The following is a 72,089-nucleotide window of genomic DNA, read 5'->3' as shown; positions in this document are numbered from 1 at the left end:
CTCAGTTTTTATTCTTGTTTATGGTTCTCTAATGAAGTTGTTAAATAAGATTGCAGCAGTAACTTTTTTTTTTTTTTTTTTTGCCTAGTGCTTCAGGCAGTCTTTTGTATTCAGTATCTGAACTAATTTGAATTAATTTGATCATTCAGCTACCCTGAGCTTCGTGATGAGGAGTAGCCCCATCCCTCCATCTCATGAAGTGAGAATGGCTCTAAAGTTTCTAGAAGTGTGATCTAAGTGACTTCACCGCCTATGGAGTGAGTGTAGGTGCCACTGAACTCCCACCAAAATGAGGCAGCTGAGTCAGATTGCTCTGATAAGTTGACTGGTAGGTTTAGTCAAAATTGCTACATGTTTGGCAGTAACTATGGAGCTAGCTAAGAGGTGGTAGGCATTGACCTCTTTGGCTCAGCCTGTGATTTGGTGGAATTCATTTAGAGTCTTCACTACTTATGCTTCTGTCATAGATGTCCACGGATTGAATAGGAACTTTTGAGAGTCACACAATTATGAAGGAACTTATTTCTCAGATTAAAAATAAGGGTAAATCTCTTGTTATGTTAGGGGACAGAGAAGAGGATGATGGGAACACAAAGTTAAGAGACTAATTCTATAAAATGGGCCCACTGTGTTGACTCCCACACGCTTTCTTTGCCAAAAAGCAATTTGCCTGCAGCACTGCCTGGTCTAAGTGGACAGGATGTGTCACATTCCTGAGCAAACTACCTGTTATCTATAAGGAAATGCAGGCAGGAAATAACGTTGATAAGAGGAACACAAGTTACTTTAAAGGGAGAGATTTTTGTGCCTCTTTTCACAGACCAGATTCTGGAAGATAAGGATAGTTTCTCCTAACCATAAAATCTGTAAGACTGTAGGGTTAAGAATCCAATTAGAACTGTCAGCATGGGCCAAGGTGACCTAGAGTTGCTATGATAGTGAAGACTTGAAAGTCTTATGTCACCCTGCTGTCAGTCAGAAGTCAAGAGGTGGACCTGAGCAGGACTCTCTGGAAACTTCTCTGGGATCCTCAATAAAACTGGAGTGCAGGAGAGGTAACTTGTCCCTCTTCACTCTGAGGGGACCAATTCTTTTCCTTTCAAGTGTCTCCTTTCCCTTTTCCTATCCCTTTAATAAACTCATTCATGTTATTCTGAGCAACATATCTGAAATCTTTCTGACTTAGTCACAAGAATCAGTTGTAAGCAGGGGGGGCGGTCTTTCCATTGACTCAGTTTCTCAGAAGCCCTGTAACAGTTATTTATATTTGGTATTTATAAATGTTAATTCTTGATATTGTCTCTCTTTGATCTTCTCATTCAGATGGTGATTGATAGAGATACCTACTCTTTCTTACATTGGTTCTTTTGTCAGGTCACTATTTCTCATCGTCCCATGGACAGTTATAACATCCCTACAATCTTGCTTTTAATCTCACAAATTACTGGTAATTCTCTTTTTTTCTGATTTTTTTTTTCCTATGGGTATAGTTGACATTACTTCCATGGAAAATAATCTGGTAGTCAGGGCATTTTTTTTTTCAAATTTGGAAAAAAATTATGTGACAAGATGGTTGCCCCAGCTTGTCCTTGTTTAGATTTATCTTTATAATTTATTTATAGAATATAATTTTATTGCATATTAGCATGAACTTTTCTTACCCTATTTTTCTCTTTATTGGAAGCAGTAAGAAGCACAGATTGTCTTGTATTCTTTTTCTCACCTCTTTCTTATTGATAAATAGACATTGACTACTAGTATTAATGCTATTGTTTTCCTTAAAACCCGAAAGAAGCAGACTAATGTCATTATTCTTTGGAATCTCTTCCCCATGGACAAGGTTTACAGGTCCCTATGCACTACACTTTTGAGACTTCTTCACTATGGAGTGTGACACCTTGTACCATAGATAACAACTGCTGGCCAGGATGTGGCCGAAAGTGAATATTTTCATGCTCTGAAGGGAATATAAATTAGTACAGTCATTATGGAAAACAGTAGAGAGGTTTCTCAAAAACCTCTTTTTGAGGTTTTCTCAAAAAGTAGAGAGGTTTCTATTTTTAGAACTATCATATTAAAAATGAACTACTCCACTGCTGGCTATATATCTAAAGGAAATGAAATTGGTGAGTTGGAGAGACATCTACACTCCCAATTCATTGCAGAACTATTCACAATAGCCAAGAAATGAAGAAATGGAATGTGTCCATTGACCACCCAGTGAATGGATAAAGAAAACATGGTACATGTACACAATGGAATAATATTTGGTCACACAATAGAATTAAATCCTGTTGTGTGTCAACATGAATGAACTGGAGATCATTAAGTAAAGTAAGCCAGGGACAGATAGACACGCACTATATGACCTCATTCATATGTGGGATATAAAAAATTTAATCTTATGAAAGTTGAGAGTATAATGGTGGTTACCAGGGACTGGAGAGGGGTGGGAAGAGGGTAGGGAGAAGTGGATCAGTGAGTAGTAAGTTATAGTTATGTAGGAGTAAAGGTTTGGTGTGCTATTTGTACAATAGGGTGATGATGGATGATATGAATTTCAAATGCTGGAGGAAAGGATTTTGAAAGTTTTACCATAAGGAAATGATAAATATTTGAAGAGATAGATATGCTTAACCTGATTTAAATGCTATACAATATATCCACAAATTGAAATATCACATGGTACCCCATTGAGATGTATAATTTTTAAGTTTTTATGTACCAGTTAAAATAAATATAATTAATAAACAAAACCTGGAATTAGAGGGGAGAGTTTACTTGTTCTAACTTTCTTGATAGCTGCAGAATAGATAGGATGGATATTGTGTGTCAGGTTGGGAGAAAAGTCACAGTGGACATTTTATTTGGTTTATTGTTTCCTTCATTTCAAGGATTTCCGTTTGTGTTTTTTTTTTTTGAGAATCTCTATCTCTTTGTTGAAATGATCTTTTGCTTCCTGCAGTTGCTCTTTCAGTTTATTGATATTATCATTCATTGCCTGCATTTGCTCTCTTATCTCATCCTTTACTTTGCGAATCATCTTAATCATGTATAATCTTAAGTCCTTTTCTGACATTTCTTCTAACATACTGTCATTGGATTCTATTAATATAGAATCTAGATTTGTTTGGATCATTTTCTTCCCTTGTTTTTTCATGTTGTTCATGTATCTTCCCCTCTAGCAGTGCAGGTCTGGGGTATTGCAGATTTCCCCCTATAGGCTTATAGTGGCCCTGTAGGTTTCTAAAACCCTTTCTTTAAGGGGAGATCAATATTAGCAGTGCCCAATTCAGACACTATGCAATCCTAGACCAAATAGCCCCTATGAGGACAATAACAAAATTGTCATAATAAACAGAATGAATTCAAATATTATCTTCGGTAAAACAAACAAATTTGCAATAAGGTCTGCAGTTTCAAATGGAGGACAAAGAGGATGCAGAGGGATGTAGAATGTGGCTGTTAATGGGATAAGAAAAGAATATACAGAAGTTCTAGATAATAGAAAGGGTGAGAGTGTAATCAAAAGAAATTGGATGTTAGCATGCAAAAAAGGGAGAAAGACACTCTGAGGGAACAGGTAAACAAAAGGAAAAGAGAGCAAGAAAAGTAAAGAAATAAAACTTAAATTTTTTTCAATAAGGAGAAAAAAGAAAATCTACAGTATAACAGTCATATAGTAATGAAACCTCCCAGTGTTCAGTAACCTGATGCATGAGAGGTACCTGAAAATGAGCTTCAAGCCTCCAGCAGACGTCTCAGGATGGGTTTTGCCCCACCTAAAGATCGGAGCTACGGCTTCCAGGATTATCCAAGATGGCAGCTCTGGCTTTGAAATGTGTTGGCAAATGGGGAGCTGCAGCTCAGGGTGTGGCCGTGGTCAGCAGGAGGTCCTGGAGGTCGAGTGTGTTTGGTGTGGTTGTGGGATCCTGGAGGGCGGTTGCAATCAGTCGGTCTGGGGTCCTGGTGATAGGGCGCAGTCAGTTGGTCTGGGAGTCCTGGCAGCAGGGAGCAGTCAGTTGATGTGAGGGCCCCAGAGGCAGGGAGTGATCGGTCGGGCTGAGGGATCCTGGAGATGGGGCTCAGTCAGTCTGGTCAGGGGTCCTACGGGGCCTGGCTGTTGTCTCAAAATGGCGGCAGCCACGTGTAATCAAACCTGCAGGTACTGTAACAGTGAACTTCCAGGCAACAGCAAGCAGCTGGTGCTCCACTGGCGGTCGGTAATCAGTTTGCTGACTGTTGTCGGATGATCGGGAGGTGAACCTTGTGCATTGGGTGATGGATAGGTGTAAGGTAGGTGATGGACAGGCGAGAGGCAGGCAAATGGCGGATGATAGGTGCCTGACAGTGAGCAATCTGCACTAAAAAAATGCGTCGATATGCTGGCAGACTGCAGGTGATCACAGCAGACAAATGGGTTAAACAGCAGTGGATCGATAAGCAGCAAAAACTGCCTTACCAAGAAACAGATATCCTCTGCTTGAAACCGGAGTTACAGAGCAACAAGGAACACAGCCTCCCTCTAGTCCACCATCTTGGATCCCCAGTGGACATTTTAGAAACCACGGATGCAAGTAATTGTCAGCCTTTAACAAGAGTGAATTTCATTACAGGAATATTAAGATGCCACATTTCTATAAGAAGATAAATAACATTGTCACTATTTAGTCACCACTCATAAAATATTTCATTCAGGAACAGATCTTAATAGTATGAATACCAATGTATAGTGAGGAAGTACAGGAGAGATAATTCCTCACTGGACATTTCTAAAGAGATGGTGGTGGTGGAGTGTGTGTGTGCAATTTGAAACTAGGAGAGATCAGAAGATCAGGAAGATACTTTCTCTATGCCAAAGAGCCCAGGACAGCTTCCCTTTGTAGGATATACAACCTAATCTGAAAGACTGAATGCAAGGTAGTCCAAGATATGGGTGAGGAATTTGAGCCAGAGACTACTGGTATCATTTCATGGAGGAAATTGATGTTAATTGAAAATGACAAAGTACAGAAAGACTGAGGGACCAATCTTCTTTACTAGATAGGAAAAGAATAGGGCAATTTGCATTTACCATAAATAACTGCATATCTGCAATCCATCTGAATTAATTTGCATTTAAAAATCTGAGGTGGTCAGAACTGCTTCTGGGAAAATGGAATGTCAGTACTGGAACTTGTAGTGTGTTTTATGCTTTGAGAAGTAGGATATCCTTCAGCATGAAGATCATTGAAGGAAACAGGTCTGGCTACAGTTTACCTCAGAGAAGACTGTGCAGTGAATTTATGGTTCTTTCTACTTATTAGCCTGTCATTTGTAAACAAGGAAGCTTCCAGCTCCTATAATTTTTTCCCAAACTTCATCCCCTGACCCTTACCTTCTAGTCTGCTGTGTAAGGGGAGATGAACAGGCAGTGAGTTGCTGTGATGTGCTGCCCACATTCCCCATCTCTAACTTCTCCACCTCCTTGAAGTTGAACTCTGATGGCCCTAACTTGCGGGTGCATAACAAACCTAGTCTGTGAGTCAAAACTGGTAGGAGGCTTTATCTTAACTGCCTGTGTCTAGAGGAAGGCCTTTTCTCTCTGCTGAAATGTCTGGACAGAATGGAACTCCATCCTAGTAGTTAGAAGCAGGACAACCCATCAGAGTTAATGTTGCTGGAACAACCCAGCCTGTTGCCTGAATATGAATCACATGAAGAAATGGGAACAGGATTGGATGGTGGATATCACAGCTGACTTGGGAACCAAGTATTTTCTATCTGCAGCAGACTTAGAAGATGGGAATAGGGAACCAGCTACTTGGAAGCATAGGGGGCATGCATTTCTTCAGACAGACAGCAGACTTGGCTCCCAAGTAAGCTCTGAGTCAACCATCCTACCGTTTTCCCATTTTCATGTGTGGTTCATGTTCATGATACTGGTCCGCCTGTCCCTGCGACATTAACCCTGATGGGTGATCCTCAGATAGAGCTCTCCTCTTCTTCCCTGACTATTGTCTGGTGCTACAGGATCTTGCCTTGACTTGGCCAGTTATTTCCCATTGATAACTAGCATGTACCACAGAGACTGCTAGAAGATTCCAGTACACATCTGGTCCCTGACCACAGCCATTGCCAGTGTTTTCCTGCTGTACCTCACCTGCTCAACTGATTATCTATGAAACAAATATTTACTTCCAGAATAAGGACTGAGTTTTTTATTTCGTCTTGAGCTGCACTCCTTCTACTCCAACTTCATTGCCAGTGACCAAATGACCTGTTACGTCTGGGGTCTGAATCACAGAAGGTATAATGTTTAGCAAGAAGTCAGACACTCTCAAGATCAACCTGGCTCCTCATTCCAATTCCATCTAATATCTATCAGGCATTACTACCACTCCTACCTGTGACCTCTGGCCTAATCTTGCCACTCCAGCTGTGTTCTCCTAACTTAATGGATACTACCTTATTTTTAAGAGAATTTCACCAATTATTTAGCTTCCTGAAACATCTTCCTCCATTATAACTTCCCTTTGCCAGTCCTTCCTTGCTGCGCTTTCTACCTGCTAACAGAATTTTTCAGTGTTTTTGTGCTTCTTAAACTTCTGTTCTGGGGCCCAACTCTTGCTAACCGGTATTTCTTGGCATAACTCTGTTTCCTTCTTTTAAAAAATTAAAAAAAAAAAAAAAAAACTTTTTAGAGATTGCATTTTGATTCATTGTACATAAATGGGTACAACTTTTCATTTCTATGGTTGTACACCTTGTAAATTCACACCATTCGTGTAATCATACATGTACATAGGGTAATGATGTATGTCTCATTCCACCGTCTTTCATATCCCTGTCCCTCCCCCCTCTCATTTCCCTCTACACAATCCAAAGTTCCTTCACTCTTCTCTTACCTCCCACCCCCCATCCCCATTATATATCATCACATGTTCCCTTCTTTACATACTTGTTTCTTCATATTCATGCTGATTCCTTGAACCCCAGTCTCTGTTTCAATTTTTGAGGTTAAACTGAAAACATTTCTTTCCTTACAGCCAGATTGATCTGGCTGTGACCATATCCAGATTCTTAGAACAGCTTTAGTTATATCCTTGCTACCTAGTCCTATTATTATACTCTATCCCTGGTAAAGATGACAGTCACTTTTCTTATCTGTAAGAGAAGAAATGGAGCAGCAATCAAAAGATCAGAAGAAACTCACAACATATCCATCTACTAAAAGTAGAACCAAGCATCTTGAAATCATGGAAGTGATGGTGTCCTCTTTTTGTTATTGTGATGACAAGGTCTATAAGTTTTACTTCTCTGTGTTTTCACCATTCTTATTCTCTCTTTACTAACTTCCTTAATAAGCCTATTAGTTTTGCCCCTCATAACTGGTCTGCCATAGATGGGTTTGTGGTTTGGTTTTTACAGGTTGAAGTGTCCATTTTTGATCCAAGTATAACCAAAGACAAGGCTCTGTGGCAAAACAGCCACTCAAGTCCACCAGCAGAAGTTGCAAGTAATGACAACATCCAAAGAAAATGTCAGGAATTGAGCATGTTTCTCAAGCATGTCTAATACAATTAACTCCAAGACTCTAACTGAAAATTGATCCATTCAATGACCATGCATGAATATGTCAATAATATTTAAAAAAAGCAAACTAAGTACTGCAAAGTGACAGAGGTAGTGTTAAATATTCAGAGATAAATGATTGAAACTAATCATGTGTGTGAAGTTGGCAAAGAAACGTATGCTAAAAGGAGGTAAGACATTAATGAAATTTAGGATGAGTGGAAAATGCAGATTAACTTTGTATGATGACTCAATTAACACTAAAAATATCCTTCAGGGACATATGAGGGCAAATAAGGCATTTAGAGCTTATTGGGGAAAATATCTCTAACTATTGAGAAGTATGCCCAGGGTTTTTATACTGTTCTGTTAAAATGTCATTAAGAAACTAATTAGAGAATTATAATCACCATTGATTAAGTTTCCTTTATTGAAAGAGCAGAAAACCGTATCAGATATGATTACGTGGAGAAGATTAATTGAAGCAGATGTGAGAAAGTCTTCTGGAAGAGGGCAGCCTGTGCTGAGATACAGACTCTCGAGGCTGCCTGTGTCCTCTCAGGACAGAATTGACCTGCACGAGGAGGACATGAGGGTCCCTCAAACTTCCTGAATGCTCAAATCTGAGAAGCTGGGAGCTTCTCTAGGGTGCCGTTAATGATAGTCTGTGAACAGCTGTGGCATAGGGCAAGGGAGGGAATGCCAAGGATGAAATGGAATTCATCAGAATTAGTGACTTGTTTCCTGAGAACTAGAGCAGCCAGGATGTAGGAGAGTCTAACTAGTCACACGGGAGGCAGTGCGTTCAGTAAGCAGACACAGACTAAGGTTGAATCTAACCCAGCACTTACTAGGGTGCACTTAGCCACACTGCTTCATCTGAACTTCTGTCTCCTCATCTATAAAATGTGGGATAGAAATTCCAACTTCATGGGATAGTTACTGGATTGTTGGTAAGATAGACAGCATATGAGATGCCTAGCACTGTGCTGGACATGGTGGGTTTACAATAACATGGTAATTATTATAATTCAACATGAGTGAAAGAAACAGGGAGAAAATAGGATCTGGGGTGACATATGGCATACTGCTGTGCATCTGAACAGCATCATGATCTTCCTGGTATATGTTCATCAAGTTTGTCAGGTAAACACTTCTTCCTGTAAAATAAATAAAAGAACCACAAGTATTTGGAGCTAGTTTAATGTAACAAAAATGGAACTGGGTCATTTGGGGAGACTACACTTTTCTTCTATTTTCACTTTAGGCCAGCTTTCTTAGTCACTGTGCAGAAGGTCTCAGAGACCCCTTTGAACTCTCTTTTCCTTTGAACATAAATGTAAAAATCACTGAGTTTTGTCTCTTCTTCTTGCCCGATTTTCCTGAGTAATTTAGATACTTCAGAATCAAAGTCCAAAGGTAGATTTTAAGCCTCTCATAAATAGGTTCTATTGAGATTTTCCCAAGACTTCTCTCCCTCCGTCCTGTTCTCTCTACCATCTTTCCAAAATATTAGTGCAAAGGCTTTCCTCTTTAACTATTTAAATACTTCACTCAAATTTATGTGTTGATATTCTGTTGCTCTTGATCAGATTCCAGTTTCTTTTAAAGTATCAAAATGCCTGAGCATTCAGAAATATTTTTATTTCAACAAAAATTACAAACAAAATTGTTTGAATGCAAGTTGCAGACAACATAAAAACTTAATACCCTCTCATAATTAAGCATGTATTACCTATAAATGGTATTATCCTACATTACTAAAATACCATTTTCACACTTATATTTTCTAATTTATAGTTCATATTCAAATTTTCTTAATCATTCCTAAAATATTCTTTATGGTTTTTATTATAATGTCCTGGATGCAATCAAGTATCACTCATTGCATTTGGGTCTCATAGCATGGGCACTTTGAAAATCCCATGGGGGGTGATCCTGATAATCTTTTTCCTTCTCTTACATTTCTGTGAAAACAATTGAGGTAGAAATCTAATCTACATACACGCGAGTGTGGTATTTAGAACTCTACCTTGTAAGTTCTCTAAATACATTATAAGAAATATCATACAGTAAGTTTATTAATATTAGGAATGCTAACTGAACAGGCACTTCACAGAGGAAGAAGTATGATTTGTCAACAAATACATGAAAAATGTTAAGCATCTTTAGCAATTAGAGAAATGCAAATTAAAATGACACAGATTTCATCTCACTTTAGTCAGAATGGTAATTATCAAGAATACAAGCAACAATAAATGTTGGTGAGGATGTGGGAAAAAGGGTTCACTCATACATTGCTGGTGGGAATGCAACCATTCTGGAAAGCAGTATAGAGATTCCTCAGCAAACTTGAAATGGAACCACCATTTGACCCAGTTATCCCACTTCTTGGTTTATACCCAAAGGACTTAACATGAGCATACTACAGTGATGCAGCTACATCAGTGTTTACAGCAGCTCAATCACAATAGCTAAGCTATGGAACCAACCTAGATGCCCTTCAACAGATGAATGGTTAAAGAAAATGTGGTATATATATATATACACATTAGAATATTACTCAGCCTTAAAGAAGAATGAAATTATGGCATTTGCTAGTACCATGAAGACTATCTTGGTAAGTGAAATAAGCCAATCCCCAACACTCAAAGTCCAAATAAGGGGTAGGGGAGTGTAGAACAGAAGTCCTTTGGATTAGACAAGGGGAATGAAGGGAAGGGAGGGTGAATGGGAATAGAAAAGACAGTAGAGTGAATTGAACATAGCTTTCCTATGTTCATATATGAATACATGACCAGTGTTACCTGACATCATGAACAACCACAAGAATGGGAAGTTATATGCCATGTATGTATAATATGTCAAAATATACTCTATCGTCTTGTATATCTAAAATGAATTTTAAAATGCCCTTAAAAAATCAGGAAATCTTCCAAAGGATTTGGGTTATTCTGGGGACTTGAAGGCCCAAAATTCCTTTGGGGAATTTCAAAATTGACAGATCCCAAGAGGCATTCCAACTAGATTAGAGGGAAAAAGGGGAAGAGAATTCTGACCTCAGAAGGGCTGATCTTCTTTGAAAGGTTTCCTTCTCCCCTAAGAGCCAGGATCATTAGGATTTAGCATAGCCAGTGTTATGCAATTGGCAAATAAATCTCTGTGATAAAATAATAAGTGCTAATATTTAAAATAAAATAACATGATTAATAGTGTTCCTGTGTATATCAACATTGTTCTCTTCTTTTTGATCTTAAGAAAATGTTGCCATTACTTTCTATGTTTCATCACTCTAAGTTGTAATGAGGAATTTTTATTTATTTATTTATGTATTTATGTATTTATGTATTTATTTATTTATTTTGCTTCGTTATACACAAATGGGGTATAGCTGTTGTTTCTCTGGTTGTACATGAAGTAGAGTTGCACCATTTGTGTAATCATACATATACATAGGGTTGTAATGAGGAATTTTTTATTCCTGCCTGAAATAAGGGCTACAAAGGAAACTCTGGAAAGTCCAATGTTGCTTTAGGGTTTAATAAATATCCAGAATAATTACAAAAGAGATAAACAGTGGACAGTAGAAAAGTTACTGCCACTATTGTTCAAATGTTTCATCAAATAAGAATTAATTGATTGACAAATTATTTCCAAAGTTGATACAGTTTTAGACCAGCTCCAGGAGTTGTGAATTTCTTCAGCATCCTCCAATATGAAATGTGAAGGTCATATAGAAAGTAGAAGAGTTACTACTTTTGCTTTTCTTTTTATCTTGACATGACCTTCCCTCTAGGATTAGTTTTTTTCTTTTTGCATTATAGGTTTTATCTCAGTTGCTTTTATTTCTAGGCTAGCCTTTCCAGAATGAATAGGAGTGTAAGGCACTGTTGATTGATTTGACTTGATATAAACAGCAAGCTTTGAGATTTTTGATCAGTAAAGTGAATTTTTTTTTCTGAAATTGACAGTATTGGTGGCCTTATTCTCTTTCTTCCACCTATAGCAGACAAAAAATATGAAAGAAACAAAGGTCAAAGATAGAAACACTTTCCCTTGTAATTTGGGCTTGGGTAATTTCAACTTACCTCTGGAATATCTCAGAAAGTGATGGCTATATGGCCCAGTCTTACAATATGAAACTATCATTTCATTGTGTGATATTGTTTCCTATCTTCCTCCCATTTTCTACATTCTCCCTACACTTCCACTTTCAATATTGCCCCAAGTTTCAATTTTTCTGGATAGTACATATGGTGAGAAGGTATGCAAAGGTCACAGGCCAAGTTTTCCTGGGGATGGGGATACTACTCCTTTTACTTGCAAACCTTGGGGAAAAGATATGAAATTGAAATTAGTGATTTTATAACAAATAAACATGTTATACTGCAAAATCTATACAATTTTGAGAGATGAGAATAAGACTTCATAGACTTTTTTTTTCCCCTTCTAATAGAATTGTTCTTTGCTATTTTGAGGTTCTATGATAGCAAAATGTTTTAAGTCAGTCACAAGAGTTTATGGTCCAAGTCTAGATAAAGTGACCTTTTAAATTGTCAAGAAATGGTTTTGATTGACTGTGACTAAGTTGTATGCATTCCTAACAGCCTTTGTCCAACTTTTCATGTCACAGCCTGGGTTCCCCAGTAAGCAGCTTATTTGTTTTGCCTCATCTCACTCCAGCCAGACTTTTGCATTTGAGATCCTTAGAACCAGTAACCCAAGTGAAGCTATACAGCAAATAGGTTTGCACTTCTCCAGGCTATAAATGACAGGTTTTCAGAGAAATGTTTTGAATGGGGTGGAAATTATTGACATCATCAATGCGGTAGCTTTATGAAATTATTACAGAGTGTTCCAAAGTAGCTGCTTTAGAGAAGAAAACATTCATCTAGATATAGGAATTTTAACATGTTTTTAAAAATTCAGTCCTACAACTTATTTCCTTATATTTCTAGAACCACAGTAGGGTTGGAATGATATCTTTGGATGAAAGCAAACACAGTTTTCTTTCTAGTTTGAACTACCAAATAGCTTCATGCTGGCTTAACACTGGTAAGGAAGACCTCAATTATGTTATGATTTTCTTTTTTAGTATATTTAGAAGATATTGAGTTATGCCTCATTTTACTTTGTAGGTTTCAAATGTTCTTTTCCAACATGAAGAGCCAAATAGCATCCAAAGAGACTCATAAGTCAACCTAAAGTATGCAGTCTAATGTTCTAGATTCTAGAATGTGATTACAGAGTCAAGTATTTCCTTCTCATAATTATATAACAACCAAAACAAGTATAAGATGCACCCAATGCACAAATGAGTCATATGTGGTTTAATGTGAGTCTCTGCCCTGGCCTGGCCTGTCTTAGCTGTTTGTGTTGAGCATCGAGCTAACTGTGAGTGATACCATCTATTTTTTGGAATAAGGAACAAGGCACCTTATTCCAAAAAATGTGTACCATGTTTCTTCTGTTCCCAGGCTCTTCTCACAACTCTCTGGGCAACACTTTCATGTTTCCTTGATTAATGCTGGTACACAGTCACATGTTCACGTGGCTGAATGATTTTCAGCTCATCATGTACTCCCTCCAGCAAGATGAAGCCTTTGCCAGCTTCATGACATTTTGTCTCATATCTAAGGAATTGGGCTAGCTCCTCCTCTTACTTTTAGATAGATTCTCTTGGACAGTCTGACCCTCAAATGAAGCTCCCACTGTTCCCATTGCCAAAGAGGGCTCCCATGATCTTCTCTCTCATTTTGGATTGCTTCATCTGATTTTCTGTCTTCCTGGAAAGGAACTTGAATTGCCATAATCTTTTGGTGGATTGTTCCCTATTTGTCAGCCACTATTGAGGTCAGTATTCTATCTACTCCTGTTCCCACTCACGTGTTGAGGCTAGCCTCCCTTTCACTGGTAGGCTGCTAAAAGTATTAACTATGTGACATTACGTGTTTATTTGTAGAACTAACACTGGTCATTAAGTGAAAAGTGAACCTGTTCCTTCTGATATTAGACAGTATCTACAATCTGGAGCATGATCCCTTCATTAACTAAAACTATACTGTGGCTCTTTGTGTTAGGTCTTGGTTTACATTAAAACCCTTAGTGAAAAGACCAAAATAACCTCTCACCATCTCTCACTACCCAGGACATGAAATAACAACCACCAGGAAGAAAGAAGGCAAACAATGGGCTCTGGGCTCTGGACTTTCATCCCAGTAACAATGGATTTCCAGCTTCTACAGCTATTTTCCTGATTTAGACTTTGAACCTGTACAACTAGTTTCCTGACTGAACCAGCATTTAAGTCTCTAATGATTGAGTCACACTAAACAATCTGTTATGATTAACTCTCTTCAAAGCCTATAAAAACAGACCCCTCTTATAACCAGTTGCCATTTTCTCCTTTGAAAATGTGCCATTCCAGCACTGCTTAATAAAAAGCTTGCTGATCCGTTGAGGTCTGTTTTTGTTTTGGTTATTTTTGCTTACACATTCAACCTACATTGGGTATTGAATCTGGCTTGGGAAGCTTTAGTCTTAGATGGTCAAAGTAAGAATCTGGAAACCTAAAGCAACTTAACAAGACAATGATTCTTGAAAATTCCGTAAATATCGGAGCATAGGTATTTTCCTTCCTCTTCACCCTGAGGCAGAGTCAGGGAAAAAAATCAACTGAAAAATATCAGAACAGTCTTTCAATCCATGAAGGGGGTACAATGTTCATTGGAAAAATATAAAAATGACATCCTCATAATAGATATGAAGACAATAATTATCAACATTGGCACATTTATTAATATTCTTGCTATTACCACTGGTACCATATAATGAACCCTTTATATGTTTTTTTTTTAAGTCTTTAACAAATTTTTTTTTTTTTAGTCGTAGATGGACACAATACCTTTATTTTACTTATTTTTATGTGGTGCTGAGGATCGAACCCCCATGCCTCACACTTGCCAGATGAGTGTTTTGTTGCTGAACCACAACTCCAGCCCTCTATATGTTCTTTAAGCTCTTTCCCCTACTTACCTTTTCAAGGAAGTGACAACTATTTTCAATTTACATGAAAAGGAAATTGAGACTAAATAAGTCATCTAAGTGAAACCAGAACTGGGGACAGGCAGTTAGTGTAGAAATAGGGGATTGGGTCAAATTGAGGAGATGGAGGCCACAAGAGCCATCTACCTCTGGAAGTTGGAGACTGCCCCTGGGAGAATGGAATGTCAAGGATCTCTGGAGCCCATTGATTACCAAATTTACCTGCCCTTGTCAGGAACTACAGGCAAGGAGCTGCTAATTAATGCCCCCTGGGCCCTTACCTGCCTGAATCACTTTGGCTCTCCCCCTGTCCATCTCACCTTTTGCATCTCACCTGCAAAACCGGGCCTAGTCAGGCAGGAAGGAGAGATAAGCGGGGAGAGAACTGGAGAACAAAAGAGACCTTAACCATAAAAGATGTAGGGCATGCTCACTTCTTGGGACTTTAGAACATCAGCCATGGCCCCCTTCTTCCTGCTAGGAGAAGTCTGTTATTACCTTTAAATAAAACCTGCTTAATATGCTTGCCTTGGTGTGCTTCTCTAATGTTCAAACTTCAACATTTGAGGAAGCAGAACTCGTCACCGGTAATCAGCAGTATCATAAGATCACATAACTAAGTGGCTGAATAAAAAATTGAAGCTTGGGCTGGAGAGATAGCTCAGTTGGTAGAGTGCTTGCCTCCCAAGCACTAAGGCCCTGGGTTTGATTACCAGCACTGCAAAAAAAAAAAAAAAAAAAAAAAAAAAAAAAAAAAAAAAAAAAAATTGAAGCTAAATTTGTTCAATTTTTAAAAAATAATTTCTCTTTTAGCCACTACACCAGGATGACTCTCTTTGGCCATCAATTTGTTCAGAGGTTGCATATGCTTACATACACAAGTAAAGTGAAATGGAATGATTTTCTGATAAGTTGGACAGCTGATTTCAACCTAGTTTCTGATTGCTTTTGTTGGTTTTATTTTCCTTTTCTACTTGTGCAGGTGTTGCCAGCCGTCTTTGCATTTGCCAGCTAAATTGACCAGCAAATCTCTTCAGTGAATGCATCACTTAGGCCTGCCATGACTGATGGACTAGTTCTCTGTGGCCAAGTAACTCTGAGGACTGTGAACTGCCTTGGCAGACTGGGAGAGCCATTCCAATCTGACTATGTCCACATTTTGGTTTTGCTTTTAGACCTACTCCTTGTCTTAGTTTATCTTTTTAGTTTCAAATTCTAAAGCTAAATTTGACCCTTAGCTTATACATTTCGAACAGTAATGACAATGGTCGACAAATTAATGCCCCCTGGGCCCTTACCTGCCTGAACCACCCTCAATGATGAAGCCAAGGATGAAGCCACAACCCAGGCAGCAGATCTATGTTGCTCTGAGTCTATGCTCTTGGAGAATAGCATTTGCCTATTCCTATCTACAGTTTCTGAATTCTGGGACTTCTTTCCCTTCTTCCTTCCTTAAAAACTGTATTTTTCAGGAAAGGAAAAAAAAAAAAAAAAGTGATCTAACTTTATAGATCTAGCCTTTGGGTCAAAAAGACTCCAGGAGCAGTGACAGTCTCCCTAAGGTCATGCCCAAATCTTACTTCCGCCAGAAGCAGGAGACAGGGAGGAGCTAGCCATGAAATCACAGTTTCTGCAAGCAATGAGGCTGCTGGGAAAACAGCATGAATGGGAAACTCCAGAAGTACTGAATGGCAGGAGGAACAGGAAAATGGCAGGAGCCAGAAAAGTAAATGGGAAGGTCTGAACTTGACAAGGTAAATTTAGGGCTAAAGTTTCTGAGGGACTGAAGGAATAGAACAGAGAATATCCTGAAGACTGGTGTGTGTGCTCACACACAATCATAGCTGGGCACTTCAGCCCACATCCACCCATCTTGAAACTGTATTATTAAGGTCCCTGATGACTTACACTATATCCTCTGCCTGCTCTATGCATATAATGACATACTTTTTCACGATGTCACATCCAATGACCGGACCATATTCTTCAACCTTGTCCTGAAGTTCTTTGTTGGTACAGGTGGGACTGATGTTACCCATTAGCAACTTTGTTGAGGTTTTGTGCTTATGATTGCTTCCACATTGATATTCACTCCAGGAAGCTGGTAGTGAGGCAGGGTGCTTAAAGCGCCCTCAGCTACATTTTTGTCTTCTATGTCCACAAAGTCATAATTCTTAAGTCATGTCACATTCCTACACCTTCCCTACTGCTCAAAGACTGAATGGATCTCTTACTGTGGCCTTCCTAGGCAGGTGTCCAGTGAAGTGTTTCACCAGTTCAACCCAGCCACATGGAAACCAGCAGGGCCTCTTCCTTGTGGTGCAGATGCTGCTTGGGATTTCCTTATAAGAAGTGAATGGACAAGTAGACCAAGTAAGACAGTGTAGATGGTAAAGAAGTTGTTTATTACCTAAAATTAATCTGATCAGCAAAGAAGCAATAGAAGATTTCAATCTCTCTCTCTGAACCTACTGGAACAGACTAACTTGTACCCATTATATTCTTCCCCTTCACTGAATACTTCTTGTTTTATATCGCAACTCCTCCCCCAACTTTTCCCTAGGTCTTCTAGAAATAGTTCATTAGGACTTTCTCTTTGTTTCATTTTCATTTCCTATTTTTAAACTGTTGCCCTAGGTGAAGTTTGAATTTCTGGACAACTATGAGTATACTCATAGTTGTAATAAGTTAATAAGTAATAAGTGTAATAAGTGTAATAAGTGTGGTGCAGTTTAATCCAAGCTCTTAACTCTTTTTTGATCTGATTTCCACTATGTTGTTAGCTCTTTTCACTCTTGTGGTTTAAAGATTGCCAATCATTCCACTGGCTTTTCCTACTCTTGCTACCTGTCTTTCTACTCAAGAACTAATGTGTCTGCACTCTGACAAATTTACAAATTTAATTCCTTCTCTTTAGCTAGCTCACTTTGATTCCTTTCTCTTTGATTCAAGTCAGACAATCTCTTGGATCAATATGTCCTACTTAAGAGGAACTGGTTTCAAAGCTCAGTTTCTTAGTTCATATCTGAAAAGGAGTGGAATTACTATTGAAAAATTCTTCTATGTGATTCCTGCTATGTACCTGGATAAGATTCAGACCATGCATTTAGATTGCTCAAGATATATGAATTCTCTGTGTGATCTCATCTTGTTTTCAGTAATAAAATAAGACCAAAATGTTTCTGGGTAACTTGGTGGCTATAACACCTAAAAGTTCTGCTTAATGATGAGTGAAACTTTCCAGGGAAGTTCGGCTATCTGAATGATCAGAACTAACTTAAATTATAAATAGGTTTTGAGAAAGGACACTACTGGTAAGTTGCATTTCCAAGAAACATAATTAGGAAAAAAAGGATATGTGTGTGAAACAAGATGGATTTCACTAACCTATTTTAGATTCATAGAGCCAAGAGTTTTGCAAGCTCTCAAAAGGTATTTTAACCCCATTTTACTGACTAGAAACTGAAGTTAGAGAGGCAAAATGACTTTTCCAAGACTATCTATTTAGTATCCGAGTATAGATTGTTGTTTTCTTAGGATAATATTCATGGTTTACATAGCTTACCAAGGGCTGTATCATAGATGTGCTTCCATTTGAAGTTATCTGGGGATATTTACTGCAGCTCACTTTAATCAGGTCAATTTAAGTACTATCCTCATGACTTCTGAGGATTTTAGAACTTTCAAAGTGAATCTAAGTCCCTGGGGCTAAATGACTACAAATCTAGACAGTCTAGACTAAGATCCTTCCCGCAGAACTTGATATTCTAGAAGATAAAAAATAACCCTCTTTCATCTTCATTGTGGGACCACAGGTCTTGGGAAAGAGAATATAAATTTTTATGGAGTCATGGAAGTATGTCTTAGGTTTGGTTTCCCTGTAAGCAGATCCTGAGACAGAAGCTTGAATGGAAATAATTCCTTTGAGAGATGATGCCAGGAAGTGCTGGTTGGGAAGGTGACTGTGAGCCAAGGAAGGGTATTTCATCACTACAGGCAAGTAGGGCTCAGTGCCTAGTGAGGAGCTCTGAAAGGTTGTGGAGAATATGCCTCAGTGTTGTTCTGCTCAAGGAAAGCTGGGGTACTTATTTATCAACTCCTCCATGTGATTGGGAGTGGGTACTTTGGGTCTGTTCTGAGCAATGGCTTTACTCTGGTTCCTATGGCATTGGTTCCTCTGGCATGCATTGGTAGGGGGAGTTCTAAGGGTGTATGGATCCTGTCTACTATACAGGGAAATGAATAGTGACGGTGATGGGCGAGGGTAAAGCATGCAAACTCAAGGGGATCAGCCAAAAACATGTTGAATCTCATGACATTTTCCTCAGAACATGAGTCTGAGTTTAATGGGTATCAGCATGTAATTGGCTTGTCTTCAAAATGTAGATTCTGTGGATTTTTTTATGGAATATTTTTTGAATAATATTGAAGCTGACATACATTCCCTGAACATTCTTGCAAGGTATCTCCAAATACTCATGGCAAACTTTTGGTAAGTACCTTATGTAGAGCTTTTTCTTTTAAAAACATATTCTATTTGGAGAGTGAGAGCCAGGAGAGGAGTTGTTAGAGCTGACAGAGGGATACCTAGAGAGAGTGATAGCTGAAGATCACTGGGTTGCACGTACATGAGTTGAAGCTAACAATAAATCGTTAAAAGACTGTAAAATATGATATAGATTAATACTTTGAGGAATGTCCTATCATGGTTAATATCTTAAAATCTTATTTTTTAAAAATCAACTTGGGGATTTGAAGGAATCAAGAATGCAAAGAAACAGCCAATGAATGGCAGCCACCTGAATCTTAGTGTCTCAACACATCCTCTAAAAGGCATGAAAATCAACTAAAATAATGATTCAAGCCATGCAAATCCCATTCTTTTGAATGACTATAAGTTACAGCAAGGTTCTATTTATCATAAATAGAAAAATAAACATTAGGCTTCAGTAGAGTTATTTTTAACTTCCCATCCCAAGAGTTTCAGAGACCATAATGTAAAAAAAATGTAAAAAAGAAAAGAGAGAATTTTAGGGAAACACTTATGGAGAGATAAAAGTAAAAACCACAGAAAATAACCCTTTGAAACTGCATAGTGCGAGCAAAAAGAAGCAAGCAACAAATAAGAAAAAAAAAAAAAGGAAAAAAAAAAAGATGAAAGATGTAAACTTTTCCCATTTGTCCTTGACACTAAAATAAGCATTCTTCTTTGCTTCACTGACAAAAGAGGGTGCTCTAGAACAAGGGGTCCTGTAAACCTTCCAAATTATCATACCTGGCTGCCAAATGCAGAGGGGCAAGTCCATTTCACCTATACTGAGAAGAGAGAATTTTATCAAAACATTTCACCTGATGAAAATTTTCTCTAATAAAATAACCATAAGCCAGAAGAACCCTGTCATATAACTCTATGACATCCTCAAACATTTGAAAATATGAGAAATATGTGCCTTGAATAACTTTTCTAAGAGCAAAACAGATACAAAAAAGGGAAGAAATGAAATGAGCGTTTTTTTATATTTAAATTTTTAATTATTTTTTATTTGTTCTAATTAGTTATACATGACAGCAGAATACATTTTGATTCATTGTACACAAATGGAGCATAACTATTCATTTCTCTGGTTGTACATGATGTAGAATCATACCATTCATGTGATCATACAAATACCTAGGGTAATGATGTCAATCTCATTTCATTATCTTTCCCACTCCCCTGCTTCCTTCCCTCCCCTCACTTCCCTCTGCCCAGTCCAAAATTCCTCCACTCATTCCTCCTCCATTATGGATCAGCATATACATATTAGAGAAATAATTTGAACTTTGGTTTTTTGGAATTGGCTTATTTTGCTTAGCATGATATTCTCCAATTCCATCCATTTACCTGCAAATGCCATAATTTCATTCTTCTTTAAGGCTGAGTAATATTCCATTGTACACATATTCCACAGTTTATTGATCCATTCATCTATTAAAGGGCATCTAGGTTGGTTCCACAGCTTAGCTATTGTGAATTGATCTTCTATAAACATTGATGTGGCTGTATCACTGTAGTGTGCTCATTTTACGTCTTTTAGGTATAGACTGAGGTGTGGGATAGCTGGGTCAAATGGTGGTTCCATTCCAAGTTTTCTAAGGATTCTACATACTTCTTTCCAGAGTGGTGGCACTAATTTGTAGTCCTACCAGTAATGTATGAGTGTACCTTTTCCCCTACATCCTGACCAACACTGATTGTTGCTTTTATTCTTGATTTGCCATTCTGACTGGAGTGAGATGATACCTTAGAGTAGTTTTGATTTGCATTTTTCTAATTACTAGAGATGTTGAACAGTTTTTCATATATTTGTTGATGGATTGTATATCTTCTTTTGTGAAGTGTCTGCTCAGTTCCTTAACCCATTTATTGGCTGGGTTATTTGTTTTTTTGGTGTTTTTATTTATTTATTTATTTATTTTTTGAGTTCTTTAGATGTCCTAGAGATTAGTACTGTATCTGAAGTGCACGTGGTAAAGATTTTCTCCCACTCTGTAGGCTCTCTCTTCATGTTATTGATTATTTCCTTTGCTGAGAAGAAGCTTTTTAGTTGAAATTCATCCCATTTGTTGATTCTTGATTTTATTTCTTGCATTCTAGGAGTCTTATTAAGGAAGTCAGTTTCTAAGCTGACATGATGAGGATTTGGGCCTTCTTTTTCTTCTATTAGGTGCTAATTCCTAGGTCCTTGATCCACTTTGAGTTGAGTTTTGTGCAGGATGAGAGACAGGGATTTAATTTCATTTTGCTGCATATGGATTTCCAGTTTCCCAACACCATTTGTTGAAGAGATTATTTTTTTCTCCAATGTATATTGTTGGCACCTTTGTCTGAGATAACTGTATTTATGTGGGTTTGTCTCTATGTCTTCTATTCTGTACCATTAGTCTACTTGTCTATCTTGATGCTAATACCATGCATTTTTGTTACATAGCTCTGTAGTAGATCTGGTATTGTGATGGCTCCTGCTTCACTCTTCTTGCTAAGGTTTGTGTTGGCTATTCTGGATCTTTTAGTTTTCCAAATGAATTTCATAATTGCTTTCTCTATTTCCATGAGGAAAGACATTGGGATTTTAATCGGAATTGCATTGAACCTGTATAATGCTTTTGGTAGTATGGCTGTTTTGACAATATTAATTCTGCTTATCTAGGAGCATGGGAGGTCTTTCCATCTTCTAAGCTCTTCTACTACTGTCTTTAGTGTTCTGTAGTTTTCATTGTAGAGGTCTCACTAATTTTGTTAGATTGATTCCCAAGTATTTTGTTTTACTTTTTTTAGGCTATTGTGAATGGGGTAGTTTCCTAATTTCTCTTTCAGAGGATTCATCACTGATGTATGGAAATGCATTAGATTTATGGGTATTGATTTTATATCCTGTGACTTTGCTGAATTCATTTATTAGTTCTAGAAGTTTTCTGGTATAATTTTTTGAATCCTCTAATTATAGAATAATGTCATCAGCAAATAATGATAGTTTGAGTTCTTCTTATCATATTTGTATTCTTTAATTTCTTTCTTTGGTCTAATTGGTTAAAATTCTACCAACCAAGAAAAGCCCAGGACCAGACCGATTCTCAGCTGAGTTCTACAAGACCTTCAAAGAAGAACTAATACCAATACTCCTCAAAATATTCCATGAAATAGAAAAGGAGGGAATCCTCCCAAACTCATTCTATGAAGCTAGTATCACCCTGATACCAAAACCAGACAAAGACACATCAATGAAAGAAAACTCCAGACCAATAACCCTAATGAACATTGATTCCAAAATTCTTTATAAAATTCTGGCAAATCACACACAAAAACATATTAAAAGGATAGTGCACCAGGATCTAGTGGGGTTCATCCCAGGGCTGCAAGGTTGGTTCAGCATATGCAAATCAATAAACGTAATGCATCACATCAATAGACTTAAAGATAAGACTCATATGATCCTCTCAATAGATGTAGAAAAGGCATTTGACAAATTAATCATCACCCCTTCATGTTCAAAATACTAGAAAAAGTAGGGATAATAGGAACCTCAACATTGTAAAAGCTATCTATGCTAAACCCAAGAGCATTTGTTTTTTATTTGAAGGTGAAATATTAGAAAAAGAGACATACGTTGTCCAATAAACAAAAATAAAAACTTAATAAAGTAAATGAAGAAGATCAAAACAATCACCAAGAGAATAAAAATTAGAGAAAGAAAAGGTCAGAAGATAGTGCTTGGGATGGAAAAAAGGCAAATATCCAATACATGAATAATTGAAGTCCCCAAAGGGAAAAACAAAGCAATGAAACAGAACATTTAGAATAATAATCTATGATAATTTTACAGAAACAAAAGAAAACTTGCATTTATATGTTGCCTGCTGGGTACTTAAGAGAATTGACATAGAGTGATCAAATCTGAGGCATATCTTTGTAAAACTTTGGATTTCAAAGTTGAAGAACATCCCAGTGTTCTCAAACAAAAGATCTAATCACTTGCAAAAGCTAGAAACTTGAAGAAAAGCAACAATAAGTCAATAGCTTCAAGAAATTCAAGGAAAGAATTTGCAATTTGAGTATTTTATTGTATCTAGCCAAGACACTGTTCAAATATCAAGACTATAAAGAAAAACCATTTGAAATTTGTAAGAACATGAGGAATTCTGAGTAAAAGTTGAGGAAATATAGAGCAAATGCTATAGATTGTATTTATAACAAAAATTGCAGAATTGAGACTCAAAATATTAGTCATATGAATGCATATGAATAAGCTTAGCTAAATTAAAACATAAAATTATTTTCAATTTGGTTCACACAGAAAGTTCCAACTATATATTTTATAAAAGGGATATATCCAAACCAAAGCAATTCAGAAATGCTCAAAGGAATAAATCCAAGCATAACAGGAAAAGGAAATAGTGAGCAGCAAAAGAAACTGATATTCCTGGGAAAGATGCATGATGTCACTGTGATCACAAGGATCATTGTGATCACATCAATTCAAATTGAGAAATGTTTTAGCAAATACTTGACCTGGACCTTCAAATTTTTCAAAAATGTCAAGGTATTAGAAAACAGCAAACTGAGGAAATGTCTAGATTTAAGGAAACAAAAAGAAACTTAACAACTAAATGGAAATATGGGATTTTGGACTGTCCTTCCACTCTTTTATGGAAGACATTGTTATAGTAATAGATCATATTATGAAGACTCAGATCAAATAAGAATAGTATCAGTGCTGATTTCCTAATATTGTCACTGTTCAATTACTATGATTACATAAATGAATGTACTTGTTCTTAGGAAATGTACATTGAAGTATGCAGAGTTAAAGTCTTCATATCTGCAACTTACTGCCCAATAGCTCTGAAAAAATGTAGCAGTGTGCATGTGTATGCATGTGTATGTGTAAAATGTTCAATAGTTCTTTATACAGTTCTTGTGACATACTTTCTATAAATTTTAAAATTTATTTTGAAATAATAAGGCACAAAATTACACTCAAGAGAGATATACAGATTAATTTAGGTATTTGTAGTCATTGGAAGAATTTGAGAATATTTTCTTAAGTTTTATTAGGTCATAAAATTCATCATTTCTGAGGAAATCCTTTTTCGAGGACTTTCTCTGCCCTGGTTATTAGGCTATGACTGGGTGCAAATGCTACCATGTTTAAAATAGTGTTAGTCTTAATGAGAAGATGCAACTTGAGCTTAATCAAAGTGACCTTGACTCCCTCTCTGAGCAAAGACAGAGAGGGAGGTCTCCTTGGACATGGTTGCTTTGACAGGTTTTCTGAGAGGCTGATGTTTTCATGCTTATATGCTAAACATGAGCTTTTAAAAATAAAGATCTTCTGGAATTTCTAAAATTTACAAGCACATTTCTGCTGAATTATAGAACTCAATTTTAATGGTGAATTCAACAAATGTAGAGCTAAGGGCTCTTAGAAAAAATAGTTTGTGAAGCGATGCTTCTGAGTGTGTTCAAGTTGCTAGCCATAGATACTTTCTTTTTTATTGACTTGGAAAAAAGGCATTATATGATAGATAAAAATATGTTTCCAAACTTCCAGATCCATCATGAAATTAAGTTCAAATAACACTGACAGAGTTACTTTACTCATTTAGCTATGGGGAAAGAAAGGATTTTAAAATATGTAGATATTCACTCTATGGTCCCTCATTTTATTTTTCTTTAGCCCCTAATTATTATATTTAAAATACCCAGGAAAAAATATTTAATTTTTCTAAAGCTTTATAGATACAGAAAAAAGTACAGAATCTATATTACTGAATATGTATGATTTTACTATCTATACTAATAAATATTAAACTTTTGTTATTTTTGTTTCAGATATATTCTTAAACAAAGAAACACTATTTAAAGGTTGATTGATTACATTTTTTCCCTTGCAGTCCCATTTCTGCTTCTATTTCCACCAATTACTATCATGAATTTTGTAAATATTCTGGGAGTTCATGCTTTTTACATGTTTACCCATAAATTTTATTTATACATACATACATACATGTGTACATGTGTATAACATGATATATATATATTTTTTATATGGATGTTCAAAATTTGTCATGTGGATATTAAAAATTTCTTAAGTTATATGAGAATCCTATTTTTTACTAAATATTGGTTTGAGAGCAGTTCAAGGTGACTATACTTAAATCTAGTTATTTCACTTTAATCGCTTTATAATTCTGCTATCACTTAGCTATCAGTGTGCTTCTGTGGATGGAGACTAATTACCCCATCTTAATTTTTGTCATTATAATCAATGTCATAATTAGCATTTGGCACATGCCTCTGGGTCTGGATGGTTAAAGTTTTTCTCCATCTAAAAGTAATCAAGTTTAGTAGATAATGTTGTGCTTCAAAACAGTTCAAAGACATAATTGCCCTTCAAAGCAGGTATACAAAAGTATACTCACCACCTATGATTTCTGAGTCCTTGTTTCCCTAGAAACTTGCCAATATTTGGAACTGCCAAACTTTACATTTTTGGCAATTTGATGATTATGACCAGGTGTTTCATTATTGTTTTAATTTTGTATTTCCTTGATCATTAAAGAAGCTGAGAATTTTTCCATATGTTAATTACATTCTTAAACTGTATATTTCCTGATCATACCCTTTGTCTATTTTCCAGGGATTAAAATGATTGTTTTTCTTTCATACATGTTATATAAAATTTCTTTTAGGGTTTAGATGCTAAACTTTTGTCTTATATATGTGGGTATACATATCTATTTATATACGTATATGTGTATAAATATATGGCAAATATTTTCTACTTGTGACTTAGTTTTAACTTCAGTCATGTCTTGTGTTCTACGTGAACCTAAACATCATTTATTTTGTTAACATACTTAAATGGATATTTCATTGAATTTTTAACTTGGATAATATGGACATCTTCCATATTATGACTTTAAATCTAATATCATGTATACTTGATGTTTTCATTTACTTGGATTATATTTCTGTTCTTAAATACACTGAATTTAATTGTACATACCATTTATTAGTTATTCCTAAGTGCATTATGTATTTGATGCTAATATGAATATTTTGCTTTACATTTCTTAATTATTGCTGGTAAATATGAATGCTCTCACTTTTGTTTGTAAGTGTAATTCACAACACTTCTGAATTTTCTTATTAGTCCTAATGGTTTATAGATATTCTTTCACTTTTTCATGAAGATAATATTTCCTGCACATAATGTCACTTTTGCTTTAACTTTTCATTTATTATGTCTCCTAGTTCTTTGTCTTTACTGCTTAATGCCTTTAGTATGATATTGATTTGGGGGAATGTTCCCAGAGTTTCACCAATAGAAGTGGCTTTTGGTTATTGCTGTAAATTTTAGTTATAGTCATGTTATCAGGCAAATGACATGATTTTTATAACCTAAGTCTAAAAAATTTGCTTTATTGTGAATGAGTGTTGGATTTTATTATAAGTTTGTTTGCCTGAATTAATTGAAGAAATCATATGGTTTTTCCTTCCAAAGGAGGGCATATGACTGAGGCTGAGGCTGGCCACCTAACCAAAAGAATGACTTTTAGCCCATATTTGGAGAAGTATTTTGTTGTTGTTGTTGTTGTTGTTGTTCTTCTTCTTCTTCTTCTTCTTCTTCATCGCCTTCTTCTTCTTTTACTTATATGTACATATGTATTTATTTATTTTGCTAATAGATGTGAAAAAGTGTTTTCTCAGTTTCTATAAGAAGTAATTCTGAGGAATAAGGTAGTACAAAGAGAACCCCAAAGTGAACCAAGAATAAAAAACTGGATACTAATCCTCAAAGTCCTGTGTCTGGAGCCCACCCTGTCTCCATCCTTGTTAGGACTGTTAATGTTCTTAACTTTTAATTGAGGTTTAGTTTGAGTGATAGCTTTTGTGCATCCCAAAGCTAAAGGAGGGTTGGTGATAGAGCTCTATACCACTGCTAGTAAAACTAGTGGTTTTCCACTTCAGAAAACAGGTGGAACAAGTTCAGCAGTTGACAAAGAACAAAGATGTTGATGAAATACAAAGATGAAATTCCATAGAGCTAAGATCACATTTTAAAACTCTTTAAAAATGGGGTCCTTCCTTTTTCAGGATAGAGATGGGGGATCTTTTCTCCATCTCACATTCAAGGCATTTTGTAGTAGATTAATGAACAACACAGGTTATGAAAGAAGGAGATTTGTGTGTTAGCTGGAGAGTACGGAAGGCATAGCCTCTGGAATGGCTACCCATTGTGGTGTGAAACAAGGTACCTGGCTTTTCTAAGCCTCAGTTTTCTCATTTCTAAAACAAAATAAGGCAGAAAAGCACTTAGCAGTGTCTGGTATGTAATAAGTATTCAATAAATGTTAGTGATTATTGTTATTATTGAGAGGAAAAGAATCCTTTCTTTTGTTAGTTCTCCAGATACAGAGGTTTGAAATCTAATGTACTCTGTCATAGCTATTGACCAATTTTCTTCTAAAAGGAGTTAAATTCCAGTTAGCTCTGAAACTTTTCTAAATGTTGGAAAAGCTTTAATAACTCTTGAGGCAAAGAGACCAGGGATATAGAGTGGTTATCTTTAAAAGTAAAGTAGCAAATTTGAGAGCAATTTGACACTGTCCCTTGCTGTGACAAGCTAGTAGTTAACCACCAAATGATGGCAAAATGAAATGAAATGATGCCTGATGCCTGGCCACTTTGGTTCAGTTAAAGAACATGACTCAGTGATTACAGTGCATGCAAAACACCAGTGAAATCTGGAAGGTTTCTGCCTTGAAGAAAAGCACAATTGGAGGTTGGTCAAGTACAGACCACCACTGACAGTGGTAAAGTTCCTTAGACCAAGGGGTATTGACTAGGTGAATAGATACAGGGAGATTGCTACATGAACTGCTAAAAGTACAGTTACATCTTGGTTCTTGAAAACAACTTACTCAGTACAATTTCCAGATGGGTGAAACTGTCCTCCTGTGAGAAAGTGTCAAAGGATTTTCAAGCGATTAAGGTTGCAGAGTCTGGAACCAGGCTTCTTAGGTTGCAAATCCTTGATCTACTGCTTTTAACAGGTGTGTGACCTGGCAAGTTACTTCATTTAAAGCCTCAGTTTCCTCCTCTTCAAAAGGGGAATAAAAATATTCTCCACCTCATACAGTTGTTGAAAATAGAAAAAGAACTAATATGTGTAAAACACTTAGAACAATGCTAGATGCATGGAATTTGCTAAATGTTAGTTGTTGATAACCTTATTAGAAGCAAAGGGGACTGTAATTTCTGATTATTTGGGATGTTTGTGTGGAGATGGGGACTAGACCAAATGTTTCAAACCATTCAGTGTCTGACCTCCAGGAAGTCAGCTTACTAGAAACAGCAGAGTAGCAGCAGCTCGTGTGTACCATACTTGTGGAGAGTATCTGAGTGTGAAATTTGGTCTCGTTCTATGTGGGACTGAATGCATCTTGCTGTATTGAACATCAATGCTCTGATAGGAAGTTTGGTCTGAGGCATAGAGCCAAAAGGCAGATATTTGGACAATTGAGATCTTGCTCTTGACTTACAGAATACTTTGGATTTCTAACAGAGAGGGAATGTGTGATGTTATGGTTTAGATATTAGGTGTCTCCCCAGTGCTCATGTGTTAGACAATGTCAGAAAATTTAGAGGTAAAATGAGTGGATTATAAGAGCCTTTCATTCCTTGAACAAATATTTATTAAGTACCTGTTATGGTTTAGATGTGAAGTGTCCTTCAAAAGCTCATGTATCATGAGACAATGCAAGAAAGTTTAGAGGTGATATAATTGGGTTATGAGAGCCTCAACCTAATCAGTGCATGAATACAGTTGAATGAATTAACTGTGTGGTAATCTTAGGCAGGCAGGTGGTGACTGGAAGAGGTAGGTCATTGGGAGCATGCCTTTGGGATATATATTTTGTCTTTGGTGACCTTTGGGATATATATTTTGTCTTTGGTGAGTGTAGCAGTCTCTCTCTGCTTCCTGATTGTCATGTCCTGAGGTGATTTTCTCTACCACACTCTTCCACCATGAGTAGTGGAATAGAATAATGGAACTGTCTGCCTATGGACTGAGACCTCCGAAATCACGAGCCCCAAATAAACTTTCCTCCTCCAAAATTGTTCTTGTCAGATCTTTTGGCCACAATGGCAAAAAAGCTGACTATCCTGTGAATATCAAATAGATATAAATAATATTATTTTAGTCTTCCCTTCCTCTTTTAGCACCTGATTCATCATGAGAAGATCAGAACATCATACAGCACGTAAAAGGGAGCCGAATTTCTGTCCTTACCACAAATAGAAGAAGGTTGAAAGTTTAAGTTTTGTTTGTTTACATGTGTTTTTCTTTTTTGGTAACTAAGAAAAAATGAAATAATTCCTGAAAGCTTTTGAACCTTTCATTTGTATCTCTTAGACCTGAGGGATCAAGGAAAGTCTCCAGGAGGCAGCAACACAAATTTTGAAGCTGAAGGTTGAGTGAACCAGCCAGGAAAGGGGATGAAGGAGAACATGTCGGACAGAGGCAAGAGAAAAGTGTTCTTGACCACAAACATCCTTCTTGAGTCTTGCTTTAGCCCAATACCACCATTTGCTTCATGATGCTTTTCCCCAGAGACACTGCCTTGCAAGACAGCTTCCCCTGCAATGCTATATAGGGACACTCCAGCCTCCTAACTTCTGAAATATGAACATTGCCAATTACACAGGAAATATCCAGGGACGCTGATGGACCAGATGAGGGGACCTTCCCATATGTCCCCTGCATGGAGACCTAAAGTAGCATTGATTGTACAATATTACAAAGGTTTCATCTCTCCTACTACTGGACTCTGAACTAACTGATGACAAGGAACACATCTTATGCTCAGCACATGGTATAGCCCCTGGTACATAATGCATTCTTTGTAATATTTGTTTAATGAACAAATCTCTGGGAATAACCCTTGTGTAATCTTTTCTGAAAGCTTGCTAAGAATGGAAACAACTTCCTGAGTAACTTTCCTGCTTCAGTGGCCCTTTTACTGCCTTCAGGAGAAAAGATGTCTACCTTCATTTCTTCTGCTTCTCTTGCATAAATGCTATGTTCATAAATTTTGCTCCAGCATATACCTTGCTCTTTTAAATGAACACTAGTCCTTTTGTTTTTCTCTTGCTCAAATAGAAGATCTGTCTTCCAGGGACTGGCTTTCATTTATTTGGGTGAAGTTCTCACAACTTTCCTTTCTCCAAATCTCCCTTCCAACTGGTGTTTTCCCCTCCTATTTATGAAGAAAAACAAAACAAAACAAAAACAAAAAACCTCTTCAGATATTATTCTTACAGCAGTTTCATATTGAATGTTACTTTTTTTTTTGCTGTTTTTCTCTCTTACAACCTCATGAAATCTTAGAAGTCTCAAAGAGGTTATGGTTTATTCACTTTCGTAGGTTAGTAGGAGCAAAACAGAACTCCCACTAACATCTTGATCTCCCCTCTGATATTAGCTTCAGTGGGGTCAGATATCTCAATAGGCTTCAGCTCGCTCTAGCCAACAGCCTCTAGCCTCTAGCCTCTCTTTTTGTCCTGGATTCCTCTGAATTTAAGACACAGGCAAGGGAAATGGAGGATGCTTCCTTAGCCTTGAGAGCATGTGGAGCTTAGAAGAATGGAAGAAGTTAAGAATCACAACAGTGATAAACCAGAGTCTCAGATAATTGCTCCTTCCTCCCATCCTTTAGGGAGACAATTCTAGGGAACAGGCTGGTGCATCTCTAAGAGTCCCACCAGGATCGAGTCCACCAGGTGTCCACAGTGATGTCCTTAATAATGCACTCTCCTATTCATTGATTTCACTCCATTCCTTTTCCTTCTTTCTCTGTGCCCTCATTTCTGTTCCTTGGCATCACATCCCAAAGGCATTACTTGTATCCAATTCTTTGCCTTAGATTCTGCTTTGGAGGGAACTGAACTAAAACATATATAGCATATACAAATAATTTTAGAATGAAATAATAAATAATGTAAACAAATGAGGTAATGAATGAAGGGATAAATGGTTATTTATGTTCATATTCAGAGGAATTCTGTTCCTTTTTGCTTACCGTGATGCAGAAAATGGATGCTGGAAATCCATAATCTGTTTGATGGCTTTACTAGAGAAGTCAGGCTGTCAGTTTCTCTCCTGCCTCTGCCTCACAGAGAGGTCAGTGTGTACCTCTACATGAACTTTCTGTAGCTCACATTTCCTAAACTTGAAGCAGTTTGTTTCAGATTAAGGATGTGAGAACTGAAGCCCCAGGGTATGACCAAATTAGCCTCAGGCCAACAATAGCAGACCAAAGTTAGTATTTTTTTCACAGCTTGATTAGAAGAGCTGGCATCTGAGAAGGGGAGGATTATTACATCTGACTTCCAGGAGAGCAGCTGGGGGATTATTTTCCTGCATGCTCACCACAGAGAAGTGCCTGGAGTTGACAGCACAGTTCTTCATTCCAACCCAGATTTGGCGTCCCTGCCTGAGTACCTTTCCACTGCCTGAGCCCTCAGCTCCCCAGCAGTCCCCAGCTGTATTTGCCTGACCCAGTTTCCCCCCTTTGACCTTTTCCTTCGCCTGGCATGACTCTGCTGACATCTTTGAAATTTGCCTCTAAATTTAGGCTTTCCTAATTTCATTTAGTTTCAAAAGTGGCCTCCCAGGTTTGTGTGAGAATCAGGAAGGAAAAGTTATACATTACAGAAAAGGGGCAGCTTTTTGTAAATGCCTGTTTTCACAGGCCTATGGAAAACTGGTATCGGAATCATGCAGGGGGCTGGTTAAAATATATAGATCCTGGGGACCCACACTAGAACTACCCATTGGAACCACTAGCGGTTGTGGCCTGGGAGCCTGCATTTCTAACAAACTCTTTAAATGATTTTGATGTCCACTCAGATTTGAAAGACACTTTAATTTGTTCCTTCTATAATGATTTCTACTCTTTTCTCAACAATATGGCTAACAGGATTCATTCCAATATCTATTTCTGTACAGCTTTTGAAGCAAAACCAGAACCAAAGCAGATTTGCTATGCAGTTTTTCTCATTAAATACAAGGTCAAAGAGGTAATTACTCATTTACTTACCATAGTAGGTGACCACAGAGGCTCTCCCATTCATGAAATATTCTGTTGCAGCTGTTTGGTTATTTTCTTCTTCCTCTCCTAGGAGGGTGAGTCCTCTGACCTGGGTAGCAAAGGCAAAACTTGGCATTCTATTTGGAGCCAATGATAAGGAGGCAGCTCTGACTTATCAGCAATTCTTTACCTTCTTCACTCATTAGAATCACCTGAAGAACTTAAAAAACACCAACACCGAGCCCTAATTCTTCAGAAATTATGATTCCTATTAGAAAGTTCCCTAGGCGAGGTTCTAGCAAGAGAATCATTAGGTAGCACTAAGGGTTTGGGCTCAGGCATGGTGTTGAGGTGGGATTTTCATTGTTGGAAAAGATGGGGATGAATATGTCAGGTTGAAGGAACTGTAAATAGTGCCACTGAGGCATGAACACCTGGTGGGATCTAGAAGGTAAATACATTCAAATTTGGTCAGATTTCACCTCCAAAAAATGTATATGAATATATGAACCAGATATTCAGTTTCTGATGAAAAACCTTCATGAAGATATAATGTTAGCATTTATGAGGTGACATTTGAAAATTACTTCTTTAAACTTTGGCAACATGTCAGGAACATACATAATTTACTACATTACTTGGTAAGGAGTCTTGCAATAAATTTCTCCCATTTTTGGTATCAAGAAAAATCTGTATCACCTACTATTATTTTCATGCTTCCTTTAATGAGACAAAGACAATTTTATTTTAGACTTTGGCTACTAGGAAACTCAGTATTAATTTTTGTGCTTGATTACAGAAACTCAAACTAGGCTCCAGGTAAAATTTTCTCTCTCTGTTCTTAATATTATTTTCTTATTTTGAATTCCTTTCCCTTTCTTACTTTTCTTTTCCTGACACTATTTCGCTCAGCTGACCTCAAACTCCTGGGCTCAAGTGGTCCTCCTGCCTCAGCTTGTAGGCAGTTGGGACTATAGGCGCTTGCCACTATACCCAACTCAGTATTTCTTTTTTAATCTGTATCTTGATAAACTTGTTTAATATGGGTCTTAACATATAAATATATCTAATTTTTTTGTTGGAAGTAGACAAATAAAACTCTAATATCCATCTGCTATTTATGCATGCATGCATCTATTCAGACCTAAGCTGTGAGGGATTATATGACATGACTCCTGCCAACTCTCTGGCCTCATTTTCTTCCACTTCACCTATTATGCACTACATTTTGTTACCTAATAAAACAACCTTGATTTTGTATGCCTTCCTTTTGCTTGAATTTTCTCTTCAACCTGAATAGTGCTTCTTTAATATTTTTTCCTATCATGGATTATGGGGTATATAGGAAATGATAATATTTGTAAAACATACTGGGATGAAGAGAAGAAACTACTAACCACTAGAGGCTACTGGTCACGGAATTGGCTGCCCCTCTTTGCCCTGCTGACCCAAAGGTTGAAATGTTCATTACATTATATCATTGCCTAGAAAAAGTAGTCAGAACTCAATACACAGGGAAGATTGATGGGAAAACTGAGTTGCTGTGTCAGGGCACTTCCCCACCCATAATTAGACTCCCCAAGTCTGGTTAGGGAACATACTTCCAATGAATGAGTTAAGGCAGGAATGCTGTCTTTCTATCTTTATAGTCCTAGTGGATGCTATATTGCCTGGCTATCATAGATGTACAATAAGTGTTTGCTGAATAAAAAAAATAGAAGAGGAAGGAAATAACTGATTATTGGACACAAATGGGCAATTCAGTTTGAAACCTGCATAATAATGTCAGCCGTGTATTGATTCATTAGGCTAAAATGCATCAGGCTAATATGAAACAAAAATTGTGCATTTTGGGGCAAATCGCTATGAGGAGTATTAGTTTTCTTTTCTGCAAATCGAATAAATTTGGATTGAAAATGTTCTGCAGTTCTTACTGTTTTGAAATATCAGCTATAGGATCTGCTTTATAAATAGATGGAAAATTTCTTAGAAAAGGGACATTGAGGAAGTTTTCAAGCAGATAATCCAGGAAATATTCAGAATCCTCCCAAGAGACCAGGGGCCAGTTTTTAATACATGATAATTAGAAATGATCCAGGTACTGCGTGTGGCAGTGCTTGCCTGTACTGTCAGCAACTTCAGAAGTTGAGGTGGGAGAATCATGAGTTTGAGGCCAGCCTTAGCAACTTAACAACACCCTCTCTCAAAAATAAATAAATAAATAAATAAATGGGCCAGAGATGTAGCTTTGTGGTAGAGTACTTCTGGGTTTGATTCCCAGTACTGAAAAAGAGGAAAGGAAAGAAAGAAAGAAAGAGAGGAAGGAAGAAAGAAAGAGAAAAAAAGAAAGAGAGAAAGAGAGATAAAGCATCCGGAAGGAATGATTTCAGGAGTTTGAGATTCCTAGATAGGACACTTACATTGTCTTTCCTCTCTGCTCACTACTGCCCAGCTCCTCCTGCTCATAGTTGGTGATCTTGAATGTATAAGCAATTTCAACTGCTACAATTAGGTAGCTACGTTTAATAAGGAATTTTTCAGGGCTGGAAATTCTATTTTCTCAACATATTAAACCGCTTAAAAAGGACTTCCTTTTATTTACTTAAAAATTGATTAGGTCTAGGCTGTTGTGAAGGTTAAATATCAGTACATGGCAAAGGCTTAGCATAGTGCCAGGTGTATAATAAGCACTCAGTCATGCTGGCTATCATTGTTATTACTTTATAGAAATCTTGAGCCAGAAGCCAAAATACTTAATTCCCAATACTGGCACTTAGTTCCATTTCTTTCTACTGAACATGGAACAGTTGGCTATGAAGTCCAAAGGGTGAGATCCAGAACTGCACACAAAGACCACCATCTTGTTCAGTTGAAATGCTACAGAATATTAACAAGCCCAGCTATAATTCCCAAACAATTAGAAAAAGCTGCAAAATCCAAAATTAATCCAAAACAAAGATATACTCAATCTGGAGTCAAATTTTAATTTTTAGATTTTTCATAGAAAAATTTGATATCATTATTGTTCTTGACACCAAAATGGTATCAACACAGCACTCAGTGACAATCTGATACTCTGCTATACTCACCTCCCCTGCTCTGGGGCAGGATGCACATTTATGCCTTTGGAAAATCATTGTTTTGTTTGTTTTTGTTTTATTTCCCATTAAGGGATGGGGCTGGAATAAAGGACCTATTGTGCACAATAAACATATTGAAAGGTGTTGTTTATTAAATATGCTATTTATTTTTACTTTTTGAGGTGGTATTAGAAATTAAGAATAAAGTATTTTTGGAAAATGGATATCATAGACTTTAAAGGCTGTTGCTGATGAACTCTAACCACTTTTCAAAATGTTATTTCTTGGGTAATTTCAAATAAGATATTGTCTTTGACAATACTTTTTGACTAATTTTATTTAAAGAAGTCCTTTTCTGTAGAACTTTTAATTCATTGATTATAAATGCAAATTATTTATCATAATGTCCTAATACTTATTTTACATTAAATAAGTTAATTTGTGTATAATTGGTTTGTAAAATATAAAACACAATATTCTAATTATTATTTATGCAGATGGACATTTATTTTCTTTGTATAACAAATATATTTCACATAAATGGAAAAGATGAGCAAAGCCCAATATAGAAATTATTTTGGAAAACCAATTAAGGTTTTTCTTTTACTGACGCTTATTGAACACATAATAAACTCAGTGCTAAACTATTCTCCTGCCTTACCTACTTTGTTGCTGGTGCAAATTGTTCAAGCAGCCTTTAAAAAAAATCTTCTGCTTCTGGTTAAGTATTGCAGATTCTGTGTACTAAACTCTTCTCCACTACAAAATACCAAGAATGAGGGATAAATTAAAGGGAAAAGGCTCACACAAATAATAAGGACCAAAACAGACTTGCTGTGGTTATAGGAAAGATCACTGTTTCAAACAACTTAGTAAAAATGATCAAATTTTAAAAGAAACCATAACTTAAAGTAAGTCCTAGAAGAATAATAAAGACTCAATTTGCCATTAAAGACTCAATTTGTCATTAAAGTTCATTAATCAGGAGTTAAACACATATTCATCAAAAATAGAAAAAAAAATCAACAAACAAACAAACAAAAAAGGTTCAAAAATTTTTACTTACAAGAGTTACCAAATAGTCAAAGAACAGATAATTGAAGTCTAATAAAGATTTTTTTTCAAAGAATAATACAATATGGGAATATTCCATAACTAATTTTTATGAGATTGGTATGACTTTGGTACTGGTAGCAGGGTAGGACAGAACCAGACAGGAAACTTATAAATAAATTCCACTCATGATATTAGATAAAAGTACTAAAACAAAATATTAGTAACATAAGTATAGAAATAGAACCAGGAGTAGGGCTTATTTTGACATGATTAAACATACTTTTCAGAAATGTAGTATGTGGTATAGCTTTAGAACTATTCTTTCTAATATGAATGAGAAGAGTATACTCTATAACTGAATCTTGGAAATTTAAACTGTAGTCCTAGCCAGTTCATTAAGAAATAAAAGGTAATTAAAGCAAAAATCTTAGAAAGGAAGAAATGATGTTATAGTATTTGTGGATGATTTGGTTGTCAAAATAAAGAATGAAGAAATTATAATTTATTAAAATTGACAAAGCACACTAAAATAAAAACAATTCAAAATTTAATTGCATCCTTGTAATCCCTGCAGCAGTTGAAAATGTAATTTAAAAAATATAAATCAACTTACTGCAGTGACACAGCCACATCAATATTTATAGCAGTTCAATTTACAATTGCTAAACTATGGAATCAACCTAGATGCCCTTCAACAGATGAGTGGATAAAGAAAATAGGTTCTATATATATGACGGAATATTACTCAGCTTTAAAGAACAATGCAATTCTGGCATTTGCTGATAAATGGATGGAGTTAGAGAATATCATGCTAAGTGAAATAAGCCAAACCCAAAAACCAAAGGGCAAATGTTTTCTCTGATATGCAGATGCTAATTCACAATGAGGTGGGGTATAGGGAAGAATAGAATTACTTTATATTAGGTAGAGGGGAGTGAAGGGAGGGGAGGGGGTATGGGAGAAGGAATGATAGTAGAGTGAGACAGACATTATTACCTCATGTACATGTATGACTGCATGATTGAAGTGATTCTGTAATATGTATAATCAGAAAAATGAGAGATTATACTCCATTTATGTATGATCTATCAAAATGTATAAATGCATTCTACTGTCATGTACAACTAATTAGAACAAATAAAATTTAAAAATTTTTTTAAAAAGTACCATTTACCCAGGGCAGGTGAATGGTGAATTTATATCAAATTTTTAAGAAAAATTTTGCCAATTCTCTATAACCTCCTTCAGGTAATTGATGCAAAAGAAGTACTTCTTCACCATTTTATTTTTTATTTTTTTGTGGTCTCTTTGTAATATTCCATTGTGTTTATATACCACAGTTTCTTTATGCATTCATCTATTGAAGGACATCTAGGTTGGTTCCATAGTTTAGCTATTGTGAGTTGAACTACTATAAACTTTGATGTGGCTGTATCACCGTAGTATGTTGAGTTTAAGTCCTTTGGGTATAAACTGAGGAGGGATAGTGGAGTCAAATGGTGATTCCATTTCAAGTTTTCTGAGGAATCTCCATACAGCTTTCCATAGTGGCTGCAACAATTTGTAGTCCCACCAGCAATGTATGAATGTATCTTTTCCCCCACATCCTCACCAACAATTATTGTTACTTGTATTCTTGATAACTGGGATTTATGGTTAGTATTGCCTTAATATCAAAACCAGACCAAAACATTTATAAGAAAAGGAAACTACAAACAAATTGTTGTGGGAGAATATAAAACACTGATTAAAGAAATCAAAGAACTAAATAAATAGAGGCTCCATGTTCTTAGGAAGACTCAATATTGTTAAGACATCAGTTCTTCTAAAAAATCCATAGAGTTAATGCAATCCCAATGAAAACGCCAGCAAACAAAGGTGTGGGTATTGACAAACTGGTTCTAAAGTTTATATAGAGAGACAAAAATTCCAGAATAGCCAACATGGTTTTAAAGGAGAAGTGTTAGAGAACTGTGACCAATTGACTTTGGGACTTCTATAAGGAAACAGTAATAAAGACTATTATTGGCAGAATAATAGACACATAGATCAATGGAATGAAATAGTGAGAAATAGACTCAGATAAATATAGTCAGTTGATTTTTGACAAGAGGGCAAAGGCAAGACAATGGGGAAGAGATAGCGTTTTCAACAAACAGTACTGGAAAAACTACATACAACATGCAAATCATGAATCTACATACAGACTGTACACCTTCACAAAAATTAATAATGAATCACATATAAAGATAAAATGAAAAACTATAAAATTCCAGAAGAAAACACAGGAGAAAATCTAGATGATCTTGAATTTGATAATGACTTTTAGATACAATACTAAAGATACAATCTATGAAAGAAATAATTGATAAGTTGGAATTCAATAAAAGTAAAAATTTCTTCTTGTCTAAGACAAGAGAATGAAAAGATAAGCCACAGACTGAGAGAAAATGTTTGTAAAAGACATATTTGATAAAGGCCTGCCATCCAAGGTATGCCAAGAACACTTAGAGCTCATCAATAAGAAAAACATTGATTAAAAAATAGGTCAAAGACCTTAACAGATACTTCTCCAAAAGAAGATGTACAATTGGTATGCTCTATAGTTTGGATCTGAAATGTGTCCCAAAGGCCCATGTGTTAAAGTTTTAGTCCCAGTTCATGGTATTATTGGGAAGTGGTGGAACCTTTAAGAGATGGGACTTAATTGGAGTAAATTAGGTCATTGAAGACATTAACTTGGAGAGGATATTGGGACCCCAGTCCTTCCTCTTCTTCCTGCCATGAGGTGAGAAACTTGCTTAAACATGTGCTTCTATCATGATGTATTCTACTACCAAAGACCCAAAGCAATAGGAGTAGTCATTCATGGACTGAGATCTGTAGAAATGTGAGCCAAAATAAACCTTTCTCCTAATGAGTTGATTATCTCTGATACTTGTTACAGTAATGGAAAGCAGTCTAACGGTAAGCAAGCATATGACAAGATGCTCCATATATATTATCAGGGAAATACTAATCAAAATAAAGTTGAGACATCACTATATATCTATTAGAATGACCTAAAATCAGAACACTAGCATCAAATGCTGGCAAGGTTGTAGAATAACAGAAACTCATTCGTTGCTGGTGGGAATACAAAATGGTACATATGATAGCTTTGGAAGACATTTTGGTACTTTCTCACAAAACTATACATATTTTGTCATATGATCTAGGAATTACATTATTCTCTATTACATAAAGGAGCTAAGAATCATTTTATATTTATATTATGTAACATATAATACATACATTTATATATAAACACACATATATAGCTATATTTATATATAAATATATATACATTTATATATAATTTATAATATATACTTTTGAAATATGCTTATGTATTTATATGTTTATATATTTAAATATTAAATATTTATATATTTAAAATAGATATCACTTATATGATAATGACCACAAAAAATAAGCATCTACTAAGCTAGGGGAAAAACATCTACTTAAAGCTGTTCATACCATTAATAAAGAAAATTAAAACTCTTTATTGAAAGCAAGAAAGAACTAAACATTATTATATTCATGAATAAGAATATTCAATAACATAAAATGTCTGTTCTTCCCAAATTATCATTCTAATAATGTTTTATAATAGTTTGACTATGCATATTGGGGGGAGATTGAAATGTTGATTCAAAGGTAAAGCCCAATCTTAAAGGGCTACTATAGCCAAGAGATTTACATGCAAGAATAAAGTAAGAAACTTGATCTATCAGATATCAAACTCATTGTAAAAATTAATTCTCTGTGTTTTTGGAAAAGATGTAGACCAACAGATCAATTAACTAGAACAGAGACTAAAAATTCCACATGTTTATGAAAATGCGATATATGACAGAGGAGACTGCAAATCAACTCAGAAAAGATGGACTATTAAGTAAATGGTGCTGGGTAAATATTTTATTTTTACAGTAAAAATTAATCTGTATCCCTATCTCACACAGTATACTTAAAAGTCAAATTTATGTGAATTAATAGCCTAAATATGAAACTGGAAAGAACCATTGACTGACATCTTAATGACTTCAAGATAGAAAAAGATTTTTTAAACAAGACACAGCATGCACAAACCAAAGTAGGAAATATCCAATTTCACTAAAATGAAAAATATTATTCACCAAAAGATACTCTCAAAAGTTGAAAATTTGAGCCAAAAGATTGGGAAAAAATTTGTGATAATACAAATGAGGAAATCTTAATATCCATAATAGATACTGGATTTCCAAAACCATTATCAACAACAAAATGGGACCCAATTTAACAAGCAAAAGATACGATCAGATACTTCACAGTGAGGAAACAAGGAAAAACATTGAACCTCAATGAAGTAATGGCACATAGATATTTTAAGTGGTTGGATTGGTTTCCTAGGGCTGCCTTACAAAGAACCACAAACTAAGATGCTAAAATCAACATAAATCTGTTGTCTCACAGTTTTGGAGACTGTAAATCTGAGAGAAAGTGTTGGTACAGAACAGACTATTGGCTGTAGGGAACAAATGAGACAGACTTCCATGAGTCTGTCCTAGCTTCTTTGTTTGGCAACAGTCCTCAGTATTCCTTGGTCTGTGGTCTTATAATTCTGCTCTCTGCTTCTTTCTTAATGATTTTCTTCCTTTGTGTTTATGTATTTTGGTATCTTTATGTAGTGTTTCCTCCATGTGTCTGTATCCACATTTTCCTCATTTTATAAGGATACTAAGTCATTGGATTAGGACCCAGTGCTAATCTAGAATGAGAAAGTTGTATAAGAAGCTAGTCTAGTCAGTTTTGTGTGGCTGAGACCACAATACCCAACAAGAACAACTTAGAGGAGAGTAAGTTAACTTTTGTTCAGAATTTCAGAGAGGTCTCAGTCTGTAGATGGCCAACTTCATTACTCTGGGCCCAAGATGAGGTAGCATATCATGAGGGAAGGGACCAGAGGAGGAAAACTGTCCTCTTCATGGCAAGGTCAGGAAGGAGGAGTGGGGAGGGAAGGGCCACAGGGAGGATGCACCCTTCCAGGTCACACTTCAGTGACCCACTTCCTCCTCATCTGTCTGTAGTTACCACACAGTGCATTCAAACTAAGATGAACTGATGAGATTACAGCTCTTGTCATCTGATCATTTCACCTTCAAACATTTCTGTATTAATGTAGGAGCTTTGGGGGGAACCCCTCATAGCCAAATCATAGAAGAATACATATATAATGATACCTTTTCCATATTGCTTGATGATACATACATATGATGTAAAAGTATAAAGTCATTTGTGGGAATGATAAACACCAAATTCAAGAGTAAATGGAGACTATAATGCTAAGTGAAATAAGCAGTCCCCAAAAGCCAAAGTTCGAATGTTTTCTCTGGTGGAAGCTAACCCACAATAAGGTGGAAGAGGGTAAGAATATCTATTCAGTAGATTAGACAAAGGGGAATGAAGGCAAGGGAGGGGGAATAGGAAAAGGAAAAACAGTGGAATGAATTCAAAATAATTTTCCTATGTACATATATAAGTACACCATAGTGAACAACACCATTGGGTACATCCACAAGAATGGGGTCCTAATAATAAGATACATTTCATGCTTGTATAATTATATCAAGATTAATTCTGCTGCCACGTATTACTGAAAATAACCAATAAAAATACTTAAAAAAAGAGTAAATGGGACTTTGCTTCAATGGAATCCATACTATACATTTTCTTTAAACTTTTTCTTAAACACACATTTTTTGTTATATTATTTTTATAATTTTTAGTGAATCTTACATAATGCATACTAAAATGAAAATATTAAGGGAAAAATTCAAGGCTGGAACAATTATGTGAATCCAGAACTCTGGCCTTGAACCATTATTCTCAACTAATACATTAGTGCTTCAGTGAAATAAAAGGCACATTTTTAGACCAATTTTTCATAATCAAAATTGTGTTTAATTAGGCATCATGTTCTAAAAAGTTAAAATAATGCAGTGAGCATTGGTTTCATGTTTTGTAACAAAAAATGTTACTTGCAAAGCAAATAAAATTATAGGCACCTCCCCCCACACACATTGTTAGATGAAATGCAGTAACTGAATTGTTTCAAGTAATTATTTGATTGAATTTGCTTTCAAACTCTCTTTAGATTAAAAGGAAATACTAAACTAACATTTCAAAAATTTGTCTCATCACATCTATGCTCTTACTCTTTGAAAAGTGAATAATTAAAATATTTACAATAAGATAGCATTGTAGAGGAATTGAACTCTAAAAGGTAATTTATTAATACCTGTCACTATAAATCTGATAATTTCTCACAACAAAATACCACTTTTGGTTTTTACTTTCAATCATTTGATTAGACAACATAAATTTCAAGTATTTATTTCATGCTTTTGAACAAATGATTGAGTTCCAGGGAAAGGGCAGACTCCTGTTCAATACCAGTTATTAAACTTTTGTTGGTATGTTCTTTTTTCCCCTCAATAACTTCTGATTTAAGTCAAGATGTTTCAGAATCAAATCTTTTCTCCATTTATTTTTTTACCTAGGATTTCCTAGAGAATTGGAAACTTAATAAATACTTTAAAGAATGAGGAGAATGTAATATCCACATGCAAATTATTTTCATAATAGTTCCTCACCTGAAAGGGCTTTATTTATTTTTTAAAAATATTTTTAGGGGCTGGGGAGATAGCTCAGTTGGTAGAGTGCTTGCTTTGTAAGCACAAGGCCCTGGGTTCGATCCCCAGTACTCCTACAAAGAAATACTTTTAGTTGTAGATGAACACAATACCTTTATTTATTTATTTATTTATTTATTTATTTATTTATTTATTTATTTATTTAATGTTGTGCTGAGGATCCAACCCAGTGCCTTATACATGCAAGGTAAGAGCTCTGTCACTGAGCTACAAACCCAGGCCTCCTTATTTATTTTTTAATTTCAAGCTCTTTCTCTTTCACAAAGGCCATCCAATTCTTTCTCCACACTTCTGAGAAATTATCAGTAGAGAGATCACTAATACTATTACTTTTTATTACTATTATTACTATCATTGTTTAATCTTTATTGAAGATTATTACATGCCAGTGAATTGTATTATGTACTTCAATATTCACAAATTTGTTATCATATCCATTTAACTATTGAGGAAACAAATGGGCTAATTAATTTGACCAAGGTCAACTGAACAGTGAATATATGTTACCTCTCTATTCACTTCCTATATGCTTGTGTACAGCATATATGCTAAATGAATTAAGCTAATTTTCAGTTCTAAGGAGTAGAGACTAAGGTTCCATTGTTTTGTGTCTTGTCACTGAAATCCCAGTGCAATTCTGGGCCTGCAGGAAGTACCTGACAGGGATAAAGAGCAGGGAAGGAATGATATCATCAGAGGAAGGTGGATGGGGATGATTAGATGCTCAGTTTTAAAAAATAATTTATCTGGCATTTTGATTGCATTTCTTGTAAATTTTCAATAATGATCAGAAGATCACATTTACCAAATTAAGCAAAATTAATCTTTTTAAGCCTTTTTTCCCTAGTGATTTGCAATCAAAATCCACAGTTCTGAAAAATTATAATTACCCTACTGCTTTGGTACTTGAGGATAAGGGATAAATAAATTTAGAATAGTGTTTTTAGTTTAAAACAATTCATCTTGGTTTCAATTACTTGGAAAAAATTTAAAAAATTAATTGAAAATTTTAGAAATCAATTTTGTAAACTTCTAAGTAAAATTTCAACTATTTATCATATGGGTTATTTTCTCCTTCATTAAAAAAATCTGCTATGATTTGGGAATGATGGCTAAAAACATCAATTACTGAGATGCTCCAATTATTACTGAGCCTTCAGTAATGACAGGAAGTTCAAGGTTCACAACAAAACTGGCTTAACATCCTTCTATCTTTTATCACTAACTACACTGAAATGCTGGTCTTATTTCAAATTTACTGTGAAAAGTTCAAAAGTATTTATCCTTCATGAAGTGTTTTAGAGAAATTTCACATGATGGATGATGTATTGTACCCCGAATCCATAACCTGACAAGTTCATACTCATATCTAGTAAATTAAAATAAGGAGTAAAAGCAGAATGATTGGAATTTTTGTTTTCAAATGATATCATCAATAGTGTCTGTTATAAAGCTAATTTTTCCTTAGGTTAAATTCAGAAGCCTTAAAGAATAAGAGCTTAACTCTATTGAGGAACTTCGGGTTGCACCATTTGGTCAGACTTATCTTGGATTCTGTATTTTTAACATAATAAAATAATTATTCTTTAATAAAGAAGAGATAGCAAAGTGTGGACATGAAGAAATGCAACATCATTCTGCTTCTATTGTATATCACATTATTATTAGTCTAATAAAAAGTTATATACAACTATTAGTCACCTGTAAGCTATAGAATTATAGCATGGTTATGTCCATACTTTTCTTCCTAGCATTCATCCAAGTACTTAAAAATTTGTTTTAAATTTTATAAAATTAAATATTTGATGTATTATGCACATTATTTATGAGGAAAAATATGAACTACTTGGGATTTCTTTTAATTTGGTTAAAAATGCTATATTGACACATATTTAAGTAGACTAGTAAATGACAGTCCTCATAAATATGAATGCTACTTAAAGTTCTGTAGCTTTCTTGAAAAGGAAAAAAATATAATTCATTATTTATTGAAACATTTAGAATCCAACAGATGAAAGTGCAATTGCTCAGTGACATATATACTAATTTTTTACATTTACATATTGCTAAATCTGACAATTTTTATTCAAGTAGGTTCTTGATAATGTATATATTTAATTTTTAAAACTTAAATTTCTTTTCTACTGTGTTTATGTTCTCAACTATATTTTCAGTTTTATCTTTAGAGAATTCAGATTTTAAATAATTTTTCATTATACTCTTTGGATCTGCAACTGTATTTTACCAAACTATTTAGTTCTATATTTGTGAGGAGATTTCAAAAGGGGGAATGGATGCCTTCACAAATCTTAAAAAGACTTCTTCAGAGTCTGTAGTCAGTATTGCCAAGCACACTTAACGTTTTTCTTTTCAAGGCCATGAATCATCATGAATGACAGTTTCATTGTTGTGGTATGCTGAAATGATTGAATGGGAACTGTGCCCAGCTTAATCTATCTCCAAATACATTGTCCTGTTCTGTATATATTGACCTGACTGGATTTTCTTAGATGCTTTAGTGATTGCTCTTTTTTGTTTTTTGGTCTTGGAAAATCCCAAATTATGAAATTTAAAGCTCAAATTTGAACACTGTATTAAGACTATTGCAATCTGTAGTGAGCCTTTGCAAGTTATCTAGAGTCAACTGCTTTGGGGCCTGCATTCTGCACTTTTCCTTCATTTCAGACATATAATCAGAAACTATATGTGAATCTTGTTGCATTATATGTTTATTCTAGTTCATTAGAAGTACCATTCTTCACCTATGTTTGAATGGGATTAAATTTCATTTTCTTGGTAAAAAGAAAAACAGTTTCTGGAACAAAGGCATGGAAATCTCTTTTTTTTTCAATGTTAAATCATTCCATTTGAAAAATTCAGTATTGTTTCCCATGCAATAAATGGTGAATATTTGTAAATGTGTGAATTCCAAAGTACAGGCTATGTCAGCACAAATCTAACACAGATGAACGTATCACCTAGGGCTATTAAATTTAGAACTTTTGAGTGACAGATGCTGCAGGCTTTCAAAAGGAGTGTGGCTCACAAGGTTAAGAGCAAAAGAAGGCACTAAAAAAATTTTGAAGAGAAATTTAAAAGATATAAGTCAGTGCTATTTTTCTTTTTATAAAATTCTTCCTTTTTCATCAAGCTTGGGATTTCTGAAATACCTCCTTAATTTGGACAAGCAAGGGTTTTCTAGATGGAGCTCTAAAGTGTTTGCCAGAAGGTGGCGGCATAAGCCCTTATTGCTTTAGAGCTGTCCCAGGTGCTGAAACCAGTTACAGAGATTAAGTGAAGCTCGGCGGCTAGCGACCAGGGATTCCACCAAGTTCTCTCCCCAGAGGTTGCAAGGTACTGTAAGAAATGCAAAAGACCACATAAAATGCAGGATCTCACTTACAATACATAGGTAAAATATTCTGAATTTACTCGCCACAAAGCTATGGGAGGTGGCAGGGTTCGGTGCATTGTAATAGGTATCGGTAACTGAAAAGCGTGTGTGTGTGTGTGTGTGTGTGTGTGTGTGTGTGTGTGTGTGTGTGTAATACATACCGAGCTGATTTTTTTCATCACTTTGAGATTCAGCTGCTTACCGGTCCTTATCCTTTGACACATCTTTTATAATTCCTTCTCCCCAAACTCACCATGGTTAAAAGGGGGAAAAAAGTCGGACAACGTCCTCCAGGGATGTCAGGCAGGCAGGACTGTTAGATGATTAATGGGGGCGATTTTTTAAAAAAAATCTAAGATATACTCCATCTTCTTTCATTAATTAAAAACAACTTACAGATTGATCCAAGGCGTCCACCTTCCCATTAAATCTATGTCTCCTTTTTTCATTTTCCTATTGCCACTTTGGGATGTTGGCTCTATTTAAGAATTTGTCAGAAATAAGAGCCAGTGGTAGTTGGAAAGGGATTTTATTTTTCCTCCTCGAGTTTGGCTGGGAGGTGGAGTTTATTTGTTACAACATCGGTCTGACCAGCAGATCAGTCGTCTGTAAGTGAATTTTGAGTCTGTCCGCAGAAAGGGACTTGAATGTAAAGACGCTGAGCTAGAAGGAGACGAGGGCGGGGACCCAGAGGAAAGAGACACTCAGGGTTGGGGAAGTATTAGGAGGGGAGGGTTAGCGTGGGAGGGAGGGAGACTGACTGAGCCACACATAGAGGGATAAAGAAAGGAAGGTGAGATGGAAGAGGGAGAGTAAAAGGGAAGGCTAGCAGGACGAAGTGGAGAGGAGGAAGCTGAAAAGAAAGAGAAGAGACGGGAGGAGAGAGTGGGGAGTGGGAAGGAAAGAAAGAGAGGAGGGTCACAGAGTGACCCTGGAGGATGGGGTTTCTCTATTCCAGATACTTCTGGGATTGGAGACTGTTTGCTAGTGGAAAGACTACGACTCCAGCAGCCAGTTGGGCAGCAAGAAAGTAGAATGGACCGCGAGAGACAGACATTCCAGCCACCTTTCCGCCGCCCAGAGATCCGGGAACTGCTCTCTGGAAAACCCTAGTTTTCTAGCTGGAGCTTCTGAGCCCTCTGGACCGCGGGAGTCAAGGAAGCCCCTAGAAGCTGCTGTTTCCAGTTGCCTTCGCCAGAGCAGTAAGAACTTCCTGCCTGACTCCCTGAATACCCTCGCTCTGAAACTCTTCAGGAAAAGAGGCAGAAGACCCTAGGGGGAGGGGCGAGGGAGATCCTCCTGCAGTCTTTAGCCCCTTCCCCCTCCCGTCGTGCAGGCAGGCATGGAAGTGCTCAGCCCTGGCCAGGGCAACAATACCACATCGTCCCAGGGACCCTTCGGGACAGGCGGCAACGTTACTGGTATCTCCGACGTGACCTTCAGCTACCAAGTGATCACCTCTCTGCTGCTGGGCACGCTCATTTTCTGCGCGGTGCTGGGCAATGCGTGCGTAGTGGCTGCCATCGCCCTGGAGCGCTCCCTCCAGAATGTGGCCAACTATCTCATCGGCTCATTGGCGGTCACTGACCTCATGGTGTCAGTGCTTGTGCTGCCCATGGCCGCGCTGTACCAGGTGCTCAACAAGTGGACTCTGGGCCAGGTCACCTGCGACCTGTTTATCGCCTTGGATGTTCTGTGCTGCACCTCGTCCATCCTGCACCTGTGCGCCATCGCTCTAGACAGGTACTGGGCCATCACAGACCCTATCGACTACGTGAACAAGAGGACGCCCCGGCGCGCCGCTGCGCTAATCTCACTCACTTGGCTCATTGGCTTTCTCATCTCCATCCCGCCCATGCTGGGCTGGCGCACCCCAGAAGACCGCTCAGACCCCGATGCGTGCACGATCAGCAAGGACCACGGCTACACTATCTACTCCACTTTCGGCGCTTTCTATATCCCACTTCTGCTCATGCTGGTTCTCTATGGGCGCATCTTTCGAGCCGCGCGCTTCCGCATCCGCAAGACCGTCAAGAAGGTGGAGAAGACTGGAGCCGACACCCGCCTTGGAACATCGCCTGCCCCTCAACCCAAGAAGAGCGTGAATGGACAGCCAGGTAGCAGAGACTGGAGGCGGGGCGTGGAGAACAAGTCAGTGGGGGCTCTGTGCGCCAACGGCGCGGTGAGGCAGGGAGACGATGGCGCCGCCCTGGAGGTAATTGAAGTGCACCGCGTGGGCAACTCCAAAGAGCACCTGCCACTGCCCAGCGAGGTGAGTGCTACTCCCTGCACCCCCGCCTCTTTCGAGAGGAAAAATGAGCGCAACGCCGAGGCCAAGCGCAAGATGGCCCTGGCCCGTGAGAGGAAGACGGTGAAGACGCTGGGCATCATCATGGGCACCTTTATCCTCTGCTGGTTGCCCTTTTTCATCGTGGCTCTGGTTTTGCCCTTCTGTGAGAGCAGCTGTCACATGCCCACCCTGTTAGGTGCCATAATCAACTGGCTGGGCTACTCCAACTCTCTGCTCAACCCTGTCATTTACGCCTACTTCAACAAGGACTTTCAAAACGCGTTTAAGAAGATCATCAAGTGCAAGTTTTGCCGCCGATGATGATAATTGAAGAGTATCGGGCTAGTAGGGGTCACAGGACCCTCCCCATTCACTCTGCCTCTCCAAGCACTCTGGAATTAACACCTCAGATAACTTGCTATTCTTCTTTTTCAGCTTTTCGGCCCACGGCTTCCAGATCTCTCCCCCTCCACACCCACTACGCCAGCGGAGGGCGCTCTCTGCGAAGGGTCCCAGGCTGTGGGGCCAAAAGCCGGGGGAACTCGCAGGGTCTATGAGAAGGGCATTGGTCTCAGCATTAGTTTTGATTCCAGCAATCACCTGCTTCCTCTTGTCCCCCAAAACGTCGGGGTGGAAGTTTAAGCCTCAACCTTTCAAGGCAGAAAAATTCAAACAAAATAAACTATACACATCCTCCATGCTCACTGACAACTTCCACCCGTCAGCACGACTTCTAGAACTTGGACTTTAAGGTTCAGGACTTTGCTCCATCTCTCTCGCTCTTTTGCCCTAGAAAAGGCGGCAACTCTTTACGTCTCATGGTCTCATCCCTATTTTTCCTTCCCCCGCTTCCCTCTCTGCAGTCTTCCATCCCTAAACATGCCGTTGCTCGTCTGGAAAGGCGGTAGGGTCTGCTTTTCCCTTTGCTAGTAGTGCATCCGGAATTACCGTCTTACTCCGTAGGTTCACAGAATAACTCTGAGATGCACTGCTCCTGCTTGCTGTGTTTTCTTGGACTTCAAACAAGTGGCTAGAAGGTGTGTCTTTGAGTGGACTTGTAAGTAAAAGGCCGGGCCAGGGGGTGGAGAGTGAGGAAGGAATTTGGACCTTTTTGTTTGGGTTTGCCTTGGTGTCAGCACTCACCAAAGAAACTGACAATCGGTGGGAAAAGTGGACTTTTGTTTGTATAGATTTCGGGCGAGTATGTATGTCCTGGCTTCGCCACTTACCTGTGGCGGGAGGCGCCCGGCGGCCCCAGTGTGCTGGAAATACTGAGAGGTCTGATCTCCAAGCTCCTCATCAGCGGTGTGCTCGGCTAGCTCGCCGTGTACTTACAGGGTTCAAGTTATTTTGCTCAACCTCAAGGATGGGTTAAAGTGCTGATAAACAATTAGCTAGGCTTTGCTGAAACTGGCGGGCGCTAGGTCCCACGGAGCTCTGGGAACTTAAGCGCTACAAAACTCTATGAGGTGGCTTCGCAGGGAGTCAAAGAAGGGCTCTCCAAGGTGCGCGTGCCGGGATTCTAGCTCCTTTTCCCGTGGAACTCGAAACAGCATTTTTAATCCATAGGATGCAGACTTTTCCCTCCTAACTCACCCTTTTGTCCCTTTCCAATCAGGAAGCAGCTCTGTTCAACCTGTAACACCAAACACTGCACTGGATTTGTTCAAGACGTCCAGCACACAAAGTTAGCAGAACTTTGCTTTTCATATAGGAATTATTGAACTTTGAATCGAATGAGTCCCACTAGGTTAGAACGCTCTATAATCCCAGAGGCAGACACCTTAAATAGTGGGACCCTAACCGATTGGTTAAGAGGTGATCTCTGGGAAATCTCTGAGAATCTTGTGGGTATTATATTTGCTGCCTGTTCTGGTCGTTCTGCACCTGGGGTTTACTGGGAATCCGGCTGTGTGTCCTTAGAATTCATGGAGCACTCAAAGCTTTCTCTCCCTAATCTCACCACTTTTGTTGAGAAACCAGTTATGATCTTTGCTGCCCCCAGGAAAGGAAATTTTTTCGGTGCTCCGTTTGAATGTAAATTTCCAGTCACATGATGAGATCCAGAGGTTTGTCATAGTTAGATCCTAGCTTCTAATTTTTGGAAGAATAATGGTTTTGTTTTCCTGTAATTATACAAAGTAATTGGTTCTTACTCTCCTCTTCCTTCAACTGTATGTTTTGAATGTTTGCATCTGTCGTTTTGAGAACTGTGTTGTATTTTTACAGATTGCAAAAATTGCCAATGAAATGTTCACTTGTGTGTAAGAAGGTGAAAGAACAGCTCTATTATGTGAAGCCATTGTATTGTTTGTCAAACCGAACAAAGCCTCTATTTGGTTTCTTTCTCTCTAAACTGGGAGTAGGTATGGTAATCCACTTAAATAGAGGAAAATTTAAGAACTTTGAGGATAGCTTGTCTATGCATATGAAATGCTGATGCTGGGCCCTGGTGAAGAAATTAAGGCAGACTTCTTCCATACAATGATTATCCATTTGAAAAGTCTATTTCTTTTTTGTTGTTGTTGTTGAAAATAATCTAAGTAGGATTATATGAAAAAACAAACTTTTCTGTATGTTTTACTAAATTTATAGCAAATTCTATATTTAAAATAATCCAAACCCCAAATTTGCTCCTTCAAATTATGCCTTGGCCAACAAATACTACATTAGAAATTTTGAAATTTCTACTTACTTTTGTCTTTTACAGGATTGTATGGCTGTGATTTGGGGACATTTCTTCCTGCTTTAGAGGCTTTACACAAGAATGGGAAAGAAACATTCAATTGGAGTGTAATTGCCAAGCAATAGAGAAATTAAAGTAATAAGTGCAAAAGAGCTGCATAGCTCTAAAGATCCCTGATGCTTTTTTTCTTTTAAAGTACTTGTATTAAGGTAAAGTATTTATGCATCAAAATTGGCCTTCACTTTTCCTTGTAACAATTAAGGACTTCAATAATGGCAATGCTACAATAAACTGATATCACTAAAACATGCATCTTTATTTAATTGAAATCTCTGTGCACTTGTGTTTACTTGCAAAATTTTAAAATTAAAAATGAAAATACAGTTATTAGGGGAAGACCCTGCTATACAACACTGAAACATGTCCTAGATGAGTAGTTTCTTCTTAAAAAATTCTGTCTCTGGAAAGAGGATGTTCCATCTCACGGTTTAGGCATGAAATCATGCATTTTCCCTGACTGACCCTTGCAGATAGGCTTTAGGCATCTGTCTAATTAATATGGATAGGGTGAGAGTCACATAGAGGAGAAATGCAGCTCCAGTAGAAGCAACAGAGGCCCATCCTGCTTTTTAAAGCAGGGAGAGTACAGAGATGCATTCTCTGTCTTTCCTATGCACCCAGCTAGAAGAAAATTACCTTAGGTTTCAAAGAAGCGGCTCATGGTTTGGGGGGGTCGTCACCTCTAATGAAAGTAAAGGAGCATTTTCCTTTCCGACTGAGTCTAATTTGGTAATGGGGTTCTAAGACTCACTACTATGTTAAATATAATTCTTATGCTCTTTCCCCCTTACTGGGATCATCAGTAACACCTCTCGTTTCTATTGTTGTATTTGTTAATCTTACTGCTTTTGTGTGTGTGTGTGTCAGAATGATGGCTGCAGGGCAAAGAAAGCAAACCTCAAGGGTAAACAGAGGTCAGTGTTGTTATAGCCACAGCAGAGAACATTCAGGAGCTGCATGAATCCGAGTTTAGGTGAAATATGTAGATAAATACATTATCTCAGTGATGGAGAATGAGAAGTCTCTGGAGTTTCTCATTTGAAATATGTTACATAAATGTATGCTGCCCTTGTGTAAAATGCTGAATCCCACACATTTGCCTTTTGAATTCTGATTATCTCTGTTCTTGACTTTAGCTCTCTCCTCTGGCATCTCTTCCTCCATGGAGACAATGGCTTTCTGTTTTCCACAGGTCTTCCTGAGGCCTCTATTAACACAACAACTGAGAGAGGGAATTGTTACTAGTCACTTCTGGTATGATTAACAGGTCCCTAACCATGAGCAGTGAGCATGAGTCGGCAACTGTTGAAATATGGGACTACCAATTAGAAAAAAATAGTTACCCTAAAGGAGCTTCTACATTCTTTGATAGAGGAGAATAAACCATATAAACCATATAACTACTCATGGTAGGGTAAAAGTGTTGTAATAACAAGATGAATCACGGAGTTTGACTCTATAATCTTTCAGAGCGCAAAGATCACTGTGAACTGGGGTAGATAGGGAATTGTAGGTAGGGAAAATGGCATTGGGTATCCAGGACCGAGTTCTCAACAGATGGCCGTTGGTAAGAAAAGGCAGACATTCTTTATGAAGTGACAAGACATTCTGATCCCTTCTTCCTGGCAAGTGTGGACCTGAGATGAAGACATTTCTGTCTGAATGTTGATTAACACTTAATCAACATCAGGGTGGTTATGCAGGTGATAACTTTAGATAGAGATGCAGAATTAAATCCCCATGTGTTAGGTCAATCTGAAGGGTCCAGGAGGAAAAGAGAAGATGTATCTGAAGCCAAAGGAATGAGAATTGGGGTAACTAGGTAAGAGGAAGAATGTTTTGAGCAGAGTAAGGGCAGAGAAAGTGACAACAGGGTGACCAGAGTTAAGTACAAAAGAACTCACACTTACGCAATGTTTGTGATTTTGCCAAGTGATTTTCACACACAACATACCATTTAAATTTGAGGGAATAGTTCCTCTAATTTAGAAATCCCAATTAGGCCATTTTAGCCTGAGCATAATATTTATAGTAGTAAGTAAGTACAGAAAAAGGCACTCATGATCATATGTGGGGGCATACAAATGCCAGTTTAAACAGCCAGAGCTACAGTTTTAGTCAGTGGGACCACTAATAAAGAAAACACCAGGGTCTGTTTGTGTAGAGGGAAAGAGTTAAAGATTCTGATGAGGTTTTGAGCTAGGGAGATTTGGGTAAATGACAGAGAAAGGAAGTTGGTTGTTGCTTCTCCTTTGGAACTTTTCTTTTGTGACTTCATCTGTAAATGTGAAAAGGTTTTGTCTTCTGCAATGAGAAGATTCAGACCAGATGGCAGGGGCCTGCTGGAAAAATATTAACTGATGTTGCAGCATTTGAACAATCTGCTATTAGGCAAGTATGTCAGGAATGCCATTGCACAGAGCTGTGGTTGGATCAATCCTCTGATTACTGTAACTTTTTTTTGTTTCTCAGTAGAACATGTTAGTTAATTTTTGAAGAGGGTACAGTTCCAAGGAGCAAAGCCTTCCAGAAATAGTAACCCCAAAATACCAAGTTAGGCAGTGTGTCAAGGGTGACACATGAGGCTAAATGTTGGGTCAGTCTAGTTGACCAAGTGGAGAACAGGGCAATCCAGTTTGTTCTTCAAGCATGCTTATCAGAAACCCTAGAAGACCTATTGATCCTTACACAGGTTATTCTTAGAAAATCTAGTCCCATCAGTGTCTTAATTTGGGCTGCTATAACAAAATGCCATAAACTGAACAGTTGATGACAGAAATTTATTTCTCACAGTCCTGGAAGATGGGAAGTTCAAGATCAAGGCACCAGTAGGTTCAGTACCTGGTAATGGCTTCCTTCTCGGTTCATCAATGGCCATCTTTTTACTGTATGCTCATGTGACAGAAGGGAAAATGGAACTCTCAGGCCTAATAGCACTAATAGCATTCATGGAAGCTCCCTGCACACCTGCCAATACTATCACATTGCTGATTAAAACTCAACATTTGGATTTTGGGGGACACACACTTTCAGACCATAATAGTAAGGCCAAAGTATCCAGTGAATTCCTTCTTTTTTCCAATTTGCTTTGTTTGTGTGGCAATGGCAGGGATGTGAAAATGAGTCCAGTAGATAGATGCTTCAATGCTTGATGCTAGCTCAGACATTTCCATGCCTCCTGTTTGTATGCAACCTGTCAACTTTTTAGGAAAACGTTTCTCATTTGCAGTGGCAAGTGGTTGTTCTGTTGTGTATAAGCTGGTTTCATCCTTGAACACAGAAAGGGAAACAGGCTGGGTTGGGGCAGAAAGGAGGGGAAAAAAAAGGAAAAGACAATGGAACTCAACTCTCTTGTTACAAGGCTATGGAAACTGATGGGGACATGTTTGGAAACTTCTGCAAGCATACTATGAAGTATGATGTGCTTCACAGTTTCTTGAAGAAATTAGGCTGACTTTGCAAGAACTAAAGAAGATAGAATGCAGACTATAAAAGCTGACTTTAATCTTGAAGGAACAATAGATACAAGATTCTACTATATTGCAAGTATATAGTATATTGTAAGAAGGGGTGATTTAATGGAGAGGTTCTGGCTCTGGAGTAGTGGAAAGATGACTCATTGATTCATTAAATAAATATTTCTAGAGTATCTACCAGCCAGGCACTATTTTACATACTCAGGATATAGCAGCAGATGGACTGGATGAAGTATCTCTGGTACATTGCAAAAATGACCATCACGATTCCCTTCTATGTGTACACTTCTTCGATAATGTGAGTTTCAGCTTCTTCTAACAAGATTTGGAGGTAATAGAAAATTTCTAAGAGAATGGATTTTTAAGTGTTCTTAACACACACAAAAATGCTAAGTATATGAAGTAAGGTATACTTTTTTTTTTTTAATATAGAGGCTGCTTTCCTATACCTTGAGCCGATGCTTGCTTTGGGGCAACAATGTTGGGATAATTCTGATAATGGAACTCAAGAGACCTGTACTCTTCCACCTGCTCCTTTGGAATTCTACCCAACTGTCATGTGAACAAGCTTGTGCTCCCTTGCTAGAGGCTGAGAGACCAGATGGAGCAGAGGAGTCATTCTAATTGAGACTCTCCTGGGCCAACTATATTCCAGTTGACTCAGCAGCTGACTGCAGACACAAGAGCAGGCACAGCCAAGACCAGAAGAATCTCCCAATTTCATTCAATCCAAATTTCAAGTTGAATAAATTGTTGTTATTTGAAGTCACTAAACTTTGGATAATTTGTATACTGAAAAGTAATGAACACAATCTCATACCTTACGGAGTTTACATTCTAGAAAGGACACAGAAAATAAATAAGAACAACAAAATACACACATGCACACACACATTCACTCATAGTCAGGTGACAAATTAGAAAAAAATTAACTCAAGTAAAATATATAGGGATACAGAGATAGAGGGGAAGGATGTTGCGATTTTTTTTGCAGGTTTTCAGAAGATGACTTGAAAAGTTACCATGAATTCAAGGCTTGGTAAAAATGAGCACTTGGACAAATAAAGGGTTTATTTCAAATAGGAAATGCCAGGAAGTTGTTAATTTGGTGATTCGTATACTGAAATTCTAGGTTTGTTTTTTTTTTCCCCATTTCCTGTCCAGAGATTCATTTATATTAAAAATATTAGTATTCAACAAGTTCGTGATAATACCCAGCCAGGTCACAGGCAAACCTAAGTGAGGTTTTATCAAATTGCATATATTCCTATAACCTTGAAACTCTAGCATGTATTCTACACTGTAGAAAAAACTGCCTTGGCAAGTTAAGATTAATTTAACTCCCTACTATGTTAAATATTGCCATCTTGGTACATTGTATAGTTTTATTTTGAAAAGAGCTTTATTGAAATATAATCCACATACTTCACAATTACTTCCTTTAAAGTGTACAATTCAAAGGTTTTTTTGTACATTCATAGAACTAGACAGCCATCATCACAATCAATTTTGAACATTTTCATCACTGCCCACCCCCAAGTAAACCTCCATCCATTAGCAGTCGTCCCACTTTCCATTGATCCTTGACCTCTAGGCCAACCACTGGTCTACTTTCTGTCTCTATGGATTTTCCCTTTCTGATAAAAGGGAAAATCTATGGATTATCCCATTTCAGATAAGTGGAATCATATAACACATGGTGTTTGTAACTGGCTTCTTTTATTTAGTACAATGTTTTCAAGGGTCATCTATGTTGTAATATGTAGCAATACTTTATTTTTATTGCCAAATAATATCCCATTTTTAGGACATACTACTTATTATTCATTTATTAATCTGTTCATAAACATTGGGATTGTTTCCACTTTTTGGCTATTATTAAAAATATTGGTTAAAACCTCATGCATAAACTGGGTACAGTGAGCTGCCTATAATCCCAGCAGCTCAGGAGGCTGAGGCAGAAGGATCACAAGTTTGAAGACAGACTCAGCAAGGCTGAATTTAGGAAGGCTCTAAGCAACTTAGTGAGACCCCCATGTAGCTCAGTGGTTAATCACCCCTGTGTTCAATTCCTGGTACAAAAAAAGTGCATAAATTTCTGTGTGGGCATATATTTTCATTAATCTTGGTTATAAACCTAGAAGTAGAATTGCTGGATCATGTGGTAACTCTGTGTTTTAACTTTTTGAGACACCTCCAGAGTACTTTTACACAATCACTGTAGGATTTTAAATTCCCCCAAATAATAGCATTCTAATTTCTCCTTATTCTGCTTAACACTTGTTATTTTCTGGTTTTTTTTTTTTTTTTTTTTTGGTTCTATTTTTTTGTTTTTGGTAGATATCATGGTGGGTCTGAAGTAGTGTTTCATTGTGGTTTTGACTTGCATTTCTCTAATGACAAAAAATGTTAAGCATCTTTTCATGTGTTTATTGGTCATTTGCAGATCTTCTTCAGATAAATGGCAATTGAAATTCTTCGCTGATTTTAAACCAGAAAATCTTTTTTGTTATTGAATTTAAAGATTTCTTTATTCTGGATATTAGACTCTTACCAGATTTTTTTTTTTTTTTAGTTTTTCTCCAATCCTATTTTCTTTTCACTTTCTTGTTGCTATCGTTTGCAGCAAAAGGATTGTAATGTGTTTTTAGCTTGTAAACAAAGGAAGTTTATTCATCAGAGTTCTGGAGTCTGAGAAAACTCCAAGGCACCAACAGATTCAATATCTGGTGAGGAACCATTTCTTAGTTTACAGACAGAACCTTGTGCTGAGACAAAAGAGCTCCCTTGAGCCTATTTGACAAGGCAGTAGTCCTTTGACTAAGGACTCTGCTGTCATGACCTAATCATGTCCCAAAGGGACCCATCTCCCCTGGGGGTTATAACTCCAACGGGTAAATTTTGGGCAGGGGGTCACAAACATTCAGGCCATAGTAGTTGTCATTTCACTTTCTGTATAGTAAAAGATTTTAATATTGATGAAGTTCAATGTGTCTTTGTTTTTCTTCTATCACTTGTGCTTTTGATGTAGTATCTAAGAAGGTCATGAAGATTTATTTATTCCTGTTTTTCTAAGGGCATTTAAAAATTAGTTTTGGCTTTACATTTAGGTAATTGATCCATTTTCAGTTATTTTTGTGTATGCTGTAAGAGAGAAGCTTAACTTTAGTTTTTTTGTTTTTTCCATTTCCAATGCTGCTATGGTTTGGGTGTAATTTCGGAGTTCCTCCAAAGGCCCATATTTAAAGGCTTTGAAAACAGGGTGGCAATATTAGAAGGCACTATATACCTTTGAGAGGGGAGCCTATTTTCAATGGGGACCCTTAATGGGGATTTTAGGATCCTCCCACCTCAGTTTCTGATTCCTGCCCTGAGATGTGACTGCCTACCCTGACTTGTGAGCCAAAGGTCCAAACACACAGGCTGCCCAATCATACACTTGAGCCTCCAGAACTATGATCCAAAATAAACTTCTCTTTACTTCCTAAGCAGTTTGTGTCAGAAATTTTGTTAGTGATGAAAAGTTAACTCATACAAATACCATTTGTTGAAAGACTATTTTTAATCCTATTGATTTTTTTAGCACCCTTGATGAAGATAAATTGAGCATAAATGAAAGGAATTATTTCTGTATTTTTAATTATATTCCACTGATCTGTATGACTATCCTATGCCAGTACCACTTAGATTTTATTCCTATAGTATGGTAATAAGTTTTGAAATTGAAAAATGTAAGTCTTCCAACTTTGTTCTTTTTCTTTCAAGAATGAAATCAACCAAATTAATCTATGTGCATGTATGAATATACCACAAAGAAACCTACTTTATGTAATTATAATGTGCCAATTAGAAAAATAAATAGAAGGGAAATTAATATATTAGAAGAGGAAAAGGAGAGAAAAGGAGAGAAAAATGGGAAATACTGAGGAATGAAATGAAGCAAAATATGTTATGTGAAAGTTTGAGGGCTGGGGAGATAGCTCAGCTGGTAGAGTGCTTGCCTCGCAAGCACAAGGCCCTGAGTTCGATCCCCAGTACAGCAAAAAAAAAAAAAAGAAAAAAAAAAAAAAGAAGAAAGTATGAATATGTCACATATAATTATGTATAAATAAATTGTGCTAATAAAAAAGATCATTTCAGCTATTCTGTGTCTTACAATTCCATATGCATTTAAAAAATTTTTTTGCTGTTGTTATAGGTGGACACAATACCTTTATTTTATTTTTATGTGGTACTAAGGATTGAACTCAGTGCCTCACGATATGCATTTTAAAGATCAATTTTTCAATTTCAGAAAAAAAGGCTGCTGGGATTTTAATAGTTATATGTAGGTCAGTATAGAGAGTACTGTTATAATGGCAGTATTAAATCTTCTGATCCATGGGTAGGAGCATCTTTCTCTTTATTTTTAGTGTGATTTAATTTATTTTATCAATATTTTCATATCTTTTAAGAGTGCTTGTTTTACATTTATTTTGTTAAATTTATTCCTAGTCATTTCTTTTTGATGTTATTATATATTGTTTTCTTATTTTTTCAAATTGTTTATTGTTAGTCTATAAAAATATAATTAATTTTTATATATTGATCTTATATTTTGAAGTCTCACTAAAATTGTTTATTTTAATAGATCTTTTAGTACTAGTCATTTTCTGTATTCAACATAATACCAACCGCAAAAATAAATAGTGTTACTTCTTTTTTCCAATCTGGAAGTTTTGTTTTATTTTATTGCCCAATTTCCTTGCTAGAACCTAGAGTAAAAAATTAAAGAAAAGCGGTAAGAGTAGAATTCCTGTCTTGTTCCTGATCTTCTAGAGAAAGCATTTGGCCTTGTACTTTATGACATTAACTATGAGTTTTTCATAACTGCTCTTTATCAGGTTATTTTCCCAACTTGTTCAGAGTTTTCATCATGGAAGGATGTTGGATTTTATGAAATGATTTCTCTGTGTGAATGTGCATTTATGTTTTATTCTATTGATTATGATATATTATACAGATTTATTTTAAGAAGTAAAACTAAATTTACATTCTTGGTATAAATTTCACTTGAGCTATATAATTCTTGATATACTTTTTTGGATTTGATTTGCTAGTTTTTTTAGGGTTTTTGAATCTATATTCTGAAGAGATATTTGTCCTTTTGTGTCCTAGCTATATCTTTGTTTGATTTTTGTCTCAGTATAATACCAACTTGTCTATACTTTTAAAATAAAGACTAGGACTGACATATGCATATTGCTACTGTGTACTGATGATCTGTGTATGGATATACACAGATTTGGCCATGCATTAAAGTGTTGGCTAGATCTTGATGCATTTCAGTCCAGTAGAGAATCTGGGTAGGCCTCCATAATCCTAAAAACAACCATAATAATTACAAATTGCAGTGACAGTAGTGTCTATGCTTTCTATATGATTAAAATATCATATTATTTATGAGTCTACTTGTGCTTACTAATATCTGAGCCCTTTTCTTCTTGGCTCTGCAGCTAATCTATGTTTTCTAATTTCCCTCTTTTCAATGTATTGACAAAGCTGGTTTTGGCCTGTGGTTTTGGTATGTGTCTGAGTGATATCACAATTTTGAGAGTTAGAATCTCCACAGTGACTTTCTTTTTCTATTTGGTAGCTAAATGGAGAAGATTCCATGGACCTAAAGGAGAATGGGACCACAGGTGTAAGGGAGGGATATCTGAATTTCTATGTGGAGTGTAGTTTCACCTACCACAGTCCCCACCAACCAGCCTTGGACTATGATAAGAACAGAAATGAAATCTGAGCTTAATTTCAGTCAAGGGAAATTTTGGTGTTGTTTGAATAGCAATTAGTTCACCCTAGTCAATACAAAATATACAGAAGCTATACTTTGACTAAACATTTCAGTGTCCTCTCAATGACATCATATTAAATAGCTGAGGTCACTTCCAACTACTTCTTCTTTTGGTTAAGATCACAAATATGCTGGTAGTCAATGAACAAAGGCCAAGATGATGCATCTTCAGTGTATGCTCTGAACTTTACTGAGAAGCCAAGAGGAAGTCTTGTGACCATCACTGATGCCTTAGTTCAGACACTTAGGTTTTCTGTGACTTAATTTTATGAAGTGCCATTATAATAATGTACCTGGACCACATGCTTGGCTGCCCTTTGAGTTTTAGGGAAAGTGAGAAAGTAGGCACAAATTATTAAAATAAAGGTATTCCTTTGTTCCATCATGCTTTCCCTATTAGTCTCTGAAAATGTGGACTGTATATCTCATTTCTAAAATCTTTGTTTTTGTTTTAGTCTGCTTTTCATCACTGTGACCAACACATCTGGCATGAACGACTTAGAGAAGGAAAGATTTATTTGGCTCATGTTTCAGAGGTTTCAGTTCATGGTTAGCCGGACTGACTTTGGGCCTGAAGTGAGGCAGAACATTATGGCAGAAGGGTATGGCAGAAGAAAGATGCTCATTTTAGGTAACCAGGAAACAGAGTGAGAAAAGGGACCAAGAAAAAGATATAGTTCCCAATGGTACACCCCAGTGACCTACTCCCTCCAACCATGCTCCATTTGCCTACAGTTTCCCCCACCTCTCTGTAGTCCATACAGTTTTTAGTGGATTAATCTACTGATGACACCTTCGTGATCCAATCACTTCCCAAAGCTCCATTTCTGAACCTTGCTACATTGGAAACCATGCTTTCTACACACGAGTTTGGGGGAACATTACAAATCCAAACCATAGCAGTCTTCTATATACCTTTTCAAAATTTATTAGCAGACTAACAATAATGACATACAATAGAAACTTTTATCATTTAGAAAGCAAGAATGAAATGTTCTAAATTCTCTAATAAAGATATTGTCAATTGGTATAACATTCTAAAAACAAAATAACTAATGAACATCTCATTCTTTAGTTTATTCCCATGCTTATAGTATATTTGTATATATACATATATGTTTTTGTGTGTGTGTGTGTGTATATATATGTTTATACATATATAAGCAAATGAAATAATGTAATTTTAGTTGTACCATGTTTTTTGAGTAATAGTTTTCTAAGTGCATACATTTATACATGTAGATAGATGATAATAAGAAGAAAAATATCCAAGAAACCTTCCTTAGTTTGTACAAGAGATCATTCAAAAGCTTTCTCACACAATTATGTGTTGATTGAAGTTAGAATACCTTAGCCTAGTGTAAAGAAGGAAGTGCTGAAAAGGAAGGGATTACTACTAGAGGAGTGAAAAGAGATTGGAGCTCTTGGAGACTGATAGAATATAAAAGGGGACATTACAAAGAATCGTACATCTGGATTTGGGAAGAAATTGGAATAGATTAGAAATAGCAAAATTAAGAAGAGAAGGTGTTAGTTTAGAAGCAAAAGAAGGTCCTTTGATAAATTTCCAGAATTTGATTTCAAGAGTAGGAAAAAGGAAGAAAACATCTAGACTGCTGAGAGATAAGGGGTCAAAAGAGGACATACAGCTGGTGCATGTGGAACATTAGCCTTAAAGTATATGTTATTAGATGAATGAAAGGGAAGAGTCTTGAGATATCAACATTTATTTATTTATTTATTTTCCTTCAGATAAAAAGAGATCATTATGTCTGTAGAGACTAGGAAAATGGAAACAATATAGAAGGAAAATTCAAGGCTGGAAGAAGTGAAATTCTGGAGAACAAGGGGATAATTGAAGGAGCCATATATTGAGGAAGGCAAGAGGTTGAAGCATTAAACTTTGAGACAGGAACATTCTGTGAGATAGGAGATGAAGGGAGAAAGAGGCAGAGACATTAACTTAACAGCTCTTAACAGAAACTTAACAGCTTTCTGGAGGAAGGAAGACACTTGATGAGGACCACCCCATCAGTGGTTTTATTTGAGAGTTACCTATGTAGATGGATGCCCCAGATGATGAATCAAGATTAAATCTGGACTGCAGCATTGTGACCTGGGAGCCAGGGAAAAGAATAGAATTAAAGGTTACATTAGTTGAAAGTTGCTTTGGAGTTTGATCTTGAAGTTAGAGGACACATGATGCCTTTATCTGACTCTCCTGACTGCTTCTCCACCACCTTTGGCATGACTCAAAGTTGAGGGAATGGTGAACCAGAGCATGTGAGTACCTTTCAGGGCTTGCCGTTGCTGATTTAGTTCACGTCACCATTGTCTCTCTAAGGAGCTGTAGGAACCTTCATTCATTATTGGCACTTTGACAAAGAGGAAAGAATTTGTGCCTCATACTTTTTTAAAGTAAGGAGTAAGATAATAAGAAACAGGAGTGGGGGCAATGACTTCCGCAGGGTAGATAGGATCTAGAATAGTTAATGTGACTAAAATTGTACTAGTGACTTGGTAAGAGAGGATGCTTGAACTGTCAGCCTGCTCTGGTTATATCTAAAGCTAGGTAGTCTGTCTGTGTACTAAATTAGATCCAAGGGAATGACTGACTCCTAGCTTATTTAGCCATTCATCCCCAATTCCTCCTATTACCCAATCCTTTTCCTCCATAGTTATGTCTCTCATACATGCTTCTTCCACTTAAAAAAAGAAGAAAATTAAATCCTCCTCCTGCATTTCCATTCTATGATTTATTTTATGCCTGAAAGACGTTAAACATTTAGGTTTTATTTATGCCTTCCTCATGGCACAATTGTTCTAGCTTCCTAAATTGTTTTCCATTCCTTTCTTCTCTTCTTCATCCATTTCTCCCCACTCTGTCTTGAGTTCCACTGTTAAATCAATTTTCTATTACAGAAAGTTCTCCCATATTCCAGTTGGTTGCCTAAATATGACCAATTCTTCTAACCTGGTGCTAAGATTAAATGGGATAATTTCTGGGGACAGCAAAAAGTCTGCTATGAACTTACTATTGAATGAATGTTCAGTAGTAACATTGAGTGGCACATACATTGGTTTTGTAGTTGTAGAGCAGGGAGAAAAATCATATTTAATATTAGATGTAATCTCCTATTTTTAATCACATGAAATAAGAGACAGAGCTAAGTAGAAGTCAGACTTTGCCATTTTAATGGCCTTTTCGAATGCCTAAGAGAGAAGTAAGAGGACATTTACAAATGACCATTGTCCACATGATAGAGCTTTTATTTTAAAGAAATAAGATAATGCATAAGAATTAAGAATGAGCTTGGTTAATCAGTAAAATTAGAACACGTAGCTCCCCTCAACCTTACTTCACCCTTTGCCTGACCTTGATGCAAATCACTTTTTCCTCTGTCTCTGTCTGTCTGCCTTTTATTGAATTTTGATCTTGAAAGAGTTATCTTTAAATAATGGGTACTTCAAAAGCTGACTGTAAAATTCACAAATTATCAAGAGTCCAGGCAGTTATTCTTTGTTTTTAAATAGTTAAGCCTTAATCATCTCAAACATACACATTTGATTGGTGTCATCTAACAACATTGCAATTTTTGATTTGAGCAAATTAGGAAAATATTAATATTAAATTGATTTATCTGCTTATTTTACATGTACATTTTAATGATATAATATCTGATCATATTTGAATATTCAAATTGGTTTGAATTTCTAATATCTCATTCTTACTCTGACGATTTCTATGTGTACCATTTCATGATGCTTAACTTAATATGCTACTACTTTTTAGATTGGTTTGGAAATTTGATCACTTACTTCACGATCATTTACATACACATACACACATATAACTTTTAATTTAACATACTTAGATGTGTCTTTATAAATTTTGGTGCACTCTCAACAAAATAGTTTTCATGGTCACATGCACAAAATAAGTTAACAATCAGTGGTCCCTAGCTGGGATATGTTGCAATGTGGAGTCATTCATTGTCACTACTGGCATCTAGTGGGTGGACTTAAGAGATGCAACTAAACATTCTATGTGTGCAGGATAGCCCCCACAACAAGGGCTCAAAATGTCAATAGTGATGAGTTTTGAGAAATCCTCTAGTGAAATGGGTTTGTGATCACCTTCTTGTGATTTTTTTTCAAAAAAATTCAAAGGTACTTTTATGGCTAGCAAAGAAGTAATGCTCATATTAAGGAAGATTCTAAGGACAAAAATGCTATAAACTTCACTTTGCTTTTGTAATGCTTTTTAGCTTTTCTGGAAACTTTCACACATAAAATGTCATATAATTCCTGTATTATTCCTGTGATATAAAGATGGAAGATTTTCAAATAAATATGAGTTCCTTACAGATGCAAAATGATATAGAGAATTTAAGAGATTATACTAAGGTTACATGCTGATTAGTGATCCTTGTCCCCATTGATTGTAGGGGTAAAAGTAAGAGGCTGACTTTATATTCCTTTCTCCTAGAAAGGAATTCCTTTCTCCTAGGAGAAAGGAATATAAAGTCAAACAGGCAAATGCTGCTGGTGTACAAAATGTTCTGCTGTATCATTTCTCCTTATCTCCCATCTCCTAAGTAATATGAAAAATCCCAGAGGAATAATTTTACTGTTCTATTAATAAACACTAATAATCTCATGTCATCATTTCAATTAAAGCATATTTCTTTATTGATATAAAATTAAATTCACTTATGTTAACTTGAAATTTACATTAAGCATTAATCATAGTATACAATGGAAGTCAATCTCAAATTGATTTTATAAATTCTACTAATGTAGCTGTGATAAAACTGAAGGATTTCAAGCAATACGGACTTTCTCTGTTTTTCATTTGCAAGTTGTAAGTCATAATTTCTCATTTACTTGTTGAATAATAATTGAGTTTATGACAGAATTCCATTGATCGGAACAGAGTTTGACATGAGACATGGAACCACTATTGTTGCCTAATCTGTGGTATGAACCTTGGATAATGGCATCAAAAATATTCAGAATGGTTACCCCAGAGGAGAAATCCACTGGCATCTGCATCTATGCTGTTTTGGTTAGGAACTAAGATCTTAAAGCTCTAACTTGGAGATTGTTAATATTATAAAGTAATATTTCCTATTTTAATAGTTGACATACTTAATTATAAATGAAATAGAATTGTGGTCTAAATTATCTTTGTAAACATATTAATTGTTCAGAATACATACAATTTAGGTGCTCTCCTGCAAATTTTAAAGAACTTTGAAAGTGAATGTGTAGGGAATTACAAAGCCATCCATACTACTTTGACATCTTGCCCATCTGTCAGTCAAGAGTTTCCTGAAATTTAAAGATTGGAGTAAAGATATGTTCTCAATATATTTACTGAACTTTTGCCAAATATCTAGCAATGAGGATACAACATAAGAGCAGACTGGCTTCATACATGTTTTCTGCATCAGGCATTTTTTAGGTTGAAAATTCTGAAGTAATTCTGGAGAGATGCAGAAATGGCCCAGCTACAGAGAGGAAGGACTGTCATTGATGAGTAACCAAATACAAAGGGGACATTCCTAGGAATTTTCAACTTGGTGATAGATGAGGAGAAAGCTGAGAGAAAGGTTAAGATAATAAGGAAAATTAGTGGGTGAAATTACCCCACAGAAGTATTTCCAAGCTATTTATTTAATTGAATGACTAGGAAGTGAGTTGTTTCAAAAAGTACCAACATTGTCTATTGAGTAGTTTGTTCAAAAGGGAGGAGTTGGAGGAGTCAGTGAAATGGGAAGAGAGGCACCTAGCACTAGTCCACTCCTCCAAAGGTTAGAACGAAAGTCACGGGTATGTAACTGTATGAGGTGGTGAGTGGCCATAGGTGAGCTTTGGAAATTGACAGCAGAAGGGGAAAAACAAAACAAAACAAAAAAAACTTGATGAAATCCAGAGGTTAGAAAAGAATAACCAAGTAAGAGATGCAGTATATTCCATGCCTGGGAGAATAGCACTCTTCCTTCCAAGATGGTAATGGTGTGACAAGAAGGTTGCACCTTGCATAAAAACAGTTTGAGTAAATAAATGACCTAGTGTCAGCACAGTGAGTTAGCTTTAGAGAAGAAAATTGCTGCATCTCTTAGCAAACTCTCAGAGGGCTGTAACCAGGAGCCATCTTGAAAAGGGTTCTATTGTCAATGGAGTTCTGGGTCAGAACTAGACTCAGGTCTGGCATTTGCCCCATAGGACAAATGGAAAAAGTAATGGTGAAAATCAGGAAAGCAATATTATTCAATATGGGAAGGACAACCACACTGGGAAGGCAAAGTGAGATTAAACATCTCGCCCCTGTCTTTGAGGGGCTTGACAATGACTATGAGGTTTTACAGAAGGGAAATGAGGGTATGGGTTGGGGGTTTGGATAACTAGAAAGTTTGCATGACTGGCAAAGTAGGTGATCTTGGTCAGGCATGTCCCAATCCATCATTATCTAAGAATTGATCAGGTGGGAACTTGTCAGTGATAAGAAAGTTGCTCTTATTTGGGGGATAGATTCAATTCATCATGATATATTTATTGATCAAACCTGTTGTTACTGGAATTCAAAATGACCAGAGAAAAGAAGACAGAAGCAAAATAAAGACTGAGATGCCAAGTTTAAAAAAAATTTTTTTTTTAACCCTGCGTTTAGCTACTCTTTGGACATTGGCTAAAATGAGTCTAAGTATTTGTTACACTATTGTCTGAGATTACGCTGCTCTGGGGTAGGAAGGTCCATCATAATCATGTCTTGAAGTCCCCATGGACATGTACTTCATTGACTGGTTGAGCAGCAGCACAGGACAATCTTGGCTTGGGGGCATGACTCTAACACATACCTGCTGAGAGTTTTATGTTGTGAGGGGCATGGGCTATGGCAGGTTGGAAAGTGGAGGACACTGCCCTCTGACAGAAGAACCTGCTTTATGTGGCTTGAGGTGACATCAGTTGAGTGTAGTTTTGCATGGGGACCAGTTCCTGGGGGACTGGGAATGAGGGTGCAGATCCTTTGGTTTCCATATCTCCCCTCTAGCACAGAACTTGGTGGTTCAGTTGCTTTCCTCCACCCTCTGAAGCATTTGGGGATCCACTGGGGATAGGCACTTGCTGTACCCTGGGCACAAATACTGAAACCCTCCAAAGTGAATATACACCTGGACTGGCTTGCATTCTGCCCAACTCGCCAGGGATAAAGACTCAGGAGGCTGTGGCATTTGCTATACTCCTGGGTGTACAAACTAAAACATACCCTGGGTATGCCTAGCATTCCACTTTAACCCATTCAGTGAGAAGTGCCTAGCACAGCCTGCATCTGGTCTTAACTCATTTGGTGAGAGTTGATAGGAATTTCAACAAGCTGAAACCACACCCACTGCCACCTTCCATAACTGACAATTTCCAACTTTTGAAGACCCAGAGAGTTTAGATTGGCATAACCTGTAATCATTCACTGTTATTTGCACTTCTGAGCACCTTTGTGGGGAAATTTCTGACTCTTTTAACAATTCATTTATTCTATCTTTTATGTTTTACTCTTAATTAATTATTCTTATTTTTCTTCTTTTTCATATTTGTCTATTTTTTTATCATTTTCCTATTCTCCATTTTATTTCCTTATTTTTATTTCTTTATTGTTTCTTTACTTATTTCTTTTTCTGATATTGATTCCAAGGCTTTGGGTGTAAAGGGCATGTACTCCACCTCAGAGATACACTCCCATCTCAACTGAGAGGAATTAAGCCTATCTCTGGCCACAACCCAACTTGAACTCTAATGGACATTTCTACTTAGTGGAAAGGAGGACCTAAGCACCAAGCTGTAGAACTCTCCCCATGCAGGCACAGCAAGGAGAAGGCTGAGGTCCTCATCCTAGGAAAGTACACCCTTAGTAGATGCAGAGAAAATAAACACAATAGTTGCCAACATTGCATTTATCTGAGTTCTCTATATGGACAGCAACAATACCTGGTCAGATCACATAAGGCTAAAAAGATGGAGAGTTAGTCTTGCAAAAGATATGCTGCAATTCTACCTCCCATTTCTCCCCATGAAGCACCTAGATCTTCAGGAGTCTCCAATTAGAGGGAAAGATCTTCATGCCCTTCAACATAATTGGAGCAACCAGTATTAGAATCCCTTTCAGGTAACAGAGTTACTATCAACAGTCCCTGTGGAAACTTCAACTCCTGATAGGGACTACCTTTCCCTTAGTAGGCATAACCACAGAGGGTGCATTCCATACACTGTGTTTCCTATACCATATCTGCCTGAAGGGTTCCCATTCTTGCAAGACTTGCAGAGACAGTGGGTCTCTATGACTCTGATACAGTACAGCATTACAACATAAATGAATACCCCAAGACACATAGCAGAAGAAAACTGCATACTGAGATGGTCACATGATTAAAAACAGAAGAGAAGCCATCCCATCAAATGTGCAAATCTCAACATAGAAACACAAGAGTTACAAAAAAGTAATATATTTCCTTCTAACGTTTATAACTCCATAGATACAGATTCCAAAGACATCAAAGTAGATGAAGTACCAGAAAAAGAATTCTAAAGAATGATTTTTTAAAAGCTCAATAAAACCTAAGAGTACACAAATGAATAGTTGAATGAATTAAGGAAGACAATGCAAGATATGAAAGAACAATTCAAGAAAGAGAGATTTTGAAAAAGAACCAAACAGAAATCTTGGAAATGGAAAGCTCAGTAAATAGATTAAAAAACTCAGTTGAAAGTCACAATAACAGACTAAGTCAAGCAGAAGAAAGAATTTTGATAATAAGGCTATCAAAATACTATATTTAGGGGCTGGGGATATAGCTCAGTTGGTAGAGTACTTGCCTCGCAAGCACAAGGCCCTGGGTTCAATCCCCAGCACTGAAAAAAAAAAAAAAAAAAAAAAAACTATATTTGGATAACAATAAAGAAAAAACAAGAAAGAATGAAGAGAACCTGAAAGACCCCTGGGTCACCATTAAAACATGACACATGTGCATACTCTGCACACTGAAAGGAGAAGAACTACATGCTACGTGATGGCAGAATTTCCCATAGCTTCAGAAAGATTTGGGCATTCAGATCCAGGAGGCATTTAGAACCAGAAAAGAACCTCTCCACGGAGCCTATAATTAAACTGCTCAAAGTACAGGATAGAGATAATATTAAAAGCTGCAAGAGAAAATGCCAAGTCACATTTAAAGGCAAACCCATTAGACTAACAGCAGAGTTCTTAGCAATCTCCAAAGGCTGGGAGGGCATTGTGTTAGCTTTTTGCCACTGTGACAAAATACATGAGAAAAATCAACTTAAAAGAGGAAAGATTTATTTAACTCATGATTTTAGAGGTTTTATAAAAATCCAACACCCTTCATGATAAATCAGGGATAAAGGGATCATACTTCAACATTATATAATTATAGGCTATAATTATAGGTTATAACATTATAAGGTTATATATGTATATGACAAACCACTTTCAAACATCATATAGAATGGGAAAAACTGAAAGAATTTTATCTAAGATCAGGAAAAAGACAAGTGTATCTATTCTAAACCCCCTCTTTTATGTGGTACTGTGGAATAAACCCAGGGGTGGTCACCAGAGAGCTGCATCTCTAGCCCTTTTAATTAATTTATTTTTAATTTTGACACAGGATCTAAGTTACCCAGGCTGACCTCAAACTTGCAATCCCCTGCCTTTCTCCTGAGAAGCTGAAAACCCCTGTTATGGAACTAGAAATGGGACTAGAAATTCTACCCCGAGCAATTAGGCAAGAGAAGGAAATAAAATGCATACAAATAAGATATGAAGATGTCGAGTAATCTCTGTTTTAGACGATATGATTCTATCTATAGAAAATCCTACAGACTGCACCAAAAGACTGTTAGAACTGATAAACACAGTAAAATAGCAGTATAAAAAATGAATATACAAGAATCTGTAGCCTTTCTATACATCAATAATAAATTTGCTGAGAAAGAAATCAGGAAAGCAACCCCATTCACGGTGGTCACATACACAAAAATTAGATATCCAGGAATAAACCGAACTAGGTATGTGAAAGACCTCTACCATAGAAATAACAGAACACTGATGAAAGAAATTGAAAAGAGACTAGAAAGCAGAAAGACCTCCCAGATTCATGGATTAGGAGAGTTAATATTAAAATGACCTTCCTACCCAAAGCAATTTACAGTTTAAATGCTATTTCCATCAAAATGCCAATGAAATTCTTCACAGAAGGAGGAAAAAAACCCCTAAAATTCGTATGGAATCACAAAAGACCCTGGATAGCCAAAGAAATCCTGAGCAAAAAGAACAATAATGGAGCATCACAATACCTAATTTCAAAACATAACTAAAGATCCACAGTGAAAAAAAGCAGCATGGCATTGGCATAAATGCAGGCCCCTCGATCAATGGAATAGAAATCCATGCATCTCCAGTCAACTGATTCTCAACAAATGTGACAAAAACATTTACTGGAGAAATGACAGCTTCTTCAACAAATGGTACTAAGAAAATTGGATATTCAAGCATAGAAGACTGACACTAGATCCCCCTCTCTTACCTTGAACAAAAAGCCATTCAAAATGCAACAAAGACCTTAATGTAAAACATGAAACTTTGAAACTACTAGAAGAAAATATAGAGGAAACATGTCAAAATATTGGCCTAGCAAATAATTTTTTGACAAGGAGTCTAAAAAGCCCAGAAACAAAAACAAGTATCAACAGATGGGATTACATCTGCGCAGAGAAGGAAACAATAGAGTGAAGAGAAAACCTATAGAACAGGAGAAAAATTTTGCTACCTATTCATCTGACAGAGGATTAATATCCAGAATTTACAAAGGACTCAAAACAGTTAACAAAAAAATCCTTACTAATAATCCAATCAATAATTGAGCAAATTATCTGAACTAGACACTTGACAAAAGATGACAAATGGCCAATAAATATATATAAAAAAATGCTCAATATATTTAGCCATCAGAAAAGATATTTTCTGGTTACTGATTTCTAGTTTAATTCCATTATGTTTGAGAGACTACTTAATACTACTTTTATATTTTGAATCTGTTGACATTTGATTCCTTGCCCATAATATTATCTATCTTGGTGGATATTTTATATGCACTCAAATGTGTAAATTGCAATTGCTGAGTCAATATAGTATAAATGACAGTTATATCAGGATGAT

The 72,089-nt window shown here is 36.7% G+C and overlaps 1 protein-coding gene and 1 pseudogene across 1 annotated transcript; one reads left to right on the top strand and one right to left on the bottom strand.

The window, feature by feature from the left end:
- Window positions 1-16,451: 16,451 nt before the first annotated feature.
- Window positions 16,452-46,350, bottom strand: LOC124986314 (RNA-binding protein 4-like; annotated as a pseudogene).
- A 986-nt stretch (window positions 46,351-47,336) lies between these two features.
- Htr1a (5-hydroxytryptamine receptor 1A) lies at window positions 47,337-51,751 on the top strand. The gene has a single exon (XM_047556357.1). The coding sequence runs from the start codon at window positions 47,848-47,850 to the stop codon at window positions 49,114-49,116; it is 1,269 nt and encodes a 422-aa protein (XP_047412313.1). The 5' UTR covers window positions 47,337-47,847; the 3' UTR covers window positions 49,117-51,751.
- Window positions 51,752-72,089: the final 20,338 nt, after the last annotated feature.

This window comes from Sciurus carolinensis, chromosome 6 (assembly GCF_902686445.1).
Source record: "Sciurus carolinensis chromosome 6, mSciCar1.2, whole genome shotgun sequence".
Lineage (NCBI taxonomy): Eukaryota > Metazoa > Chordata > Mammalia > Rodentia > Sciuridae > Sciurus > Sciurus carolinensis.
The sequence above is the reverse complement of the archived record's forward strand: the minus strand, read 5'-3'. Positions and strand labels throughout refer to the sequence as shown.

Bases quoted from the DNA above. Each gene is read 5' to 3' on its own strand.
- Htr1a (XM_047556357.1), top strand. From the start codon at position 47,848: ATGGAAGTGCTCAGCCCTGGCCAGGGCAACAATACCACATCGTCCCAG.